At 35.9% G+C, this 72,089-nt stretch overlaps 3 protein-coding genes and 1 long non-coding RNA gene across 7 annotated transcripts in view; 2 read left to right on the plus strand and 2 right to left on the minus strand.

Moving 5' to 3' along the window:
- LOC122296568 (probable disease resistance protein At4g33300) overlaps positions 1 to 576 on the plus strand; it is a 3,553-nt gene extending 2,977 nt beyond the window's left edge. The window contains exon 5 of the mRNA XM_043106374.1: positions 1 to 576. This exon is cut by the window's left edge and continues 345 nt beyond it. Within this exon, the coding sequence (XP_042962308.1) occupies positions 1 to 488 (488 nt within the window). The 3' untranslated portion in view covers positions 489 to 576.
- Positions 577 to 4,342: 3,766 nt separating this feature from the next.
- Positions 4,343 to 7,359, plus strand: LOC122297567. The gene is made up of 3 exons (XR_006238813.1): positions 4,343 to 4,392; positions 4,478 to 4,524; positions 6,979 to 7,359. It is a non-coding gene; the product is annotated as an uncharacterized LOC122297567 (long non-coding RNA).
- Positions 7,360 to 11,675: 4,316 nt separating this feature from the next.
- Positions 11,676 to 17,111, minus strand: LOC122295943 (leucine-rich repeat extensin-like protein 5). 4 transcript variants are annotated; one of them, XM_043105225.1, is made up of 8 exons: positions 16,226 to 17,111; positions 14,873 to 15,018; positions 14,683 to 14,775; positions 14,498 to 14,587; positions 14,305 to 14,394; positions 14,072 to 14,182; positions 13,849 to 13,953; positions 11,960 to 13,678 (listed from the first exon to the last, which is right to left on the minus strand). In XM_043105225.1, exons 2-7 carry the CDS (start codon positions 14,930 to 14,932, stop codon positions 13,867 to 13,869), a joined length of 531 nt encoding a protein of 176 aa, XP_042961159.1. In that variant the 5' UTR covers positions 14,933 to 15,018; positions 16,226 to 17,111; the 3' UTR covers positions 11,960 to 13,678; positions 13,849 to 13,866. The 4 variants fall into 4 exon arrangements, with proteins under 4 accessions (XP_042961158.1, XP_042961157.1, XP_042961160.1 ...); XM_043105224.1 differs by lacking the exon at positions 13,849 to 13,953 and having other exon boundaries at positions 11,676 to 11,987; positions 16,244 to 17,111; XM_043105223.1 differs by lacking the exon at positions 13,849 to 13,953 and having other exon boundaries at positions 11,676 to 11,987.
- LOC122295942 (protein FAR-RED IMPAIRED RESPONSE 1-like) lies at positions 11,960 to 13,840 on the minus strand. Its single transcript, XM_043105222.1, has 3 exons — positions 13,639 to 13,840; positions 13,485 to 13,554; positions 11,960 to 13,404 (listed from the first exon to the last, which is right to left on the minus strand). The coding sequence occupies exons 1-3, from the start codon at positions 13,696 to 13,698 to the stop codon at positions 12,251 to 12,253; spliced, it is 1,284 nt and encodes a 427-aa protein (XP_042961156.1). The 5' UTR covers positions 13,699 to 13,840; the 3' UTR covers positions 11,960 to 12,250.
- Positions 17,112 to 72,089: the final 54,978 nt, after the last annotated feature.

Below are 72,089 nucleotides of genomic sequence, written 5' to 3' on the forward strand. Positions count from 1 at the left end.
CCTGCCTTTCTGAGCTCGCAATTGACCACTGTGATGATTTGGTTGAGGTGCCTTCTAGCATTTGTAGGATGACCAAACTCAAGCATCTGAGCATCACCAATTGCCATGGTCTATGCCAGCTGCCAGCTGACTTGGGTAAACTGGAAACACTACAGATCCTGAGGCTATATGCTTGCCCAACTTTAAAGATGCTTCCCCATAGCATCTGTGAGCTACTTGGGTTGAATTACCTTGACATTGCTCAGTGTGTTAATTTGTCATGTCTTCCCGAAGACATCGGTAAACTGCAAACTCTAAGGAAGATTGACATGAGTGAGTGTTCACAGATTAGGAGTCTACCAAACTCTGCTACGTCATTGAAATCACTCCGCCATGTTGTATGCGACGAGGAGGTTTCTTGGCTGTGGAGGGACGTGGAGAAGGCAATGCCTGAGCTCCATATTCAGGTTGAAGATAAATGCTTCAATGTGGACTGGCTCAATGAGTGAACGTGATCAAGACTCACTCAATTGTATCATTGGATTGTATTAGAAAACATGAGTTAAGGAAATCTATCATTTCCTAATTTACCTCTCTCTTCTTTGCTTTGTGGGATCTGATTGGATAAAGATGTGTTAGGTACCCATCCATTAGCCAGTCATTAATAATTTGGTTTAATGACATTCTTGGGCAATAGGCAGCGTGCTTAAGAGGATGAATTCATCTTATTTTATCATTATAATTTTTTTAAATTTTTACATAAAATATAATAAATAATTTAATTTTTTTAAAAATTTCAATTTTATTTTTTCAAATTTTATAATAATAATAATATTAAAAAAATAATATTTTAATAATATTTTATTTAACTTTTATATAAAATCTTCTCATCTCACTGTCCAAACAATTTATTAGAATACAAAATTCTTTCCATTTCGTCACAAATCCAACCATTCTCAAGTTTTTAATCAAATGTGACCTCTCGGTGTGCCTAGGGCACCTGGGTTTTGCGACCGAGGTAAGATTTAGGTCACCACCCAGGTCACCCCTACATCAAAAGGTCGAAAGTGTCGTATTTAATGGATTATTAACAATAAGGTTTAGTTTAGATAGTAGAAATATTTCATTTCATGTCATCTTATTATTATAATTTTTTTAAATTTTTATATAAAATATAATAAATAATTAAAATTTTTTAAATCTTAAAATAATAATAATATTAAAATATAATTTTTTAATAATATTTTATTAAATTTCTAATTTTAATTTAAAATTATCTTATCATATTTTAATAAGTTTTACTACATACAAGTAAAGTCGCATTCTAATCTTCATATTAATACTGATTCATTCATATTTAAAATTTAAATTAATACTATTTTTAATAAAATTTATTTTTTGATTAATCACATCAAATTAATGTATAAATTAATGTATAATTATATTTATAACTATATATTTTTTATTTTAATATTTAAAATAGATATAAATTAATAAAAGAATGAAAACGATCAAAGTTGAAAGTATATATAGATATATACGTCATCCACGTTAGGCTAATAATGTATGGCTGGCCGGGAAGGACTAGTCACCAGTCAAACTTCAGAAGGGATATTCTGAAGAATATCGTGACTTCCCTACATAGCACTAGCAAGTAGCAAGTTTTAAGGTGGATTTCTCGTCTGTGTGGGACAGGGTTCGGCTCTTCTATGAATCATTATTATCTTAAAAAAGAGAAACAACGCGGAAAGAGCGAGTGAAAGACCTTTAGGCATTTTCTTTTTTGGTTGGTATCAGACTATATATTCTACCTTAAATTATTCATTGTTTTTGTCAAATTTAGGTGGTGGTCTGTTCATGTTTGGTTTATGACCTCATCAGATGATGATCATATATACAAAAATATTTGAAAATGGGAAATGTTCAAAATTAGGGTGACTGGACCTAAGATATATATATATATATATATATATATATATATGAGTTTTGCTATATATAAACATAGTCGCACTAATCTGTGTACTAATATTGATTTATTTATACTTAAAATTTAAATTAATACTGTTTTCAATAAAATCTATTTTTTAACCAATCACATTATATTGATACATATATTAGTATACAATTATACTTACAACTATATTTTTCCTATATATATTCTTTCTAAATCCACTCATCATCCTTTTGTCAAGATATAATATTTTATTTGAAGTGGGAAAAACAGTGACGTATATTAGCCAATGAGGGTAAGGTTGAGCCTACCAACCAGATAATTAAAAGGTGGCATCTTAGGTTTGTGTTTGGCACCAAGATAATTAAATTAAACTATTCTCAAGTTTTTATTCAAAGGTGACACGGTTTGGTATCAAGAAATTCTCATCTTAATTTTAAAATTTTTATTTCATCATTATAATTTTTTTTTAAATCTTTATATAAAATATAATAAATAATTTAACTTCTTCTTAAAACTCATATACTATTTTAATATTTCATCTTAAAACTTAAAATTCTCATCCTACTACCAAACTGAACCGCTTAACTGGCCTTTGTTGATCTTATTGGTCACTTGTCATTACTTAAAATACTAAAAATCCTATTATTTATGAAAAATTTTATATGTAAGTCGATGTGAAGGACATATATTTTACACTGCTAACATGAAATGATTTGATTTATAAAAAAAATTTAAAATTTAAAATATCTTGAAAATCAAATACTACTACCATGTTGATGGTGTGAAGGATATATAATTCACATTGTCTTGTAAGTAGCATGACTCATTATCGATTATAAGTCATCATTTACCTCCCACTTAAAATTGCAATATATATATATATATATTTTAAATCTTCAACTCCAAATATAAATTATCTATTTTTAATAAGTCTTTATATTTAAAAGTCGGTATTGAGTACATACCTAATTATATATATATATATGAATAATACTACATACAGTTGTGAATCGAGTGCATAAGTGTCATGTAGTCACTTTGAAATTAAAGAGTAGCCGAGGTCCACTTTCTTATTATGTGAGTCCTGTATTTATTTATTTATTTTTAAAGTGATTGCACAGTACTTAATTACCAACTCACGACTGCAACTATCATTTTTCTATATATATTGCATGTTTACATGACCAGAGAAGTTTAAGCAAATTATGTTAATAGTGTGGTAAAATTTATCTTTTACAATGGGATTCTTTGACCATTTTTTCAGAGTAACCAACGCATGCAGTTTGTTTAGTAAATGAGACTAATTTGTTAGTCCACTAACCCATAAAGACTTTGTTTGGTAAAAACAATGATAACAGGCATGATATATAGTGGTCTCCTAAGAACTTTTGGGTCAATATTTATGTGGCCATAATTTTCTTTTAGACTCGTTCAAGATATTGGGACCTTCTTGCAGGTTGCTTTTGCAGATAAATGCTTGAACTCTTGCCATTTACCAACTAATAACTCTACATTATCATGATTTGTTTAATTTTGTTTACTTCATGATCATTTCTGTCCCCTCTTGTACTAAAATCACAAATAATTATACTACTACTAATAATATATAATATAATTTGAGAAACAAAACTTACATTATAATATGTTTTACTTTTTGTGACGGATGAAACCTTCACGCAATAAAAACAAAAAAAAGAAACAAAAAGAACTGATATTAAATACATTACGTGATGGGAAAAAATCGTCACCCAACCGATAAAAAAATCTGAAAAGTCTATCCATCATCCGGTTTCTTTCTCCACACACCACACTCCTAACGTGGCCAGCCGGTTCGGTCCACACGTCACGGTTTATTGCAGAAATGTAAAATCAAAATCCCGAGCTCAATTTCTCCCGCTTTCAGTTTCCCGCTTCAAACCACTCAGCTTTGAAGGAATGAAGACGGAGCGAGGCCTCCCGACTTTGTTGCTTCATTCTCCCCCCATACCAGCTACTTCATCTACGGATTATGGAGTCCGGCGAGCAAGGGAAAGACCCAGACGCAGCATTTGTTGTCACCCCGACGCCAACAACCCCAATCCCCTTCAGTCCCGAACCCTAGAAATCACCCCCTTCATTCCCTACATATATTATTTCTCACCCTGACGACTACAATCCCCTTCAGTCCCGAACCCATAGAGATCAGCCCCTACGGTCCCGTCGCCCCCATTCTTTCTCACCTCGACGCCAACAATCCCCTTCAGTCCTGAACCCATACAGATCAGCCCCTACGGTCCCGTCGCCCCCATGGTTTCTCAGCCCGACGCCAACAATCCCCACTGAGTCCCGAGAAATGAGGCCCTTCAATCCCGAACCCTAGATAATCGCCCCTTTAGTCTCGAATGTCTCGAATCTGTTTTTACTGTCAAACTTGGTGACTCGAAGGCTAACCGAGACGCTGGACCGATTCTTCCTCAAAGGTAGGTTTTTTTTTTTTTTTATACAATCTGTGTATGTTTGCGTGAATGCATTTCTTCTCACTCTCACCCCTTCTCTCACTCTCAGCCGGTTTATCCTTCAGACCCGAGCCGCTGCAAGATTCATCCTGAAAGGTTAGTTTTTTTTAAGTCTAACTCGAATAGTTTTAATCTTTCTTTTGTACTTAGAATACTAAATTATTGGGTCGTTTAATCACCTTATTGTTTAGAAAGTGTGCTGATATTTATTCGGGTTCTTGCTTTTGTACAATATACGATAAGTTTAAATTGTTGTTGAAAGTGATTTGAAAATTCTGTGTTTGGTATGAACATGTTAGTTGCTTATCAAGTCACAGTTGGTTTGGAAAGTGGCTTATTGAGGTCGTGCCCTATGTAGTAATTTGGGGTTCATACCGGGGATGTAAAGAAATCCGAAATGTGAAATGAAGGTGGCTGAACCAGTCTGAGGAGAAAAGTTTTTTTAGCTTTTAGCTATAATAGATAGATTATTCAAAAATTATTGTATAGTATTTTACGACCTTGAGATATATGTTGGTGATATGTCAGTTATTAGATTAAAAGTAGGTTTTGGTTTACCCAATCAATGAGGTTGATACCTGATATAGAAGAAAAAGTTTATGCCTTCTCGACCATTCTGTGCTTTGGTCTTACAATTGGGTGCTGATATGAAGTTTGTTCTCCTGCATGTGCTTTCCTCTTCTAATATCATACGGACATGGGTTTAATTTTACCTCTATAAATTATTTTATTTCTCCTTTTTTGTCTATGGGGGGGATTGAATTTTCCGTCCTTTAAAGTTTGATGGGTGATAGTATCATTGTATACATCATGTGTTAATGGATTAAAGCGTCACAGTTTTGTATTGTACACTTTTATTAGTATGCACAATAGATTATACTTTAAATGTGGAATGGTGGCAATGGTGGGTATGCTGAATGTGTAACTATTAATTTTGGGGTTTTTAGGTTTTCCATTGGGTTGCCATTATCCACATAACTTGCTTGTTAAGATTTTGGGTCTTTGGGCATTGGGGGAAAGAGAGAAGGTATTCGAGAATGCAATAATAGTTGGAACTTCACATTTGGAGAATATGAGGACCCATTTGTTGTGTGCTACAACTGCATTTTAATGTTTGTCTTGTGTGAAAAGTAATATATTTGTTTTTCAATTTCTGGTTTCTTGATGGATTGCACCTGAGATTAGCCATGATTGAAGTAGTCATACAGGCCTAAAGTTATGCCACTATTATTGCAGTTATGGTTTAATGAATTTCGCATCTCGAGGGCCATGCATCCAATGGTTGATCAAGTCTTTTATATGCACATACTGTTTTGTTTTCCAGCATGCATCCAAAGCTTGGATACTCTTAAGGTTGTTTATACAAAGCTTTCTCATGTTGCGCATTAGAAACTGGTATTCACTTAAATCGTTTGGGGCATTAATAGGATGAGTTATTACTGGACAAAAACCACACTAGGTATCTCACATTTTGTTATGCTGTCACTCTTAGCTCATGCACACTCGATTTGTATATAAGTATATCTTATGTGTAATAACAATAAACCATTCGAACTTATTAATAAAAATAATTCAAATTAAAAATGGAAATAAAAAGGGGGGACAAAAAGAAACTGCAGAAAACCTCAGTAATAATAATATATTACACATTCTCTTGAGTGCTAACCATTTCGCTGGAGCCTTAACAATTTCTTTGTTGTTAAGATGTTGTATTTGCTATATTGAAAATCTTACAACCACCACATATGTGTATCGTTGGTTTGAATTCAAGCCCAACGATAGATCATCCACTGTCCAACAAACACAAAAGGCACAATAAAATTACCTCTGCTTTAATACTAAGGGGTAAATACAATTACATCTGCTTTAATACTATGACATACAAATCACCACCAAAAAACAGGGCAAAAAGCTTAACGTGAAGTCGGATAGAGATAAAATTAAAATTATCTCTTTATAGCTACTGAGCCTCATAACTTTATCAAATTACAAAACCATGGGGAATGGAAAAACCACTATTTATGGTTACTGATTTTGAGTTACAACGTACTTGCTCTAACCAAACCTACTTGGTGACATATTCACTACTAAATTATAACCCGAGCTTCCATAAAAGCTTTTTGTGAGCTGTCAAAGTATGTCTTCTACTGTCCCTAACTTGGAACAAATATTTATAAAAAAAACCTGTTTATATTAATTAATTTTCTCTATGATTTTATAAACTTGCACTGAACTCCGCCAACCCAAACATAGTGTGGAAAATGGATAGTTAGAGAAAGACAAATGCCATACTGCAGTTATGATCCAGCAACATACAAGAATGTCAGACCTGTACCTTATCAGGACACTAACTTCATACCACAACACAATGCAAAATTTTGTGGACAGCAAGCAGATACTGTAGTCGAGTCGGTAAGGAATACTCACCCCCCACCCATGAAATACTATTAACCTCTTGATCATTGAATTTTACCTGCGTTTTGTTGTTAGCATTTTACGCATGTAGCTACAACTGCATTGAACTTTTGGCATTTGTCAATCATCATCTAGATCAACTATGGCATCGAGTCAATCATCATCGTGTGTACTGAATGATCTTGAACTTGACTCGCCAAGTTGTTGGTGTGGTTTGAAAGCGCAATTAAAGATCTCCCGCACCCACAAAAATCCAAATAGGAAATTCTATGCTTGTCCAAAGTACCAGACGATAATTACTCTCCAACTTGTCCAATAATTTTTTTATTGCATGTACAATAAGTTATAGTAATTTTACATCTTGGATTTCTTGAATTGTACACAGGGACAAACAGGATGTTAATTCTTCGTTTGGGAAGATATACTTCAATCAGTACTACGTGAGACTGCCAACAAGACAAGAGAGAATGAACTTCGGATGAGAGAGGATGCTGTTTTGTTTCGTGAATTTGAAGCCCAACAAGAAAAGGAGAAACTAATAGAGAGAGAGAGAGAGAGAGTATGCTTAAGAATCAAGAAGATGAACTCGGAAGAAGGATGGCAACTATTAGGATTGGACGTATTTTGTTGTGCATGTGTTGGATTGTATCTCTTGTTAGATTTTTGGATTGGTTCTGAATGTGTATCCTAGTCGAGCTTGCCACTACTAAACTTATATGGTTATTGTGCATATATCCTTATATTTTCAGCCTGTAAAATATGTTTTGGAGCTTGGGATATTTTTAGGACAATCAAGCTTTTTGTGTATGAACTCCATGCTTTGACAGGTATGGATAGATAGAGCCAAGTAGAAATTTTGAAAATGCCATTGTGAATTTGTCTGGAAAATGGACTGAACGAAAATGTTCACCTCCAAATCTATCTTCGTTTTTGTATTGCTTTTTTGGGTAAATTTTGGCTTTGCTACAGATTGTAGTGGACGGTTTTATATGCACATACGTACTTTATAATGCAAAGTAAGCACAACGCTGGGAACCCTTTTCAAATTCTCTCCAACGGGTTCCATATAACCCTCCACTTGCAATGAAGGCGTTCATGCTTTGAATGCATGACATTCACTTCTCTCTTTTGAACCGCATATAAATTCCCTAAGTATTTATAACATCTCTTAAATACCTATATGTTTTATCCTTTAAATGCATGATAAATGTGAAGTGGTTTTCACGGACACTTTGATTTCGGCCTTTCCAAACTTTCACATTCAGACTTTGGTGAATCAAAAAGCATTGAGGACCAAATAGACGTACAATAACTTAAAATGCATAACCAAACATTGCCAACGGGTGAAATGCTAGACAACCAGCATGTATTCCAAGCATCCTCGTTCCCACATAAAGTACCTCCTCAAACAAGTCAATGAAAGCAACATGCATGACAAAGTATTCTCCTCGGCTGTCCAGCAAATTAAAACTTATGTGGATAAACTGCACCTATCCTTCGGGTGAACAACGGGAAATCATAAGGATGTATTTGTTAGTTGCTTCAAACACATTTTAAAGCCGGATCGAGTCTAGCATTTATTCGTATGCTATGTTAGAATAAAAGGCGTTCATTTAGGTACTGTAATCACTAAAGATTATAAATTTAGCATCCTACTGAAACTTGAATGAAAAATAGTACTACCATGTAAGATAGATCATTAAATTGCATTACATCCATGGCAATACCTCTATTTTTTGAAATCAGGAAAATTTTTATTCTCATCTCATTCAGAACCTGTATATACAAACTCATATCATAGTATTTCTTTATTGCCACAAAGTAAGACTGTACTTCCATAAATGTATATATATGAAAGCTCTTCATCATTTGAGGAATACTTTGATGAAGTAACTAAAGCATTTATGATTAGTGGAAGTTCTAAAAACCTGGCAGCACAAAATATTATTGCAGTTACAATAACCTAAACCTTAAAAAAAAAAATTTAAACATCATGTCCCCTCCACCCATATACTCTCACGATTAAGACCTTGCAAGCATCCTCTACAACTTCTCCTATGCAATATACTGAAAATATAAAAACTCCTCCAACCTGGTTAACAACATGGCATCACAATACTATAGGAGGAAACCGGGCAAGCATCACCAACCAGCCCAACGCAACCTCGGACATCATTCAATAAGAAAACCAGCTTCAAATTTGCTATATGCTCAACAACATGATGCACCACCTTCTGCAACTATGGTATCTAAGTAAACTATGGATACTGCCATACATATAACTTAGTAGTATCTGGAAAAAACTGGAAAACACTGTAGGTTTACCATATGAAGGGAAATATCCTTTAAAACCTCACCTTCTTCTCAAGGAACAACACAGAAAATTAACATTAAATGCAAAGGTGTAATGTTTACCCGAGTGGGATTTATGGAATGAACTCAACAAAAGCATTGAGGAATTTATCATATTAGCTGTCTGTCACAGTAGTATTGTAATTGTTAAGACTGTACAATAACAATAAGAGGCATGTGATGACCCGCTTTTGTGTGTATTTTCACTGAAGTGTTGTTTTTATTTTAATTAATATATTAATTTATTTATTTTAAATTAATGTGTTTTAAATTGGTTTTTGATTTATTTGATGTGTTTATTTTATTTAGTCGTTTTACGGTTTTTTTTAAAATCGTTTTCGGCGGATCAGTTTTAGTTTCCGGAGTGAGGACTGGACCTCATTTCTTTTCCCTCATCTTTTCTTTTTCTTTTCTCTTTTTCCTTTTTCTTTTTCCTTTTCCTTCTTTTTCTTTCTTTTTCTTTCTTTTCTTCTTCTTTCTTCTTCCTCCTCTCCCGCGTATGCACTTCAGCCCTTTTTCTCATTCCCGTCGCCGCTACTTTGACCGGCCAGTTCTCCGCCGTCCGGCCACCGTTTGGTGCGCCGTCACCACCATTCTCTTCCCCTTCCACCAGAGTTCATCCCCACCAATTTTCAGAGCCATCGGACCAGCCGTTAGCTTTCGAGAGCCGCCGGAAGTCGCTGCACCTGCTCTGTTTTTGCCCCTGTCGCCGGAATCTTTTTCAGCCCAGACCGCCGCCGTCCGGCCACCGTTTGGCTCGCCGCCGGTCTCGTTCGAACCCCCTCCCTCCGGCGCACCTTCCCACCAAATATCTCCCCCAATCGGCCGGCCGTTTGGCCGGAAAAGCCCTTTGAAGCCCCACGGTTTTTGGCTCGATCCGCCGCCGTCGCTCCACCTCCGGCCACCATTTCTTCACCACTTCATCACCGGTCCCTTGCCGTCCTAACCCACCTATTTCCGGCCTCCAACGACCACCGGAACAGCCCCTACGAGCTTGCTTTCCGATTTGAGTTTTCCGGCCTATTTCCGGCGTTTTCGCCGCCACCCACGGCCAACCACCACTTCCAATAGCTTCATAATCATCCTTAGGCCATTCCCTATCAATCCTAAGCCCTGGTTTGTCCCCGTTCAAAAATGGGTAATTTATTACCCACGGACACAGTGTAAATTACACTGTTACGTTGCTTTTCCTCCGCCGTTTGCAACGCCGCGAGCTTTCTAAAAATACCGTATAGCGCTGTAAGTATTTTCCAAACCCTATTTTCAGATTTTAATATATATTGCTCATTCAATTAATTATTGTTGTTGGTTGTTGATTCCGGACTGAGTCCGAGGAGTTTCGGGGGTCGGATGAATGGAGTACGGAGTTGTCTGTTTTATTGATTTATGTTGGTTGGTTATTTTATTATGCATTGATATGGCATTTCATGGTGCATGCACGTGTGTTTGTGGGTTTTGCGTGAAAAGCCTGTGTATTGGCGTGAGTGGTTTTGCGGGTGCGTGTGTATCACGAGCCCAAGCCGGGATGGGTTATTATCTCGGTGGAGCTCCTCTGGTCACTCGGGAGCGGAATAAACTGAGTGATGTCCCCTGAGTTGTCGAGAGAGATGACGGGAGCGGGGCTAGGGGATGCTTGGCTACGAACGCGCCGGGCGCGGAACCGGGCATCGCCCTACTCACCGACTCCGTGGCCCTTCGCTGGCGAGGGCTAGAGGATGCTTGGCTACGCACGCGCGGGGCGCGGAACTGGGCATCGCTTGTTAGGTGTCACATGCGTGGTGGTACTCTGCGGTGTGACACTGGAGCCAGGGTGTGCGGATGACCCCTAGGGGAGGTCATGGTGCATACGGTTAAAATTGGATAATGGTTTGTGAGGCCAAATGGGACTTTTGGCGTGGGCCAGATGGACTTCTGGCGAGATATTGGGCCAGATGGACTTCTGGCGAGATATTGGGCCAAATGGACTTTTGGCGGCCAAATGTGACTTTTGGCGTGTTTTTCGGAAAGGATATGTTTTTGGGTCAAATGAGATTTTTGGCGTGTGTGGAAAATTGTGTTTTATGGGCTTTGTGCATTGGGCATGTTTCATGCATATTGTTTGAGTTCTATGTGTTTTTATGTGGTAGTGTTTGGGTTTTACTTACCTGCAGAACCATTTTTGGGTTCCGTAGCTTTTGGTGCAGGTTTGGAGGATGAGGAGGAGGAGGCTGAGCTCGAGGATGCGGCTCCGCCGGGTTGCTGATGTTATGCTTTTCTTTATGGTTTTAAAACTGTATTTGTGTTTTGTAATATTTTATTTATGTATGCTTTAAACAGCTTGTATTATGTTAAGAAAAATTCTGGTACTTAGTTATGACTTTCGTTATCCGCTGCGTGTTTCTCGTGCACATTTGTTGCCTTTGCACACACTTGCCACCCGTCGATAGGATGGTGATCCGGGTTGTCACCATCCGGACGTCTCGAATTCCCCGTGTTCGGGCGTGGGGATTTGGGGGCGTCACAAGGCATTCCCTATCATTATATAAATGCTAGTCATGTCCCCTCCACTTCATATACAAGAAGGGTTACAACACCTATTCTCCACTCCCTATACATATCCATTTACTCGAGGTATTGGGATGTTTGTCAAAGTATACTTATCAATATTGACATGATGCATTTACAAAGGTCACTATACAATATCCCCCAACATATCAGGTTGCATTCAGCTCTACAGAAAATACCTCTATTGACAGGATCTGTACAAATTGTTGACAGTTGATCCGGATCAAAAAGCGACCCATTTCCAAAAACTGCAATAAATGACCAACAAGTCCAAATTAGCACGCAAAGAAAAACTTAGATCAAGGAACAATAACAGAACATTGTCATATTGATCGACAAATTCTTTTAACGTCGTGCCGGAATGTACATATCCGTTGAAGAAGGCGTTCATGCTTTCAGACCGCTGGGTAGTGCTCATACCAGCCCAAAATACACCTTTCAGAAAAATCGGTACCCAAAAAGACCTCTCTGTGTACAACCCCTCCAACCATGCATTTCCCATTAGGCCATACTATTGTATTAGTTGCTGCCACTTCTGCTCAAATTCATCACAAGTCTGTGTATCATAGACTGCATTCAGAATCGCAGCCTTCAACCCTGTGTCGTAATCACAGTGGGATCCCAATTTCTTTGGCAATTTTCGCATTATATGCCAGAGACAGTATCTATGCCTTGTTTGCAGGAATACAATGCCAATGGCATTCTTCATTGCCCGGTCTTGGTCTGTTATGATGGCTCGGGGTGCCCGTCCATTCATGCATTCTAGCCATGCTTCAAACAACCAAACAAACGTACTTGTATCCTCGCTTGAAATTAACCCTGCCCCTAGGAGTATGGACTGTCCATGATGGTTGACACCAACAAAGGGAGCGAACGGCATTCTGTATCTATTTGTTAGGTACGTTGTATCGAAAGTTATAACATCCCCAAAAACCTGGTATACTGCTCGACTTCGTGTGTCAGCCCAAAACACATTTCTCACTCTAAACTCATCATCCACATCCATCACGGACACAAACCCATCATTCATTTTCCTCATTCTCTTAAAGTAGTCATTTAGGGCTTCACCACCCCCTTTACCCATTCTTAAATATCTGGCTTTGTCGATATAATTCCTGCAATCTTTTTCCTGGAACTCCAAATTCTCAAACCCCCCAGCTTCATTCACAAGTGCTTGGAAATTTTTATTCATCCGAATACCCGCTCTGCCATTCAAATCGAGCATCCTCTGACTGTATTCATCTAAAACTTTGTGAGATCTAAAGAATCTAGATTTCTTTGGGCTAACAGTACTATGGTTGTGAAGCAGCTCTACAGTGGTCAACACCCATTCCCCATTCACAAACCGAGCATTTACTTTTGCCTTACAATCGGTTTTTGTCGTTGGTCGGGGCTTAGCTAAATTACTATAGCTAGGATAATACCTTCCCCCACGTGCACATCCAATCGTCACATACTTGGCATTCCCATCTAGATCTCTCTTTGTCCGTTTGATAATAACACCAAAACCCTCTTGTTTGGCATATCGTTTGTAATACAGCAAAACCTCTTTTTCGTTTGGAAATTTCATACCAGCTGTTGGAGGGTCATCTTTATCATCATCATTGCAAGATAGATCATTCATCCCCTCCGCATCTGGTGATATATTTATGTCCGTTTCAGTTTCTGAAAATCCAAATTCAAACCAATATTAGCTTCTCACAATATGGCATGGGATGTTAATCAGTATATGACTAAACGTGTACCTCCAACATTCATTTCAGTTGCGCAATGTGGGTAGGGGGTACTTGGTCCGGATGGTGGCATTGTTGAATGCTGTATTTTCCTTACTAACCTTAATCAGTAAGGAAAATACGGAGGTCGAAACAAAAACCAAGAAAATAGACTGAAGTGAACTACCTGAGTTGTATTGTCACCTCGTCTTTGCTCATCAGGATTACTAGATGTAGGGGATGGCATGGTTGGTCCAAAGGGTGGCAATGAGGAATAATGCAGTTACCCACAAAGTTGCACTGTGTTAGAATAACTGAAACCCACGCACCCACTAGTATAAACAAAAATTTCCTTCATGGGAAATATAGAGTTACAGAAAATAACTCTGTGACCTACATGATCATCTTCAGATCGTCAGAACTCCTCAAGATTACTCAACGCAGGGGATGCCAACGGAGGTCCAAAGGTTGGTTTTGCAAAAGGGGGTGGCATCGCAACATACTGCAGTTACCGCATGACAGTGTTAATATATCAAACACACGCACACAGTATAAATAAATAAAGAAGATGATCAATGGAAGTTCTAAAAAATATTAAATGTGAGATTAAGGTTAACTACCTGGGTGGTTTGGCCTTCACCTCGGCTGAACTCCTCCAGATTAGTCGACGAAGGGGATGGCAATGAAGGGACAAATGGTGGCATTGCGAAGGGGGGTGGCATTGCCACATACTGCAGTTACCCACCCCACTGTGTTAGAAATGCCATAACCCGCACACAAACCATAAATTAAAAATCAAAACATAATTAATTAAATTCAAAAAAATATTAAAGATGAGATTGAGGTGAACTACCTGCATGGTATGTTCACCTCGGCTGACCTCCTCCGGATTACTCGACGGAGGGGATGGCATCATTGGTCCAAAGGGTCGCATTGGGACATACTGCACGAACTCGGACTATGTTAGAATAACTCAAACCCACGCACGCACGATAAAAAAAATATTAAAATTAAAATGGTTGCAAGATCCGAATGAAGCCTCAAACCTGGTTTGTATCTTCAGCTCGACCCAACTCCTTCGGATTACTCACCATTGAGGATGCCATGTTTGGTCCAAAGGGTGGCATTGCGACATACTGCAGTTACCAACCCACTGGGTTAGAATAACTCAAACCCATGCAACAAAATAATATATATAAATATATATATAGAAAAGGTAAAATAACTTTACCTGGCTACCCCAAGCATATGGATATGGAATTGGAAATGTATTAGAAGGCATCATATATGGCGGATTATATGGATTTACAGTACCATAGTATCCCTATAACATACAAAAAAGTGCCTTTAATGGATTAAGTAAATTTTACAAGAAAATATTTGACAACACAATAGAATCAAATAACCAGTGTGTATCCTACATGGGTCGTAGAAGTCGACGTAGATGGCCTGGGTGGCCTTCCATCTTCCTCTTTGCCCATCACAATTGTTGGACTAAGTATTGGGAACAAGAATAATGCATCAACATAAGAAATCCCTCAACCACCACATTACCCTAATCAAGCAACTGCAACATGCATTCAAAATATAATGTCAGAAAAATTATATTTTTCCACGAAAAATGCTAAATAACCCTGATAATCAATCCTCATAACCTAATTAGGCATACTCCAAGTACAGAAAAGAAACACCCCTAATTAGATGTTCAAGAGCTTGCCAAAAACTGCCCAAAAACCTCATTACAAGTAGTACAATTCAAGACTAAAAAGGCCAGTTGTAAATGCGATAAGCAAGCTAACGGATATCCAATGCAGGATTTTTGGCAAGTAAAACAGGTTCTATGTGCCATCTTTAACCACGAAAGTCAGATTAATTGGAGGCCCACTGTGTATTATGGACATGGTTTTGTCCTCTTTATTTTTGTTCATTCTGCACACACACACACACACACACACACACACACAAAAGAAGAAGAAGAAGAATTGGAAGAAGAAGAGGCTGTAAATGAGTTGGGGAAATTATCATATAGATGGGGTCATGGGTTTTTGATTTCCCTCTCAAAAGACCTAAACTAAGTCAGTCATTGCCTCCTTCTGATTATGAATAACAAAATTTAAACAAGAAGCAAGGAAAATCATGCTAATCAGGTGGGGCCTCCATTCAATATACAATTTGTTATTACCCTCCATTCCAATCTCATGCATCAACAAACACAAAAGCAGCATCATGATTATCACAATATCAAATTCATTTCATAAAAACCCAAATGATCCATGCTGACATTCACCTCTCAGGTGAAAAATAAAATCACAAACTGATTTGGTTAAACTAAACAACACCTACTTCGGCATACAGCTAGGTACATACTCACCTACAATTTCTAAACCACAATTCTTCAAATGAGCCTCCACAATCCGACTTAAAGGCCATGTCCAATTCTATTCTACACATTTATAGAAGGAAATATATCGAAATGCCCCAGATTGTTAACCAAAACATCATAGGTAAATGCCATGCACCTTCAAACAGTAAGGGAATCACCAAAACCCTATAAACACGAAGCAAACCCACAAACAATTATAAGCAACATATCAAAAAAATTTGTATTCCTTCACTTTAACACCACAACATCCACCTCTTCGACAGACCCAAATATTTACATCCAACATATATAATATTCTGCTTTAATACTAAACGTAATAACAGAAGCTTCAAGAAAAGGAAAAATTTTTCCTACATATATTGACTTAATCGACGCTCGAGGAGGGACTTACGCTCAAAGAGGCACTTACGGAACTATTCCAGCCGGAGCTTGGTGATTACCACCAACGGATTGCTGCAGACGTTGATAGTGGACCCGATTCCCTTCTCTTGGATGTTCCGCTCGGTTTGTGCCGCTCGACTTCCGGCGACAGACGTGGACCACCCACCGCAACCGGGGTTCTGCAATAACTCAAACCTAGCTGATCGACCCAACACCGTGCCGGAATGATGGACCTACACGGTGCCACAGTGCTGCAACAACCCCCTTTCCGAAGTATTTTCCACCTGCGGTGCGCCAGCGCCGGCCAACGTTTGAGTTCAGGGAAAACGACCCGGGGGGGGGGTAGGGGAAAGCAGGACGCGGGAGAATGAAGCACAAATGAAGAACGCGGGGGGGTATGGAATTGAAATTCACCTCCTGAACAAAACGCCGCGTTTTCCCTAAAAAAAAAAAAAAAATTATTGCCACGTAGGCGGAGTGGGGAGGTTGCGTGAACAGTAGGTCCTTGTATAGAAGAACTCAAAAAAATCACATCACCAAATAGATGTCGCGTCGCGTCGGTTTACTGTTTAACCGTCACAAAATATATCAGTTAGGTTTATGGTTTTTTAAAGTAATTGTTAGTGCAATCAATTGATCGGATCGTTTTGAATGGTCTACTGTACTGAGTCCCAGAAATAGGAAGATACACTTGACATTTGATTGTCGTAATTGATCAGGCACTACTGGTAATCGAAGAACTCCCATCCCATGCACGTTCTTTGCATTCTTAGATAAAGATATTTGGGTAAAAGTCACGTCTTGCTCTCGCTCTCGCTCGCGCCCTTTACATGATTTTAAAGGTATGAGCTTAGTCCAACTCGATCGGAAAAGAAAATGTGGGCATCATTTGGAACACTTTGTTTGACTTCCCAAGACTGCAAACATGCTGAACTACTACTTCCCCACAAAATAAATGAAGGCTAAAAGTAGTAGTAGTTTGGGACGTAAAGCAAAAGGGGTGTAGGAGACGTTGTAACGTGAAGAACTAATAAGGATTAGCATGCATTAATCATATCTGTTACAAATTCAGAACACACCAAAAGCACCCGATCTTAATCTCCTTTTAATACACCTAATCTTGGTATATAAATAGACCTAAGATTCATCCTCATTGCATGCTCAATATTATATCTCGATAAGCTGGAAAAACAATAAAAAAATGGCAATTCAAACCCTAATTCTAGCTACGCTTTTACTTCTTGCAATGGATCATGCACATGCAGACAACTCCTCCCAGCTCGGTCCAAACAGCAGCAACAACAGCTTTGGTAATCTCTCAGATCGTGATGTCACGACCTTAAGCATCGAAGAGGTCCGTTCTGTCAGAAAATTCATCCAGTTAGTTCCGAAGCTCAAGAGTGTTCGGGTATTCGCCTCTTTTAATGATGACCTGAAGAAATGCGAGGAGGGTTTGATTGATGGCTTAACAACCCTAGCTATAACACTCGAGGGTTTGAGCATGATGAGTACTACTGACCCTACGAAGAGACATGCAACGACTGCACATTCCTTGAGGGATATAGAGAATCAGATCATGAATTTCAACAACTTCTGCCACTCTGCACTGAGTGATGAAGACGATCTTATAATGCAGCTGCTTGACAAGAAACTTGATAATCTTTATTTGCTCATAAATAATTTGGCATCTCGTGTTCCTGATCCATTCAATTGATCAAATCCATGCATTTATCCCAAACAATCAAAGAATTGAAGATGAAACAAGTTAAGAAACTTGTTCAAGTTAATAAACAAGTTAATTATTTATACCCTGATATGTTACAGTACGGAATATTTAACATGCAATATTAAATATTGGATTAAGTCACGGCCTTATGTGTTTATTAATTACTGTATTTTTCTCTAAATTAAACTATTTAATTTAAGTGAAATTGAGTGTATCTTGATCCTACAATTGAAGCTCTTTTGCATCCTTTGTGATGGGTGTTTTGCGTCCACTCTGCGGAATTCCTTTTTTCTTTGCAAATGATTTTTTGCAGTGTTTTTTAGACTCTTTGCAGCGACGAAGGATCACCACAAAAAGTTATTTTTCTTGTAGTGATCATGATATTTTTAGCTCCAATATTATCCTAAACTAATCTAATCATAATGTCTTATATGAAAATATTGATCATTACAACAAAACTCTTTTTCCTTTTTAATTGCTTTATTCTTCAGATTTAAAATTATATATATATATATATATATACTTAATTACTTTTTTCACCTACAAAATATCAATGATTTTTCCACATGTACGTACCAAACTTTGACGGTTATTAACGATGGTTATGAATAAATATTTCTTATACTTTTCAAATTGAAGAGGTTACGATTGTAATTTTATTTTTATCTATTTAGAGTTTGTACAAATCACTATTCGTGTATATATATATATATATATATTGTTGATGGGATTGCAATCCTCTCAAATTCTACGAGAAAGATCATGACTTCTTAAATATGTAGATTTTATATTGTATTATTTTTGTAAGGTTCGCATGACATTGTGTGTCCATTTTTCTTCTTTTTGAATTCAATTATGTCAAACAAAGAAATATATGTATTAGAAAGTATCCTATTGACGTAGATAAATTACGTCAGATTTGGATACATACGTACCCTAGAATTCTTAGTTTCTGTTTGAATAGACTATAGAGCAAGAGAGCAACAGACATATAAAGTAAGCAATACAATTTTTGTTAGACATTTAATATTGTCTGAGAAAGTCACCAACGACATTTAGAATTGTTTTGGAGTCCACTTTAAATAAGCTCTAAGCCTAATTAATGGAACTGATCTAAAGATTTTTTTTTTTTTTGGGTGGTGATCTAAAGAAATTAATAGGCTGAAGTTGGTATATATATAATTAAAGGACTCAAGATCATTAGGAAGTTCATTAGAAAATGTCTATTTATTTATTTAGCTTTTTGTGGTAAGAAGATAAAAGATTAAAGAAGAAGAAGAAGAAGAAGAAGAAGAAGAAGAAGAAGAAGTAGAGACTAGGAGATAAGAAAGAGAACTGAATTTAAGGGCATCTGTTATGAGAAAGTGGTAGCATAATGAGAAAGTGGGATATACCCCTAGCGATGTTTAATTTTGTTTTTAATTTCTTTTTTTTTTGTTAGTTTTCTTAATTAATTTTTACTTATTTTTAAATGTTTTTAATTTTGGAATTTGTTGTGACACGTAGATGCTTAATTGCTAAGGATGCTAGCTAGCTTCCTCATGGTAAATGCATGTGAGCTATTTTGGTTCAAATACCTTGACAAATGACATTGATGATCAATGTGTTAATTTGGCACGTCTTCTTGAAAAGCATTTGTAAACTGCAAAGACTAAAGAAGATTGACATGAGAGAGTCTCCACAGATTAGGAATCCATCAAATTCTGCTGCAATCATTGCGTACGTCATGCATGTTGTATCCGAAGAGGAAGTTTCTTGGCCTTGAAGTTACGGGCCGTTAAATGAGTGAACGTGATAAGATTAGCGGAGAACTTGCATGTGTTCGGAAAACACAAGGAATTTTCCATTGCCTAATTAACTTGACTTTTATGGTATTTGCTTCGATAAAAAATGTACGTGCTCGGTAGCCAACCTTTAGTATTTTGGCTTGATCATAAGCTTCTTAAGCAACGTGCTTAAATGATGATTAGAGTATAGAATTCATCAGTCAAATTAATAATAAAAAAATAGTACAGAATTCTCATAATTTCAGTACTACAAATCTAACTCTCCATATATACTCAACTTGTTAATCAAATTAGTAAGGATCTTTGTATCAGACATCTTTAGGGTGTGTAAGGCGCACTTAAGACTTTCGAAATAGGCAATAATAAATTAGAGAAATGATATTTGCAATTATAGAGTCTGCAAACGCTATGTAGTTTCTTTTAAAAAAATTGTAAAAATGTGAGACCTACATGAAAAAGATCAACGAACTTTTTAATAGTGAATCTCATACTTTTTCAAAAGATTTGCATAATACTTGCATATTCCATGACTGTATATAGTATTATTCAATGATAAATATTGCTTAGGTCATGCACCATACACACTACGCTTATAGCACACTAGCGTGCATATATATAGCGACTCAAGCCATGCGAGTTTACCACCGATTGCACTTGTCACTCCATCGTTGGGGCCGGGCTTACGTGATACTATATTTAATGGACTACTAACGACACACTAATATATAGAAATTAGATCAAAATGATCGATCAAGGTCGAAAGCAAAAAATGTATAACCTAATTAATAATATGTTACCAGAAGCTAGCATTAGTTGGTTGACTAAAATTGTAAAATATAGTTCTTGATTTGGCCTAAAGTTAGAACAAGATATTTGGGGTGTATCATATGGGATCCCATACATTACATACCCTTATCCTTATCATATAAAGGTATCACAATCTACCCCCATAAATTCCCGACATCCTCATCGGGCCTGTTCGTTGCAGGTGACACGGCTCAAGTTTCACATTTTTGATTGTGATAAGTTCTGATACCATTTATAATGCCCCAATGAAATGTCTAAATCACATGATCTATACTTCAAAAGGACTAGTCAATAATATAATTGAAGTTCTATTGAAATCTTATAAAGAGCAAAAATTTTTTATTCCCAAGTAATGTGGGATCCCATATACTACCTACTCTTATTCTTATCATAAGTAGCATATATATATATATATATATATACCACTTCCTTACGTAGTACCAGCTAGCATGAGTTGGCAGACCCAATGCCATTTTCTAGTGTGGGTGGGACTTGAGTCTAATGTCTGCATATAATATACATGCATTTATTATCACAGAAGATCGAGCAAGAACGCGGAAAGAGAACAGCCAAATTAAGAAACGTGTGGAGCCCTTCATGATCGATCACAGATTCAACGTAAGCGTCATCCTCCTCCTCAATAGTTACTTTATTCCGAGTCTGGATTCGTCTGCATGTAAGCAAGTAGCTTGCTTCTTTCTTGTCGGTTTCAATGCGAATATCTTCAAACATCTTGTCGCGTTCAAACTTCACGTCCACGACGCGTTTAAGCATTGTCCGCTGCATATGTAGAGCACTCCAGAGTCCAGAAGTTTAAGCATTGATTTTGTATTATATCATTAGATTTATAAGATTGGAACGTAATATTTGAAGTTTTTTTTTTGGAGTCTGGATTTTATAGATTAATCACACCAGAAGTAGTCAAAGATGCCGCCTGATTACTTTTTGAATAATGATGGGTTTTTTGTCACCTACTCTTTTTATTTTTTGTTTTTAATCATCTGTTTGGTATGGGTATGCCCCAAATTTTTCATTGTGTTCATGAATCTTAGGGCTGTTCTTGTTTGTTTTCTGAAGTAGATAAGCATAATGCACAATGACTTCATAAGCCGATGATTCAAAAATGGAAAATGGCCGGGAATATTCATGAAGAGGTAGATACAGATGGAACCTAATGTATTTTGCTAAGTGGGATCGACATCAGTCTACACTACAAAAAAAATGAGCATGTGTAATAAATTATTTATGATAAAAATGACTATTTGTAACGAAAATTGACTCATTTTATAAATATGAAATAATTATTTTCACAGAAAATAATTTGTCACAAATAAACAATTTTCTTGTGGTGCTCGCAAGATTAGGTCCACTCATCCTTTTGACAAGATTATAATATTCAATTACAGTGGGAAAAAAGAAAAAACAGTGACATATAGAGAGTAAGGTTTCGCGGATGGTTGATTCTTTCTACTTGCAAGTCATGTAGAGGACATACATTTTGCACCATTAATCTCGTGGTAGAATTTGATTTGTAGGATCCGAAATTTTAAATATCTCCTATAAATTATATTTTGTCGTGTCAGCAGCGTAAATATTGTTTGTTTGACTTGTAAATAAAATTTTTAATCATGAAAATAAGTGTTACTTACCTTATTAAGGTCTTGTTTGGTTAAATAAATCATCACATCGCATCTCATCATATCATTACAATTTTTTCAAACTCATCTATAAAATATAATAAACAATTCAAATTTTTAAAATTTCAACACAAAAATAATATTATAATAATATTTTATTTAATCTTCAACTTTTATCTCATTTCATCCGTGTAACCAAACAAAGCCTTAAAAATTTCTTATGGTTCCTAAAAATTGCAGCATTTTTTATAAGATCTAATTTGCGTCTCGTTTCAAATTTGATTGTTAAAATGGATAAAGCATAAACTATCTATCACAATCTTAATATTTCAATCAATTTTGCTACTTACTGAACAATGTTAATAATTAATAAAATTATAACACCAATAATTTTTTAGGTAATTGATGTGACAAGTTTTTACGTCAGTTCTAAAGAGATCGTTTCTAGTACAAATTGTAACACATGATGTCAATAATTGAGTACACATGTCAGTTTGTAATTGGAGTAACATTGAGGTGCAAGAGTTCTAATATATAATATTACTTTTACGTATTTTTTGCGTATTTTATTGATGTGATTAGTCAAAAAAATTATTATATATTAAAAAAATAATACAACTAATCATATTAGTAAATTACACAAAAAAATACGTAAAAGTAACTACGTATAGAATTTTTGAATTAATAAAGAATAACTAATACACCTTATATTATCCACATGATATAATTTGATTTAGAAAATAAATTTTAAAATTTAACTTTTACAAATCAAATTATGCCATGTGGATAATTTGTGGCATAGAAACTTAAATAAATTGCTTTCTAATGAAGAAGCTCCAACCAAAGACTTGAGTTTTTCTTTTATCGGTTACTCAACAACTGATTGTTTACTCAATAACTAGGGAGATACTTTTTTTTTTTTGATAAAACAATCAACTTCATTGAGATAAAATGATTACAAATATTTATCAAACCATAATGTTTGAAAAATAAATTCTATGATTACATATATTTATCAAACCATAAGGTTTGAAAAAGAAATTCTGGAACACAATTCCACCACATTTCTATACTATCAACCTTCCAAGCATATTTAGCCAATTGATGTGCTGCCCTATTCCCCTCCCTATGCACATGAGAGAAAACACAAGATGTAAAACAACATTTTTAAGTCTTCAAATTTTTGAAAATAGTGCCCCAAAGATAGAATCTAGCATATTATTTTGCTGCAAAGACTCCACTAACAGCAAACAATCACTTTCCACCATAATATTTGTAATCCCTATAGTCGAACACAATTGAAGGCCTCTGAATACAGCTAACAATTCTATGGCCTCAGGCACTTCTACTTCGGATTCAACCTTATTGGTAGCCATCACTACCTTCCCTTAATTAAGCATCCCTAAAAATGCCCCAACACCCACCTAATGAAGGTCACCAAAAATAGCCCCATCTGTATTCATTTTAAGCACTTGCTTTGTGGTGGAACCCAACTATACTGATGTTTGAGCTGCATAATAGGCTTCAAAATCACTTCCTTATAACTCTTCATAGGACACAAAGCATGAAATTGGACTTAGACAAATTTTATAAAATTCCATCTTATTCCTCCTATGCCAAAAACCCCAAGCCAAACAAAAAAATAACCCTAAATCATTCCCACATTACTCTCTACCACCTACAAAGCAATATCCATAACTGTATTGCAGTTTGAGTCAATCAAAGAGGGAAAAAATTGAAGCCATAATTCTTTAGGCTAATTACATCCAAAAATAGCATGGAGTAGATGCTCTATAGGATGCAAACAGAAAATACATTGAGTCTCTAAGATGACCTTCCTCTTATGCAAATTTTCTTTTGAAGGAAGCCCCTCCTTGCGAGCATGCCATGCAATTACTTTTATTTTATTAGGAATTTTCAGCTTCCATAAAACATTCCATAACCTTTGCTGTGTTACCATCGATGAAGAGCCTACCCCTCAAACTCTTTGCTATGAAAAGATAAATCTGTAGCAGCTTTTAATAGGGCTGAAAACCGACTGACCGGTTTTGATTTTCTACCTAAACCAAAATCGACCGGTACTTCAAAAATATGGAGTTAAACCAGCCGAAACCGACCGTGCATGGGGGAGAAAACCGGCTGGTTCCAGTCAGTTTCGGTTTAGTAAGTCGGTTTGGGCCGTGGGGTTTGGGTCCTGTTTTGGGCCTTTTATCCAATACATGTTTGGGTTTTATATATATATATATATATATATATATTTTCCTGAATTCATCATCTAACATCTTTTTAAGTTTTTGTTCTTAACTAATAATTCAATTCATCATCCAAGATCTTGTAAATTCATCATTCATCATATTAACTAACTAATTACTATATTACTTACTACATAATTAAAAATAAATAAAAATAACTTCACTAAATATTTAGTATTACATATTTCAAATTTGGAAAACAAGCCAAGTTGTCTTAGGCATAGCAAAAATGCAAGTAAAAAAATAACATAAATAAATGAAAACAAATTGTCTCAAAGACTTAAACATAGAAACAATGCAGAAAATTAAGAATATCGATCTTCAAGTTCGCTCATTATTGCTTTAAGCTTTCAATCTTCAATCGTCAATACTTGTCACGTTCAATTATGCGGTCAACTCTATAAGAATAAATAAGAATAAAATATCAAATGTTAGTGAATTCATATTATGAAAAATATGAAAAATTAAATTACAATGAAAACAAAGAAAACATTACCTGATTCTACTACAAAGCTCTCTACATTATCCATAGCCTCTCGGATATCAATGTGTGTTGACGGATACCTTAACCAATTTTGAGTGCAAATAACTGTCTCAACAGTTCTCAGAGCCAACGAACTCTGAAAAGGATCAAGCACATGACCTCCCGTACTAAATGCTGACTCGGATGCAACCATGGAAACAGGCATGGCCAATAAGTCTCGTGCAATCCTCGCAAGTATAGGATAGTTAGCCTCATTTATTTTCCACCAAGTCAACAAGTCAAACGATTCCCTGAGTACCTCACAACCATCTCATAAATGTCGATCCACTTCAGTTTTGGTAATACTAGATCCCATGGTGGAAGATGCCCTATACCACTCCTTGAACCATTTGGTCTCATGTTTGCCATCACCTTCATTCATGGATCTAGATGTTGGAGGGGGTTGAGAAACTGGGGTACTCGTGGTGGAACTGAATGTAGCATTATACTCTGCATACAAATATGCTAATACCTGTCTCACATTCAAAACCAACTTCTCAGCACGAAACTCATCATGGATTTTCTTCAAATGGAAAGTAAGAAGTCCTAACTTGCTTCGTGGATTAAGCACAACAGCAATTAACATGAACAAGTTCATCCTATCTAATGACCCCAATACTTATCATATTTGGCTCTCATGTTTATGGCCATACTCCTCAAACAAATATTAGTACTCTCGCTCAGCATAATCAATTTAGTTTGGAGATCACAAATCTCTAAAAAACTAGTGTTGGCTGTCACATATAAAAATCCAGAAAATCTAGTAGTGGCTTCATAAAATATCTCTAAAAACTTGACAAACACTGGCACTGTCTCTCATTCTGCAGTTTTAGGAGGTCCCATGTGCCCATCATCAAAGTAAGAAAGGAAATTATAATCCTCACTATCCATCTGCCTGAAAGCCTTCTCAAACTTCTCAGCTGCCTCCAACATCAAATAGGTTGAGTTCCATTGTGTCTGTACATCAAGACACAACATTTTCTTACTATCAATTTTTTCTTTTTCTGCACATCTCTTAAACTTGTCTAATCTTGCGGGAGATGAATGCATATATCTAATTGCATTTCTAACCATTGTAATGGCATCATTGCACTCCTTCAAACTCTCACTCACAATAAGATTCAATATATGAGTACAACATCTCATGTGCATATACTTACCCCCAAACAAATTCCCTATCAAAAACTGTTTCAAATAGAAAATTGCAGTATTATTTGAACTTGCATTATCAACAGTTACAGTAAATATTCTATTAATGCCCCAATCAAGCAAGCACGACTCAACATATCTTCCAATGGTATCCCCTCGATGATTAGGGATTAAACAAAAATTAATTATTTTTTTTCCTGCAATTTCCAATTCTTATAAATAAAATATGCAGTTAGACACATATAATTCAAATTCTGTATTGATATCCATGTATCTGTTGTCAAGGAAATCCTCATGCCACCATCTTTAAACACTTTTTTAAGTTTCTCATTTTCTACTTTATACAACTTCATACAATCTCTTACAACTGTGACACGACATGGAACTTTAAACCGAGGTTTAAGAGACCAAGCAAATTTTCTAAATCCCTGTCCTTCAACAATCTTAAATGGAATCTTATCAATAATTATAATTTCTGCAATAGCCAACCTCGCAATCTCTTCACTAAATTTGTGGGTTATGAGAGTGCTTAATGTACTACCATCACTCTCTCCAACCCCCTCCTCAGGTGATGCCTCACCTGTCAATATTTTTTGATACCTATCCAAAGGTCCATATTTATGAGAATTTTTATGACAGGAAGGAAAATGATTTTGCATCGTTGAAGTTCCATTCCTCTTCAAGTGGCAAGCGTACATCTTGCCACAATAATTATATTTAGCCTTTGGATCATCTACAAGACAACCATCCACCTTCATAAAATGATCCCATATAATCGATTTGTCCGTCCCTTTCCGTTTCTTACGTAATGGACAAGTACTACTAGTAGGGGCACTAGGGGGTTTTGAAACATGGGTCTCTCTCACATCTTCTTCCAAATTAATTATTGATTGAGGTTCATTTGTATCAACATCAATCGGAGACGAAGAAGAATCCATCTAAATTATAAAACAAAATATAAATGTTATACAACATCACAAGTTTGAAACATGGCAAACATAACACAAAATATCCCAGCAACTAGTTTGCAACATGGCAAACCAAGTCTAAGACTCTAATCTAAGTTGTTCACTCATCTTCTCTCAATTTATATAAATAATTAACAATAACTAACAGATTATATATTAACAAATTATATATATATATATATATATAATAGATTATATGAGATTGCTATATATATACTTAACAAAATATATAACAGATTATATATACAATTTGTTATATAAGTTAATATATAACAAATTATATATATACGATTTATGCTAAAGTAAGAATTTGAGTACAAGATTATATACATATATATATAACAGATTATATATATACGATTTATGCTAAAGTAAGAATCTAAGTACAACAGATTATATAAGTTAATATATAACAGATTATATATATATAAAATAGATTATAATTTATATATATATAATAGATTATATGTATATATAGATTATATATATAAATTTTGTTTTGATATGGGGGTCAGAATACTCACAGAAACCGGAGGCGGAGGGAGTCACGGAGGCCGGAGGAAAATTGGGGTCACCGGATCAGCTTTGCAGTGCCGTTGAACGGGGAGAATCACTGAGTGAGAGACTCAGAGAGAGAGAGAGAGAGAAAATGGGGGGGGGGGGAGGGAGGGTAGTAGAAGAGAAAAAGAAAAAGGGAAGGGGGGACTGGGAATGGGAAGGGTAATAACTCTAACCCGTTCCCAACCAAACGATGCCGTTTGGTTGAGACCAAATGGTGTCGTTGGCTTTTATTTTTTTCTTACACATTTAAACAAAACGATGCCGTTTCATATGAAACGGCGTTGTTTTATATAAGGTATATATATAATATATATATATATATATATATATATATATATATATATATATATAAGGTCGGTTGGTTTACCGATTTTCTGTGTGGTCGAACTGGGACAGAGCCGACCGACTTCGGTTTCCATTAATTTCTACCACCGACCGACTGGTTCTTTGCCAGTTCCGACGTCCGGCGGTCGGTTGCCATCGGTGGAGGTCGTTTCGCCGGTTTCGTGTACACCCCTAACTTTTAACCGAAAACTAACCACTCCTTTCATGGTTCCATGTCTATTTATCCACTGCCTCACCTAGGAATATCATCACTTTTAAAATTTTTGCTGTTACTTTTGGATTGAAGAGAATCCTTATTTTTTCAATATCCCATCACCTTGTCTCCTCATTAATAATAGTAGCCACAACATCATTTCTATTTTGCACAACCAGACCATGTTCTCTCTCCAAAGCTTTAAAACCTGGAACCCATTGCTTAGTCCATAACAAAGCTAATTTCTGATTACAAATCCTCCATCTACATCCATCCCTCAACCATTTTTTAGTTTCCCAAATACTCCTCCAAGTGAATGAAGGACAATTCCCTAAACTAGCATCCATAAAGCTAGACTTTGAGAAATATCTAGCCTTAAAAAACTTATGTAAAACAGTACTCTCATATTGTAATAACCTCCAACCTTGCTTTGCAAGAAGAGTAAGATTGAAAGTTCTAATCTCCTTAAAGCCCATACCAACTCTAGTCTTCCCCTCACACATATTACTCTAACTAACCAAATGAATTCTTCTTTCATTAAATTTTTGACTCCACCAAAATCTTGACATTAACCTCTCCAATTTTGAACAAAACTGGGCAGACAAAAGAAAACAACTCATAGTATAAGTTGGAATAGATAAAGCAACAACTTTTAATAAAACTTTTCCCCTCTTGAGATAATAGTTTTTCTTCCAACTTTGAAGTTTTTTGCCATACCCTTTGTTTAATATACTGGAAAGCACTAGATTTATTCCTACCAATAATTGGAAGTAAACCAAGGTACTTTTCATATTGTTGAACATCACTACTTCCCCATAACATACAAATTTCTTCTCTAACATCCCTTCCCACATTTCCATTAAAAACCATTGAAGTCTTTTCTCGATATAATTTTCTGACCTGAGACAGTTTCATAAGTGTCTAATACAACTTGAACTCTCTAATTTTCTTCTACCTCCTTGCAAAAAATGATACTATTATCTACAAATAACAAGTGATTGATATTTGGGGCACCCTTGCAGATTTTTATCTCTGAAATTTATTTTCTAATCCCAGCTTCTTTCAACAAAGCTTTTAGTCCCTCATTACATAACAGGAAAAGATAAAGGGACCAAGGGTTCCCTTGTCTTAAACCCCTACTAGGAGTAATTGGCCATTTTGATTCCCCATTAACTAATACTGAAAAAGTAACTGTTTTCACACAAAACATTACCAGCTGAACAAAACCTTGCTGAAAACCCATAATATCCATCACCTTGTTAAGAAAACTCTATTCAACACGGTCGTAATCCTTGCTCATATCCAATTTTAAGGATATATATATCATTTTTCCCCTTCTTTTTAAGCTTTAAAAAATATATCAACTCATATGCTATAAGGACATTATCAGTAATTAAATGCCCTGGAACAAAATCACTTTGACTTTCACCAATAACACATGGTAACATAGCTTTTAGTCTATTAAAAATAACTTTTGCAATCAATTTATAGGCCACATTACATAAACTAATGGGCCTATAATTAGCAGCTGTGCAACGATTTTTTTTCTTAGGAATAAGGGTAATATGAGTATGGTTGAGAGAGGCTGAAAAATGACTTATATTTAGAGCTTGAAGCACTACTGCAAGAACATAATCACCCACTACATGCCAATATTTTTAGAAAAACACTGGAGACATTCCATCTGGACCAAGGGCTTTTGATGGATTCATTGTTGATAAAGCTATCAAGACTTCCTCTACTGTATATGTTTTGCTCAACCCTTCATTCATAGAGGGTGTACCTCTACCAGCTAAAGCACCTAGAAAATTAGTGGAACCACTAGGGTTTGAACTTGAAAACAAATTCTAAAAATAATTAACAATAACCCTATCCCTCTGCTCACCAAACTACCATCCCCCATATCATCCTTTATCTTGACCAAACAATTTTCTTCCTTCTTTGAGATGCGTTTATATGAAAATACTTAGAATTCTTGTCCCCTTCTTTTAGGCAAAAAGCTTTTGACCTCTGCCTCCACATCACCTTCTCTAGCTTTCTTATGATCTGCCTTCTGTTGACCTGTCAGATCTTCAACATTAAAAAATTCCATCTTTTTTCTATCCTTTTGCAATTGTTGTTGGACATTAACAAGATTGTTTTTATTCCATCCTTGCAACTTAGTCCCACACTCTTTAATTAGACCCATAACTTCATCCATACTGCTATTAGCAACCCTCTATTCCAAGTAGCCCTAATAATATCTTCACATGCTTTCTCTCCCACCCACATTTCCTCAAACTTGAATAATCTTCTAGTCCTAATTTGTCTCCTCTCACCTTCAGTAGTAACCCAGATTGGGAGATGGTCTGAATAGGCCACGAAACCACGAGTGACAAAAGCATTGGGAAACCTATTCCACCACTGAGAATTTACCAAAACTTGATCAAGTCTTTCGCAAGTGCATTGAGACCCTCCTCTCATATTACTCCATGTATATTTATTACCTCTATATCCCATATCCCTCAAAGAACAATCATTAATCACATCCCTAAACTTTGCAATTTGCCAATCAGGCCTAACATTATAACCTCCGCATTTTTCATAATGATCTAAGAATTCATTAAAATCTCCTAGCACCATCCAAGCTTCCCTACTTTGCCTCCCCAGAGATCTTAATAGATTCCAAGTTCGAGATCTTAAACTCACCTCAGGATAACCATAAATTCCCGTCAGATACCACAACCCTCTCACAAGATCATCATCAATTAGAGCATCTATATGACAATTCGAATGGCTAAGAATAGTCAAACTTATTTCCCTACCCCACACTAAAGCAAGCCCTCCTTTTCTTCCAACACAATCAACCATCAAACAATTTGCAAAACCTAACTTAAACTTACATATCTCAAACTCCTTTGCTTTACTATGTGTCTCCTGTAAAAAAGGATTTCGGGAGACTAGGGAGATACTTAAACACAATATAATTCCACAAATCCCACATGCTCAAATGAACAAAAATATAATCACAAAAATATATAATCCAACCATTCACAATATAATCCAACACTCTAAAAAATCACAATATAATCACAAAAATCACAAGATAATCACACAATTAAGTTTAAAAATATACCTAGCTAAAATCATAAACTTTTTTCTTCTCACAACCAAGAAACAAGCTCCAACTAGTTGTATTTCTTCAAAATAAACACAATGCTAGTTAGTTAAAAGACAAACATAATAAATAAATAAACACAACAATTAATCTACACAAACCCATCTCTCTCTCTCTCTCTCTCTCTCTCTCTCTCTCTCTCTCTCTATGTTTTTGTCTGTTTTCCCCATTTCTTAAACATGCCCCAAACTTGTCTTGGGTGTCCTTATTTTTTTTCAAAATTTTAGACCTATTGCAATGCAATAGGTTGAACTAAATAGAATGACAATGTTCTGTTTAGTAAACTAACTTATTGCAGCGACTTTTTAAATACAAAGTCATCGCATCAAGTGCCGCAATGTTCGAACGTGTATAGTAAACATTCGAACATTTTGTAAAATTTTAAACTCTTGCTAAGTGTCTTGCCAAGTTTGTTCAAACAAATAATATTCAAACGTATGATGGTTGGCATGTGAATGTACATAAAATTAAGTCTCTGTGTATGCCATAGAATTTAAGCGGGAAAGGTCCCGCTAAGTTTTTTTTTTTTTTTTTTTTTTTTTTTATAAACGTTCGAATGTACACATTTCACGTTCGAACGTAAGATAGTTAACGTGCGTACGTAGATAAATTTAGGTCCCTATGTATGCCATAGAATTTACACAGGAAAGATCCTGCCAATGTTTTTATAAACGTTCGAACGTACAAAAATTACATTCAAATGTAACACAGTTAATGTGCGAATGCAGATGAATCTAGGTGCTCATTTATGCCATAGAATTAAAGTGGGAAAGGTCCCGCCTTTTTTTTTTTTTTTATAAGCATACTATTTATTAGGTCCCCTATATATTATATTGTTATATAGTAATATATACTAACCATATAGTATATATAAAATAGTAATATATGTAGTATATATATAATATAGTAATATTATATAGTAATATAAATATACTAATATATAGTAACTGTATATAGTAATTAATATATATACTAAGACAAATATACTAACGAGTTTCAGCTGGGGGTCCTCTCTCTGTTGAGGTGAGGTGAAGTATTTGCGCTCCAAAGGGACGTCTCTTGGACGTGGTCCGAAGAGAGCACCAAGCATGGAGGAAGAACTACACAAGCTATGTAAAGGTTTCACGTAAACAGATCAGGAATCTGCCTCTGTGAGGGTGGATAAGAATGTGACAAAGCTTCTTGTTGCAAAAGGAAGAAGATGTCTCCTTATGACAGTGGCGGAGCCACATTGGGGTATGGGGGCATGCCCCCCCCCCCCCCCCAAAAAAAAATTGAAAAAAAAATTATATATGTTAATTTTTTTAATTTAATAAAATAATACTAATTTATCATGTATTGGCCCCCTCTCTAAAATTTTTTTTGGCCCCTCCATAAAATTTAATCTAATATAAAAATGAAATAAATAAAACACATCTCATATAAAATCTAATACTTGATGATTTTGTTTGTTTAAAAGAATGCAAGTTACAATTTTAGACACTCTATATTTCTTTTGTTTAATATATTTGTATGAATGTCTTTATATTATTTTAATGATATATTGTTATTGACATATCAAATACTTTTTTAATACATAAGTTGTATTAAACGTATTTTATTTTTATTGTAATCCTATCATATTATTATATATCGTAAAAAAAATTGTATAAAAATAGAACAAAAAAAATATTTTATATATATTGTTCTAGTTTTGTTTGGCCCTCCCAAGAGTAAATTCCTGGCTCCGCCATTGCCTTATGATGATCAATTATGATAGGGTGGTAAATAGAGGGGCTTTCAGAACAACCATGTCAAAAGTTTGGAGACCAGAGGGATGGATTCAGTTCAAAGATGAGGGGGACAATAGGGTGCTGGTGGAGTTCTAGTACAAACGTGACAAAACAAAGGTCCTGAATGGGAGGCCGTGGTCTTTTGACAAGAGTCTGGTGTGTCTTTAGGAGATTGATGGGCACGTTCTGCTAAAGGAGATAGTATTTACCAAGGAATCTTTCTAGGTGTCGGCTCATGATATGCCAATGGCATTCATGACAAAGGAAGTGGGAGTGGAGTTGTTTTCTGGAATGGAAAAGATTTATGAAGTGGAAACAGATGAAGGGGAATGTGGATGGGGGAGTATCCTGAGAGCTAAGGTCGAGGTGGACATCACCAAACCACTAATTCAAGGAAGGTTTTTAACTATTGACAAAGTTTGGTGATGGATTCCATTTAAGTATGAACTCCTTCTTTCTTTCTGTTTTGCTTGCGGTTCGATTAAACATACAATCCATTGCCCTGGCACTAGCCATTACAACAAACAGGAAGAGTGTAACCAATATGGCCCTTGGCTTAGGGCTATTCCTACAAAGTCCAGTGGTTCTGATGAAGCATTAAGGTGGTGATGAGCCAGAAATCTCATCACAAGAATCATGCGAGCAGCTCAGGGATGAAGACAAAAGTGGAAACTCATGAAGCAGACATTTAATGTGTGTCCAAGATGTGCATGCCAAAAAAATCACTACGTGACTTGGAAAACCCAAGCAAGATAGAGTTGCAAGATGAAATCCTTTCAGGCAAGGCCTTAGATGGGAAAAAGGTGAACTCATCTTTCCCCGTCCCGATGGAGACTAGTAGGGAGCCAGTGCTAAAACAAGAAGGGGCAATGCTAAAAAGGGAAGGCCTAAATTATACTGAGATGAAACAAGAAACCTTGACTGACACTAGAAATGAAAGTGGTCCCAAGGTGATTCCTCAGACAGCAGGCTGCTCCCTTGCTAGTCAAATCATCTTTCTAGACAGTTTCTTGGACTAGCAAATAAAGGTATTGGCTGCATCTAGACAAAATAAAAAGTGGAAAAGACGAGCTCGAGACAGATCTGTATCCCTTGACTCTCAACTCCTTTTAGAAGCTTCTATAAATGTAGGAAACAAGAGAAAAGTATAACTTGGCCCGTTATCAGACTCATGGGGAAATGCTAGTAAACAACTCAGGACTAGTGAACCATGTGAGGGATTGAAATCTGAAAAGTTGGTGGTGGCTGCGAGGCAGCACCACCAGCAACAATGATGTGTCTAAGTTGGAACTGTCGAGAGCTTGAAAACCCTTGGATAGTTAACATTCTTAATCTGCTGATTAAGGACAAGTCCCCCAATATGGTGTTTCTTATGGAAACAAAATGCTCAAAAAACATAATTGAAGAAGTTTTTAAAGCACTTAAATTTGAATCTTGTTTGGCAGTAGAAAGTAGAGGAAGTAGTGGAGATTTAGCCTTGATGTGGAACAATAAAGTTGATGTGGCCATCTTTAATTAGTCAAGGTGGCATATAAGTGCCCATGTCATCAACTGTCCAGACTCTCCCTCATGGCTCTTTACAGTGTTCTATGGCCATCCTGAGACATCTAAAAGAAATATGAGTTGGGAGTTGCTAAAGAATCTCAACACGGAGTCTCGAGGGCCTGGTTATGTTGTGGAAATTTTAATGAAATAATTGATCAAAGTGAAAAGGCAAGTGGTGGTCTCAGACCTTACAGACAAATGGACAGCTTTAGGGAGGCCATCATGGAATACTCTTTGAACCTTATCCTAACTCGAGGCCCTAAGTTCACCTGGGCTAATAATAGAAGGGATGAGAATTTTACAAAAGAGAAGCTTGATAGAACCTTGGAAAACTTCAATTGGCTGTAAAGCTTTAATGAGTCTTGTTGTTGTGACGCCCCCAAATTCCGTTTGGGATCGGACGGATATTTGAAGCGTCGAGACATGCAACACAAGGTTACCTGCCCCCGTTCATGACATATAAGATGCAATGTTCCTAACATGCATCTAACATTATGCAATATTCGCAGCGGATAATTTTTTTCTTTAGCAATACTATGCACCAAATTGAAAATATCCCAAATGCTTAAAACATACTTCATACATAAAGACCCATTGAGTAGATCACAACACTAGTCCAAAATGGTTATGATCCAAAAAATACTAAAGATGCAACTCCATTGTACAAGTAGTAATTTACGTTAACTACTATATTAACATTGACGTCACACCGTCGCTTAGTCAACTGTGTCTAGTTGATCAGCTCCTGACTCTCCTTCAGGTCCTGTAACAAGATCTACCATTCGGGGGGAATGGTAGTTGGGACTACCAAAGTGAGATTTGATTACAAATCTCAGTAAGTTAACAAAAAACTTCCACACAAGCTAATGATGCATGCATGACAGTACAAGCATAAATGCATAATCAAATTCATAAGTAATTAAAGCATAACTTGGCGTACAACATAGCAAAATTGACATAACTTAAATTGAAACATGAACTGAACTTGACTTGACATGAACTTGATCTGAAACTTGACTTAACATGAAAAATACATACTCCACAGTTGTTGTGGCCCCATGTATTCTATGTATAAATACATACTCCACAATTGTTGTGACCCCATGTATTCTACACAAACTTGACTTAACATGAAAAATACATACTCCACAGTTGTTGTGGCCCCATGTATTCTACGTGTACATACATACTCCACAGTTGTTGTGGCCCCATGTATTCTACGTGTACATACATACTCCACAGTTGTTGTGGCCCCATGTATTCTACGGAAACTTATTCTTTAACTGCTTAAATACATACTCCACAGTTGTTGTGGCCCCATGTATTCTACGTGTCACAATTGCTGTGTCTCACGTAGTGTATGCGTCACAATTGCTGTGACCTCATACATAAGTAATCAAGATGAAACGTGACTGGAATACGAAATGACTGAAGCCCTTACGTAACATAACGTGACTTGAATATAACTTGAAATACATGACCAACTTGAGATAGAAATATTTCGTAATATTGCATAACATATAATAGACAACATATTTAACATGACATACTTGCAACAGTGAATATTACATGACTTGACATACATGTAATAGATGGCATACTTAGCATGACGTACTTGTAAGGTACAGTAATACATGACAGAATATATTATGTAACAGATAAAAATTGACGACAGAATAAATTCTGTATAATAGACAATTACGTGATAACTTGGCATGGCATGACATATATGATAATACACATACATACACTGTAATTCTTTTACTTAGCACACATACACAGTAGACTGCTAATAAGTTAAAAACTAACTTACTTCGATCTCCGCATTTCTTATAAAACTTCAAGTGCGACCACGAGGAAAATAGCTTCGAAATGGGTGTGCAAAAGAACTCCTAAAAGCTGTCCAAGAGAGAGTGTTTGATAATCTTTTATTGGAAGGTGTAATTGAAGATAATTTCGTAGGGAGAGGTGGCTGGAGATACTTATGGATGAGATATGGAAGAGATGAGGCTGGAGTTGAGAGTTGAGTGTAGTTTTCTCCTACCCAAAATATCTATAAAAGATTATCTCATAATATTCTATCCAATAGTATCTACAAAAATCAACTTAAGATATTTTTATCTAATAATATCTATAAAAATCAACTCAAAATATTTTTACCCAATAATATTCATGAAAATTACCTCAAGATATTTCTTTTTATCCAATAATATCTACAGTTTTGAACAGACGTTTTGTCCGAAAATATGAAAAAATGTTATTGCGCCATAAGACTTTAAATAACCCTCCGAGTCTAATGGCACAAACCATAATATATTTTGACACTTCTAACTATCTCCAATAATCAAAAACACACTTCTGATACTATAGTAAATAATAACTCTAACTATGTAGTTAGACAAAAACTTATACGATTAATGAATTTGTGAAAACTTATGGGGTTTTCACGAGGTTCCTAAAGTTAATAGAAATTTCACAATTAAATTTCTAGCAGGCTGTTACAATCTCCCCTCCTAAAAAAAAGATTTCGTTTTCGAAATCGAAGTAAGTAAGAAATAACAAGTTAAGGAATATGTGTTGCTTACCAACCTGGTGTAGGGCTGAGCAAAAATCTGAAAATCCGACTCCGACTCCGACTCCGTTCCGGCTCCGACAAGTCGGAGTCGGAGTCGGAGGATTTTTCCAGTGGGAAGTTGGAGTCGGAGTTGGAGTCGGAGTCCAGGCGGATCCGACTCCGACTCCGCTCCGATCCGACTCCGATACTCCGACTCCGACTCCGACTCCGCTAATGTATATATTTTATAAATAATATATGTGTTTTTCTATATATTAATCATATAAATATAAATATAATAACAAGTAATATTAATGTATAAATACTAAAATGCTTAATAACATGTAACATTATAATACTAATGTATAATATAACATATAACACTAATATATAAGTAATAAATTTATAATAGCATTTAATACTAATGTATAAAAATTAAAATTGATTATATAGATTTTATATAACTATATCTTATATATTAACATCATTAGTTAAATTCAATAATATACTAGTAATTCACACTAGTTATTAGTTATAAAATTATAGTAAATAAGTTAATAAATATTAATAATTTACTATATACTAATAGACTAATAGTATTAGACTATTAGTATATAGTAAATTACTAATATATATAATAGTATACTATTAGTTATATATATATATTAAATTAATATCTTTAAGTTATTATCTATTAGTACTAGACTACTAGTGTAACTAGTGTTATCACATATTATTAGTTACTAGTTACTAGACTATAGTAAATAAGTTAATAATTATTACTAATTTACTATATATTAATAGACTAATAGTATTAGTATTAGTATTAGTGTATTACTAATATATATTATATATATATAATAGTATAGTATTAGTTAATATATATAAATTATAATAGTATACTATTAGTTAATATATATTAAATTAATATCATTAAGTTATTATCTATTAGTACTAGTGTAACTAGTGTTATTACATATTATTAGTTACTAGTTAGTAGTTATTACATCTAGGCTATCTAGTTATTAGACTATAGTAAATAAGTTAATAAATATTACTAATTTACTAATTTAATAGTATTAGCATTAGTGTATTACTAATATATAATATATATAAAAATTATAATAGTATAGTATTATTTAATATATATTAAATTAATATCTTTAAGTTATTATCTATTAGAACTAGTGTAACTAGTGTTATTACATATTATTAGTTACTAGTTATTACATCTAGTTATTTGTTATAGACTATAGTAAATAAGTTAATAAATATTACTATATATTAATAGACTAATAGTATTAGTATTAGTATATTACTAATATAATATATATATAATAGTATACTATTAGTTAATATATATTAAATTAATATCACAATATAATTACATAATTATTAAATATATTCCCTTGGATATAAAAACAATAAAAAAAATTTGTCAAATTTCTAATATATAACTAACTCTCTAAGTTAGTAATAATTAATAAAGTAATAATTAACTAGTGATTTTTTTAGTGAGTTAATTAAATAATACACATTAAATTGTTACTTAATTTTTTTTCTAATGTATTAATTTTGGTTAGATAAATTAGAAATCTCAAATTATATTTAAAAAAAAATTGATATGGAAGCCCAAATCCGATTAGAGTTGCAAATTGTAAAATTGAAATGTTAATTGGGTAAAAAAAAAAGTCTAAAAAAAAGCCCAACAAAAAAACTCCGACTCCGCTCTGACTCCAACTCCGACAAGTCGGAGTCGGAGTGGGGTCTAAGCGGAGTCGAAGTCGGAGGTCGGATTTGGCCTCCGACAAAGTCGGAGTCGGAGTCGGAGGAGGCCAAATCCGACTCCGACTTTGTCAGTGCTCAGCCCTAACCTGGTGTCTATCCCGTATATATTTACCTTTGAGATTATGTCATTTCTTAACTCTCTTATTTTAATCAACAATTATATTATCCTTCTTTCCACAAGGTTGGCCAAGTTGTATCGACACACTCTCCAAACCTAAAATTTCAAGTAAATAATCTTCCGAAACTCTTCTTTAGAAAGACATAGGCGATATACTTTAAGTGTTCGTGTAAATACCAAAGTTAGTAGAGAATTCATCAAAATTAAGCCGTTATCCTCTCTCTCTCTCTCTCTCTCTCTCTCTCTCTCTTTTTTATCGATGGCCCTCTGTTTTAGACCAGACAACTCTGATGCGCATGATTTTTATAGGTCTTCTGTAGTTGTCAGGCGCCGCATAGCTACGACACTACTTTGTTCTTCTGTAATTGTCAGGCACCGCAGCTAAGATACTACATTGCTCTTATCTCTTGTAGAGAAATGATTCACGAGAGATGATTCGTCATAATTTTCTCTATAAAAGAATTATTCAGTTCATCTTCTTTCTCATCTCATCTTCTTCACTTTTCTGAAATTAGTATGCATTCTTACTCTGCAATCTCTTTCTGCTTACTCACTTTGCAATGGCTCAGCAATCTTCTCATTACCAAAACATGAGGTATTCTGCACCTCGTTCACCAGTTGTTTATGCTTCTTCCGTAGGTGCTATAATGCAATCCAATAATGATCTGACTAATAAGTCAGATAATGAACTTATCTACGAGCTTGTGAGTCTTGGTACTCGATACTCATTAGCCATTGTCGCATATTCTCAGGGACTGCAATCCAGGACTGGTGGGGTTGACAAACTCCAGGAGAAAATTTCTATCCTTCAGAGGCTTTTTATGGAATCCAACATGAAGATAGAAGCAGTAAAGCGAGATAACAGAGATTTAAAATCTTTGCTTAACTCTTCTTTTCGAGTGGCTACTCCTTTAGATAGGAAAGACATGCAGATTTTTGAAGAGTAAGAGCGTTTAAAGATTGAGGCAAAGAGCCTCAAATTTCTGTAATTTTGCTTTATGATAATAAAATAATACTTCACAAATATTCATATTTGTGTTTCTATCTTCTGGTAGATGTTTTATGTGCTCCATTTTATTTCTTTCAGGGATTTTCATATATATGACATGATCCAATGACTCATATAAATATGCATTTAATCATGCATATCCAAACTCTCAGTAATCTTCAAGTTAATAAAAACCTCAAGGAGTTCTACTAGTCTAGGACTAACTTACTTCTTTATAATCGCAACAATCAGTCATCTTCCTAGGTGGTACTTCGATAATTGACCAGTTAATAACTTAAACTTGAGACTTTCTCTCTTATGATTGTCATAACTCTTCTATCCATCATGAGTTATCAATTATTTTAACTCTAAATGATTTGTTCCTAAAGTTCACATAAATCCTTAAGACCAAGATTTTACTCCCCATATAATAGTCTTCAAAAGAAGATCGATCTATGTATCCATAAAGATAGTGCTTTGCCAGAAATCATTTATTGGCGGCGTGGTAATACTATTATCATAAATGAATCCTACTATGGCTAAAGATTCTCCTAATTAAATTGCTCTTCCAAACACAATTTCTATCGTATTCTCAGAATCAAAACAATCCTCCAAATATGTGGAATACCATTCATCAATCCTACATATCCTTTCTCATATTACTAAAAGGTATTCTATATCTACATTGGTATGAACAATAATATTTCTAATGAAAATTGTTACTCTTACCACTAGGGTAACAATTCAGCTTCCAAGCTGAATTCTCAAGCACTACCACAATTAATAGAAACAATGACTCGTTTGAATCAAACAATATACAATTTACCAACCCCAAAGTCTTGACCTACTCCAAAATAACAATAATGCAATACTACCATCAATTGCAATCAGATCAACGTTAACTATGTTTACCTCAACTAATCCTTCATCCATCGGGAAATTCTGATTCTCTTGATTGTTATCTCCCTTAGGATTCCGAGGTATTCTATCACGAGTCATGTGTCCCTTCTTGAAACACACGAGTATATGTATAAAAATCACATACAACCTTTCATACCATAAGAAATTCAAGCCTACTGACGACTAAAATTTCAAGCCTAATGTTCGGTGCATTTCCTAAGGACATGTGGATTTACTGCCCAGAGACGTATTTGCTCTGATACCACCCTGTGACGCCCCCAAATTCCGTTTGGGATCGGACAGATATTTGAAGCGTCGAGACATGCAACACAAGGTTACCTGCCCCCGTTCATGACATATAAGATGCAATGTTCCTAACATGCATCTAACATTATGCAATATTCGCAGCGGATAATTTTTTTCTTTAGCAATACTATGCACCAAATTGAAAATATCCCAAATGCTTAAAACATACTTCATACATAAAGACCCATTGAGTAGATCACAACACTAGTTCAAAATGGTTATGATCCAAAAAATACTAAAGATGCAACTCCATTGTACAAGTAGTAATTTACGTTAACTACTATATTAACATTGACGTCACACCGTCGCTTAGTCAACTGTGTCTAGTTGATCAGCTCCTGACTCTCCTTCAGGTCCTGTAACAAGATCTACCATTCGGGGGGAATGGTAGTTGGGACTACCAAAGTGAGATTTGATTACAAATCTCAGTAAGTTAACAAAAAACTTCCACACAAGCTAATGATGCATGCATGACAGTAAAATCATAAATGCATAATCAAATTCATAAGTAATTAAAGCATAACTTGGCGTACAACATAGCATAATTGACATAACTTAAATTGAAACATGAACTGAACTTGACTTGACATGAACTTGATCTGAAACTTGATTTAACATGAAAAATACATACTCCACAGTTGTTATGGCCCCATGTATTCTATATGTAAATACATACTCCACAGTTGTTGTGACCTCATGTATTCTACACAAACTTGACTTAACATGAAAAATACATACTCCACAGTTGTTGTGGCCCCATGTATTCTACGGAAACTTATTCTTTAACTGCTTAAATACATACTCCACAGTTGTTGTGGCCCCATGTATTCTACGTGTCACAATTGCTGTGTCTCACGTAGTGTATGCGTCACAATTGCTGTGACCTCATACATAAGTAATCAAGATGAAACGTGACTGGAATACGAAATGACTGAAGCCCTTATGTAACATAACGTGACTTGAATATAACTTGGAATACATGACCAACTTGAGATAGAAATATTTCGTAACATTGCATAACATATAATAGACAACATATTTAACATGACATACTTGCAACAGTGAATATTACATAACTTGACATACATGTAATAGATGGCATACTTAGCATGACGTACTTGTAAGGTACAGTAATACATGACAGAATATATTATGTAACAGATAAAAATTGACAACAGAATAAATTCTGTATAATAGACAATCACGTGATAACTTGGCATGGCATGACATATATGATAACATACATACATACACTGTAATTCTTTTACTTAGCACACATACACAGTAGACTGCTAGTAAGTTAAAAACTAACTTACCTCGATCTCCGTATTTCTTATAAAACTTCAAGTGCGACCACGAGGAAAATAGCTTCGAAATGGGCGTGCAAAAGAACTCCTAAAAGCTGTCCGAGAGAGAGTGTTTGATAATCTTTTATTGGAAGGTGTAATTGAAGATAATTTCATGGGGAGAGGTGGCTGGAGATACTTATGGATGAGATATGGAAGAGATGAGGCTGGAGTTGAGAGTTGAGTGTAGTTTTCTCCTACCCAAAATATCTATAAAAGATTATCTCATAATATTCTATCCAATAGTATCTACAAAAATCAATTTAAGATATTTTTATCTAATAATATCTATAAAAATCAACTCAAAATATTTTTACCCAATAATATTCATGAAAATTACCTCAAGATATTTCTTTTTATCCAATAATATCTACAGTTTTGAACAGACGTTTTGTCCGAAAATATGAAAAAATGTTATTGCGCCATAAGACTTTAAATAACCCTCCGAGTCTAATGGTACAAACCATAATATATTTTGACACTTCTAACTATCTCCAATAATCAAAAAAACACTTCTGATACCATAGTAAATAATAACACTAACTATGTAGTTAGACAAAAACCTATACGATTAATGGATTCATGAAAACTTATGGGGTTTTCACAAGGTTCCTAAAGTTAATAGAAATTTCACAATTGAATTTCTAGCGGGCTGTTACAGCTGTCATGTGCTTCTTGCTATGAAATCTGACCATTTCCCCCTCTTTGTTCAAGTGGGTAGTAAGGCTAGACCAAATCCCAGCAAGACTTACCTTTTCATATTTGAAGCTGCTTGGAATATGAAGGAGTTTTGAACACTATTAAAGAGGGGTGGGGTAAAGCGGCAGTGGGGGGTGATGTTACCTCTACTACGAGTAAGAGGCTATTTAATTGTAGTCTTGATCTAAAGAATTGGAATATGACCATCAACAGAAAGGCTCCTGATGATATAAAAAAGAAGAAAAAGAGCTTGGGGGAGTTACAAGATTCAAACCAAGGGGACCAAGTAGCTGCACTACTTCTACTTCAGAAAGAAATCGAACAATCACTTTGTGAGGAGGATCTAAAGTGGAAATAAAGGGCCAAACAACACTGGCTACAAAATGGGGACATAAATAAAAATTCTACCCCTTGCATGCTACCTAAAGAAGAAAGACTAATAAAATTTTTCAGGTGTCAGATCATAACAATGTTCTGGTCACTTAGAAGCAACAAATTGGTGAAATTTTTACAAACTTTTTCTCTGATTTGTTTACCTCTTCAAACCCATCTGAACTTGAATTGTGCCTTGAAGATGTAACCCCTAAGCATACTCCTATGATGAATGATAAGCTGTTGCGAAAATTCTCTGAAGAAGTGGTGAAAGTTGCTGCGTTCCATATGAAAGGCATGGGGTCTCCAGGCCTTGATGGATTCCTAGCCTTGTTTTATCAATCCCATTGGGAAGTCCTTAGCAAGGAAGTGTGCAAGTTTGCACTTAATGTACTAAACTATGGTGGATCCTTGGAGGGGTTAATGAGACTTTCATTACTTTCATTCCTAAGATCAAAGAGCTTATTAGAGTCCAAGATTTTAGAACAATTAGCTTGTGTAATGTAATTTATAAAATTGTTGCTAAAATGCTGTCTAACATATTAAAGCTTGTTATACCTGATATTATATCTTCAAACCAAAGTGCTTTTGTTCCAGGTAGAGCCATTATTGATAATATTTTGGTAGCATACAAAACCCTTCACTCCATGACTACTAGAATGAAGGGGAAGACAGGTTTCATGGCCACAAAGCTAGACATGAGAAAGACCTATGATCGTGTGGAGTGGACATTCCTTGCGGATGTGATGAAAAAGCTAGGTTTTGGTCAAGCCTGGGTCTCTCTTGTGCTAAATTGTATCTCCTCTGTCTCATACTCTATTCTCCTTAATGGTGAACCTCAAGCCCCTTTCAAAACAACTAGAGGTCTAAGGCAAGGGGATCCCCTGTCCCCTTACCTTGTTATCCTCTGTGCAGAGGCTTTATCTTGCATGCTGCAGAAGGCTGAAGCAATTGGAAGTTTGTCTAGTGTTTCTATTGGAAAATGCCCCCAAAGGGTAAGCCACTTGTCCTTTGCTAATGATAGCATAATTTTTTTGCAAATCAAACTCACTAGAGTGGAGTAGGTTGATGAGAATTCTGAGTATATATGAGAGGGCTTCAGGTCAGTGCTTAACAAGAAGAAGTCTTCTATTTTCTTCAGTAAAAATACTTCGATAGATAATTAGCAAACCCTCTTGGGAATTGCTAGAGTAAAGTCTACAGGATCTTTTGACAAGTATTTAGGGCTTCCTGTAATGGTTGGTAGAGCCAAAACTACTGCTTTTCATGGCCTCATTGATAGGACTTGGGCAAAAATAATAAACTAGAAGACAAAATGCCTTTCAATAGCTGGCAAAGAGGTACTAATCAAATAAGTATTGTAGGCCATACCTACTTACACAATGGGCATCTTTTTACTCCTTCAATCCATAACAAGGAGATAGGATCAATTGTTGAGAAAATTCTGGTGGGGTTTTAATGAGGACCATGCCAAAATCCAATAGGTTAAGTGGAGTAAATTGAACAAAGGAAAAGACCAAGGTGGGTTGGGGTTTCAAAATTTCAGTAGCTTTAACCTTGCTCTTCTAGCTAAACAAAGGTGGACTGTCCTCACCAATCCAAACTCACTTACTGCTCAAGTGCTAAAATAGAAGTATTTTCCCTCATGAAATTTGTTAGATGGTAATCTGAGCTATAGACCATCTTTGGCCTAGAGAAGCATGTTGGCTGGGGTGAATTTACTGAAAGAGGGTCTGTAGTGGAGGATTGGCAATGGATATAAAGTTAGGATATGGAAGGAGAGATGGTTACCTAGGTCAGTTTCATTGGCAACAGGAAGTAGAAGCTATGGGGATAATAAGGTAGAATGGGTATCATATCTGATGGAGCCTGTGTTAAAGAGATGGGATGAAACCATACTCAACAAATGGTTCTCTCAGTAGGAGGTGGACCTCATCAAAGCCATCCCTATCAGTTTGGGCAACAGAGAGGATAGACTTATCTGGAGGGGTACTAACAATGGTATTTTCTCAGTAAAAAGTGCCTACCACTTACACAGGCAAACTCTCTCACACCAAGAAGGTGGGACCTCGATTGACCATGCTCATAGTGATATCTAGAAATTCTTGTAGAAATTGCAGGTTCCCAATGCAGTTAAAAGTTTTCTTTGGAAGACATGTAATAAGGCTCTCCCTACTTTTGACAATCTGCAGAGGAGAAAACTGAGTGAATAGAACGTATGCCCAATCTGTCAACTTGAAAGAGAAACTTCAGGCCATGCATTATGGGGATGCAATGCTGCAAGAGATGTGTGGGGCCAAACCAGTTTCAAAATTATGAAGATGTCCCTGCAATGCGACCTATTTAGAGATATTTGGGAGCAATTGACAGTAAAACTACCAAAAGATAAACTTGAAATGGCTGGTTTGCTTGCAAGACTCATATGGAATTGAAGAAATGAGGTTGTGCATGACAAGGAATTTAGATATCCTAACTCAATTATAGTTAAGGCCAAAGAGGATCTGAGACTCTTTCACCTTGCCAAGACCAAGGATGTGATGCCCTCTACAGTTGTTTGTACTAACAAAGTGTAGAAATGGAGAAAACCTCTAGCAAGAAAATTTAAACTAAACTGGGATGCTGCTTTAAATGACTCATTGGGAGTGATAGGTATTGGAGCCATAATCAGAGACTGCCATGGCATGGTTCTAGGGTCAGTGAGGGCCAACAGGAAGTAAAACTATCACCTCTAATACCTGAGGCTTATGCCATGTTGGTGGCTATCCAATTCTGTAAGGAAAGTGGTTTTATTGATCTAGTGCTTGAAGGAGACTCACTGCAGGTGGTTCTCAAAATACAAAACTCAGCAATGGACTGGAGCTAAGCTAGCCTAATCCTTGAAGATACAAAAACTATCCTAGATTCTTTCACAAATTGGAGTATTGAACACATAAAGAGGGATGCTAATATGGCTGCTCATTTGCTAGCCAAGGATGCCCTCAACCGTGTTGAAGATGTTTTTTATCTCAAGTTTATTCTTGATTGTATTAAGCATGTTGTCCTACATGACTCTTTGTAATCAGTTTGCTTGAGGAATGAAATGGTGACATTGATTTCAAAAAATAAAAATACAAAGATACTAACTATATAGTAATATATATAGTAACTATATAAAGTAATTATATATATAAATATATGTACTAACTATATCACTACAACAATTTTGAGCTTTTGGTATGATTTTCATTTGGAACGATGGAACGAAATGAAAATCGTCCCAAAATATAAGATATAGGGATGAAATCCCAAAACTAGTATGAATAATGAAACCGTTTGGGTTGGGATTAATTTTAATCCCAAAACTAGTTGGGGACAAAAAAAATCATCCCTAATCAAATAATTATTTGCAGGTTGGGATTAAAAAAGGGCGGGCCAAGAGCGGGAAATTGAGTACCCATTCGAATGCCACACAAACACGTTCGAACGGTTAGTCCATAATAGAATTATTATTCACGGGTGAGAATTATTATTAAAAATGGTGGGTATAGCATGGAGAATTGAACAATCGTTCGAACACCTAAGTTCACCGTTTGAACGCAAACATCAAACACTTTTTTGACTGTTCGAATGGTAGATTTAAATAATAATCAATTACACAAACAAATTAATATTAATACTCAACTATTATTTAATTAAAAAAATGAGATAGTGTATAATTAATTAAAATTTGTAAACATTAAATGTCCATACTAAAACACAAAACATCAAATTAAATATTGTCCAAACCAAAAACAAAATAAACATAAATAACAAATATAATAAAAGACTACATCCCCAAATGCTTGAGGATATCCTCACATGAAGTTAGCATCGTCTCTATCTATGTCAGTCGAGTAAATATATTGTCCTGAGTCTGAGATAAGAGATCAACATCAACAAATAACTCCAAAATGGTAGTAGTAATCTCCATAATCTTCGTACGTAAGGCAAATAAGGCAATCTGGATCTCCGGGTGCACTCCAATGACTATCTCGGGAATCTGTGCACAGATCTCTGCACACACTATATTAGCAATCTGATCAAAAGTAATAGTGCGTGATGCCTAGAGCTGTGTCGATGTCTCACCGACTGATACTCCATGATCAAGAGGTTGTGCTTCTTTGGCCTCCTCTTCTTTGGCCTTGGTGTCGACTGGCTTATCTCTATTATGCTGAGCTCGAATCCAAAATGTAGAGTGCCCCGTGCTCCATGACAGGGTGGTGGAGTTGATCGGTCCCATGGGCACTTGAACATGCTCAACAACATCAAGTAAGAGCCCAGACTTTAACAGATATCGTGTGATCATGATCGCGTATGGAAAAATATCCATCATAACGTATGTAGTCTCTGATTGCATCCTTGCAAATATAATACTTGATAGGTCTATAGGTACCATACGAGTGACTCGTATCATAAATCTCATCCGATCTACGCTAACCTTCATCTTATGCTGCTGATGGTCAATGTTGGATGCAATGATTAAATTCATCATCTTGAAGAAGTCTAACAAATGAACATGTTTAATGCTCTTCGTCCCATCATAAGGAAGAGCATCGGGATGAAAAATCAACTACTTGACCTCATGATCCAAGAGGCTATCAAGTCCATCAGCAGCAGTGCCCGTATCCTCACGAAGAACCTCACAATGTATGACTTGGGTTAGTAACAGATGGATTTAATTTGTTCGAAAACATGAGTACTAGTCATAGTACTAGGCCAGTTGTACTTACGCCATATAATCTACCACCGTAGAAGTGTATGAAAGATCCATATTTCATGATGAGTTCACTTATTCCAGGTCCGAGATCATCGAAAAATGATATAGACATACACTTACAGACATTGATTGCATAATTGAAAGATTTGTGGGAGAATGGGGTCTTGACATTTGATTCATCAACATGTAAGTCGTTCATGATGCATGCTGCTGTGTTATGGACAATAAATAATTTTCCTGCTTATAAAAACTTGTCAGGTTGGAGCATTAAGGGGAAAATGGCTTGTCCGACTTCTAACAAACATACACAATCTGAAAGGGTTAAGTATAGGAGGAAACTATGCTTTATGGGTCATTGTTGATTTCTACCTAGTGGCCATTGATGGTGTGAAAATGCTAGACTATTTGATGGCATTGTAGAATGGAGGACACCATATTTGTTTAGTGAAGACGTGCTTGCACAATTTTTAGATGTTAGAAATAATGATTTTGGTAAAAAATAACGGAAAAAAAAATGAAATGAAAATGAGTTGAATTGGATAAAGAAGAGTATATTTTTTGAATTCCCCTGTTGGTTGATGTTGAAATTACGGCATAGTCTCAATGTTATGCATATTAGGAAAAATATATGCGAGTCTGTTTTGGGAACATTGATGTCAATTGAAGGCAAAACAAATGATAATATAAACTCACGAAAAGATCTCAAGCGGTTGGAAATCATACCTGAAATGCAATTGCAACAAAGTGGTTCGTCTGTCTATATGTCAATTGGGTGGTATACATTTTCTAGAAATGAAAGGGTTATATTTTTTGAGTAGTTGATGAAAATTAAATTACCGGACGGGTATGCCTTGAACCTAACAAGGTGTGTGTGAACAAATGAATGTAAAATTACTGGATTAAAAAGTCATGATTGTCATGTATTTTTATAATGTATCTTGCCTGTTGGTATCCATGGATTCTTGACCAAAGATGTGTGGGTTGCATTGATTGAGTTAGGTGCATTTTTTAAAAATTTATGTGCTAAAACGTTGAATGTAGAAGCTTTGGATCGTATGGAATGAGAAATTGATATAATATTGTGTAAGATGGAGAGTATCTACCCACCGTCATTCTTCGACGTAATGGTTCACTTAGCTGTTCATTTACCATGTGAGGCTCGACTTGTAGGACTAGTGCAGTATAGATGGATGTATCCTATTGAACGATTTCTTGGAAAATTGAAACACACAGTGGGTAACAAGGCTCGTCCAGAAGGATCAATTGCAGAAACATATATTGATGATGAGTGGCAAATGTTCTGTTTTAAATACTTCCACGGAGTTGACATGAGGTTTGATTGGCAGAAAAGAAATTTTGATATCGATTTTGATATCGACCAAGCAAGACAGTGGAATGGGTTTTCTGTTTTTCCAACAAGTACAACCACTTGGTGTGGCATGTGGTTATTATTTGGTCGGAAGAAAATTTGAGAAAGTTCAGTGGTACGTGATAAACAATTGCCTTGAGATAGAGAGCCACTTAAAGTAAGTTATCATATTAGTTTAAGTATCATTTACGTCCTAAAAATTATATGAATATTAATTTTTTGGCAATGCTTAATTTTAGTGATTATATTAATGTGCTTAAAGAACTTGGAGTAAATAATATAGACCAGAAACATGAAGATGAGTTTCCGAAATGGTTCAAACAGCACGTAATGACATTAATATGATGCGAATTTCCTCTAATTTAAAAATTAGATTAGATTCTTTATTTTTTAATGTTTATGCTTTAACTATTATGTAGGTTGTACAAATGCATACGAGTAATCCGAAAGATATATCGGATGAACTGTATGCACTGGCTCATGACACCTTGAGATAGGCTACTTGATATTTTGTATGTATTTTTTGAGGAAGTAGATATCATACAATGGATCAAGAATGCTATAGGAAAACACAAAATAGTAGTGTCCTTGTTGAAGGGAGACATGATGGATATAATGTTGATTTCTATGGAATTATCATGGATATAATTGGAATGAAATATATGAGGGAACTTGTGGTATATTTATTTAAGTGCGATTGGTGGGATTTAAGCAATCCTTAAAGGGGAAAATGCCATGATGAATATTTTCTTAATATTAATACATCAAAAAAAATGTTATGAAAATTATCCTTTTATTTTGGATTCTCAAAACATCTCAAGCATTCTACTTAGAGGATCCTAAGTTAGGAAATCAATGACGAGTAGTACAAATTTTTTCTCCAAGAAATATATATGACGTTAACCATGAGGTGGAGGGACAAGATGAAGATCAAGAAAATGATTCCTCTACTCAAGAAGCATACTAAAAGAGTCAACTTGTCTTTAACTTATTTGTCGTTTTGAGCCAGTATGAGATGATCCCCTTACATAAGGAAGATATTGAGGTTGAAATAATTGATGTGACAGTTGAGCAAAATGTTGAGTCATTTGAATTATTTACAGATGATGAGAGTGAATCTATAAATGAAACTGATATAGATGATTGACCGATTTTGTGTTCACATTACGCAGTACCTTGAAATTATGCCACCAAAGAGGAATGAAGTTTGCATCCCATCTCCACGTATTCCTAGCTTTTCGTCCGACTCACCACTAGAGACTGACTTTACAGAATAAGGTAGATACTTAGTACTTATTTTTTTCAATTAAGATAATTGATAATTATACAAAGTAAATGACTCACTAAAAAATGAGTAGCACAAAGGCTATCCCAAGTGCAGGACGATGTCGTGTAATAATTAGGAATAAATTCCTAAATCGTCTCCTCAGGGAAAGTTACTTAAAATTAAATTCGTTGAAAAATGTGAAAAACTTCACAAAGAGAAAACAAGATGATGATATGTGCAATGGATGGAAAAGGGTACTAGTCATGAACTAGATTCATGTTTCTAGATTTTGATTGTCGGATTGGAATGTAAAGGATTAATAGATTAAACTCAGAAATTAATGAAACTAAATTAAGAATTAAACTAAATTAGAAAGTAATTGACAAAACATGAACTGAAAATTCAAAATACCTAAAACCAAGATTCTAGAATTCGTCTTTGTATTTAAATCACAAATTCTCAAAATAACACATAACAATTATAATCACTATTAAATGAAAGCTTAAAGAAACAATAAAAATAAATAACATGAAATAAGTAAACAACAAATAAATTACCCAACTAAAACAAAAACAAAAGCTCTCTCCTTCACTTTCTGAAAAATATAATTCAAACCAACTAAATCTCCTATAGAAAAATAAATCTAAACCGACTCACCTCACTTTACGAATGAAAAGCTCAATTCCCTCTACTCCCATCTATCATGTTTCAAAAAAATCAAAAAAAAATAAAAGCTCTCAACCGAACCTTTCTTGCAATAAATTAAGGTAATACACTTAATGAGAACTTCTAGAACAATTCTTTTGTTGCATGGAACCAACTAGCATATTTAATTAAAACTTCTAAAACAATTCTTTTGTTGCATAAAACCAACTAGCACACTTAATTAAAACTTTTAAAATAATTCTTTTGTTGCATGAAACCAACTAGCACACTTGATAGAAATTAAGGTATTACACTTAATGAAATAAAATTCTAGAACAATTCTTAATACACTTAATAAAGATTCTAAAACAACAAAGCATTGAAGCCAAAAGGAAAAACAAACTGCCGATCAAACAAAATGTTTAAGTCAAAAAAAACAAACTGCCGAACACAAGAAAGAGCCAATTATTTAAAGAACATAACAAAGAAATAACAAAGCAGAAAGTTCTCTTTCCTCTAATCATGCACCGATTTATTCTTCACTCAGTTCCAGCACAACACTCACACGTTCTCTCAATTCCAGCTGACCGACTGCACACTTTCAATTCCTTTTCACAACTCCTTTTTCAGTTCCAGCACATCATGCACTCACCGACTACACATGTTTCTCTATATTCTCTTCTCATTGCCGTAAACATTGACCAAGCTTGCATGTGTCTTTCTTTTCATGCTTTCCATTTTCCTTTTTTCGATGGTGTTAATTGTTGACTACATCACATGCAGCTCTCTATCTTCCTTCATTTCGGCTACCTCTTCCTTAATTTCAGCTCTTTTTTCCACACATGTTTCTTCATTCTTTATACATGTCAAGCTTCAATGAATTTCCATCGATTTCTCCTCTCTCATCTTATTCAATCAGTTTCTCAATTCAAACCAAGCACCTTTCACTTTTATTTTTATTTTTCTCTTCCAACCCCACATGTCTTCACGTTTCACTAGCTGCCTCTCGCATTCACACTTCACTAGCCGCCTCTTGCATTCACACCTCCAGAAAATTCAAACCAACTTCAGCATTGGCAACCAACCGACACCTCTTTTTACTTTCCAGAATTTCTTTCATGCACCGATTTTCACTCTTCACTCTCCTTCAATCACAGCTTCTCTCCTTTCACACCTTTATTCTATCGTCCAGCCACACACACACACACACACACACATATATATATAGATGGCTGAATTCGGTACTTCTCCATTCCATCCAGCAATATATATATATCAAGTCGGCGCCAAACTCCCCCAACTACAATTCACTCCAGCCGACTTCTCTTCACAAGTCAAGCACAGCATCTCTCCTTTCTTTTCTTCATCCAGCAATATATATATATATATATATATATAAATAGATGCCCCAAGTTGCAAACTCATTCCTCCAATTCACGGCTCTTCATTAATAATCACCACCAACTCCACAAGTCAAGTAATGCACCGCACCTTTTTATTTCTTCTATGGGATCACATTTCAGCTCCTTCTTCCAGCTTGCCAAGTTGTTGCCATGTGAATGGATTAAATTCATGTGATATGCAACCACTTGGAAGACAAAAGAAGTATTTTTCCATGGGTTGGAAAGGAGTTGGTGGATTTATTTGAGTGTGAACGGAAGAGGTGGTGGATGATTGATGAGAGTGACTTGGGTTGAGTTGGTGGGATGAAGTGCATACGGCACTCTTCAATCCAGAGGTGATCAACAATTCAATATATCTTTCCATGCCATGTGTATAGGACCTACAAGCCAAAATAGATTGTTTTGAGTCATGCATGCGTTAATGACTTCCAATCTATTCAAAAAGTTTAACATATGGATCACACACAAAATTTATCTGTGATGACCCGCTTTTGCGTGTATTTTCACTGAAGGGTTGTTTTTATTTTAATTAATATATTAGATTATTTATTTTAAATTATTGCATTTTAAATTTAGTTTTATTTGTTGGATGTTGTATTTTATTTATTTATTTATTTGTTTGTTTCACGGTTTTTAATCCCTTTCTCGGCAGTTTTGTTTTGTTGTCCGGAGTGAGGATTGGACCTCATTTCTCCCTACATCTCTTTTTTTTCTTTTTTCACTTTTTCTCTTTTCTTTTTCTTCTTTCTTTTTCTTTTTCTTTTTTTTCTTTCTTTTTCTTTTTCTTTTCTTCTTCCTTTTCTTTTTTCTTCTTCCCGCGTTCCGTCCGTCTCTCTCTCTCTCTCTCTCTCTCTCTCTCTCTCTCTCTCTCTCTCTCTCTCTCTCTCTCTCTCTCTCTCTCTCTCTCTCTCTCTCTCTCTCTCTCCTCTCCCACGCCGTAACCCAGCTCAGCCCCTTGACCCACCACCGTCCGGCCGCCGTGCAGCACACCGCCCCCACCAGTCGAAGCCTCTCCCTCCGGCGCACCACCCCACCGAATCTCAGCCCCATCCGGCCAGCCGTTTGGCCGGAAAACGCCCTTGAAGCCCCACGGATTTTGCCCCGATCCGCCGCCGTCGCTCCACCTCCGGCTACCACTTCTTCACCACTTCATCACTGGTTCCTTGTCGTCCTAACCCACCCATTTTTGGCCCCTAATAGCCACCGGAACAGCTCCCACGAGCTAGCTTTCCATTTTGGGAAATCCGGCCTCCCTCCACCGTTTTCGCCGCCACCCACGGCCAACCACCACTTCCAATAGCTTCATAATCATCCTTAGACCATTCCCTATCAATCCCAAGCCCTGGTTTGTCCCCGTTCAAAAGTGAGTATTTTACAACCCACGGCCACAGTAAATTTTCACTGTTACGTTGCTTTTTCTCTGCCGTTTGCAATGCTGCAAGCTTTCTAAAAATACCATATAGTGCTGTAAGTATTTTCCAAACCCTACTTTCAGATTTAAATATATTTTGCTCATTCAATAATTATTTATTTGTTGGTTGGCTGATTCCGGACTGAGTCCGAAGAGTTCGGGGGTCGGATGGATGGAGGACGGAGTTGCTTGTTTTATTGATTTATGGATGGTTGATTATTTTTGTGCATTGATATTGCATTTACATGGTGCATGCACGTGTGTTTTTATTTAATTGAGAAAAGCCTGTTTAATTGGCGTAAGTGGACTTACGGGTGCATGTGTATCACGACCCCAAGCCGGGATGAGGTATTATCTCGGTGGAGCTCCTTTGGTCACTCGGGAGTGGAATAAACTGAGTGATGTCCCCTGGGTTGTCGCTGGGCGACGACGGGAGCGGGGGCTAGGGGATGCTTGGCTACGAACGCGCCGGGCACGGAACCGGGCATCGCCCTACGCACCGACTCCGTGGTCCTTCGCTAGTGAGGGCTAGAGGATGCTTGGCTACGAACGCGCAGGGCGCGGAACTGGGCATCGCTCGTTAGGTGTCACATGCGTGGTGGTACTCTGCAGTGTGGTACTGGAGCCAGGGTGTGCGGATGACCCCTAGGGGAGGTCATAGTGCATACGGATAAAATGGATAATGGTTTGAGATGGATAAAGGCCAAATGTGACTTTTGGCGTGATATTTGGAAAGGGTTTGTTTTTGGGCCAAATGGGATTTTTGGCGTGCGTGGAAAAATATGTTTTTATGGGTTTGCGCATTGGCATCACTTCATGCATATTGTTTGAGTTCTATATGCTTTTATCTGGTGGTGTTTGGATTTTACTTACCTGCGGTACCATTTTTGGTTCCGTAGATTTTGGTGCAGGATTCGAGGAGGAGGAGGAGGCTGAGCCCAAGGATGCGGCTCCGCCGGAGTTTTGAGTTGAAGTTATGCTTTATAGTTTGGTTTAAAACTATATTTGTGTTTTTTGTAATATTTAATTATGTATGTTTTAAACAGCTTGTATTTTATTAAGAAAATTCTGGTACTTAGTTATATGACTTTCGTTATCCGCTGCGTGTTTCTTCGTGCACATATGTTGCTTTTGCACACACTTGGCACTCGTCGATAGGGTGGTGATCCGGGTTGTCACCATCCGGACGTCTCGATTTCCCTGTGTCCGTGCGTGGAAATTTGGGGGCGTCACATTATCTCATACCAAGCTTTCTAAATAAGATAAAATATGCATATGAATAAACATTATCCAATTAAATCTTAAGTTATAAAATTAAGCATAAATTCATGCTATTAATCAATTTAAATCACAACTTGTATTTATTCTTATTAACCATTTTTCCATTTAAAACCAATAATAATGTCATGATGAATTTAAAATATATTGGTTTTAAATAGCTAAAATAGTGAAAATTAATTGAGATGAATATTGCATAAAGATCGAAATTCAAACAAAAACAATCAAACACAATTCTGAATTCTCACAAAAGTGACATGTTACTACTCAACCCCCAAGGGTTATACCCACCAAGACTATCTCAACAATCTTTCATATAGAATTAAGGCAAATATCTCAGGACTCAAATGTGTATGTGGAGCTAGACCGATTGTGTGTTCTTCATTACTAGCCATGATTTGCCATAGGATTTTTCAACCTTAAGATTAATCATTGCTGATTCTAACTACCTCAAAGTCCAAGGGACTAACAGTTTTCACGCCAGCTCTGTTTTTAAATGTTGGACACTCAACCCCCAAAGTCTTGGGTAACTGTTTCTAGCCCTTTTTTCTTAGGAAAGTTCACTAAGTTGCCTTTATTCCTTTTCTCTTTTTTTTTTTTCCTTTCTTTTCATTCTAATCTTTTCAATTTCTTTTTTTTTTCCTTTTTGGCATGGTTCGGTAGTCCTACAGTTTACTTCTCCAGTGTTAAATCAATGAATGGTAAATAAGGAACACTACAAGCGTAAGCATGTGCAAAATGTCCTTCAAAATTTGCCTGTCGTTTTACAAAAATTTTATCAAATTTTATCTCAATAAGCATAACATCCTGGTGTTTCAAGCCACATATCAACAAAATATGATGCATCAAAAATCATGCTCTATGTTTAAACTTGAAAATAAATCTTCACAAATGATCCCGCTCAACTACTCTACCAAGATGCTCAAATTTTACAAATCTTATTTATTTATTTATTTTAAAAAAAAAACTGTGCACACATGCTACCCCCAACTAGTAAGAGACATAGTCCTCAATGAGTCGAACGAAAGAAAAGAAAGTGCACAGAACTAAGAAAGCAAAACAAACAATCAACATGAAATATAAAATTAAAGCAAAAGAACAAATAAAAACAAAGCAAGTAAAGAAAATTGTAAAGAAGGAGAAGCAAATCAAAACACTTCCCTGGGGTCTTGCATAAGCAAGATCTCTTCATGTGGATCAAAGATTTTCAGAAATGACTTTAGATGTTGTCCGTTGACAGTGAAGTTATTACCATTCTTCGGATTGACAATGTCTACCGCTCCATGAGGATGAACGGTCTTTATAATGTACAGCCCACTCCATCGGAATTTCAACTTTCAAGGAAAAATATGTAAGCGAGAATTGTAAAGGAGGACTTCCTGGCCAAGTGTGAATTGCTTTGGATGAATTTTCTAATCATGCAGAATTTTCATGCATTCATTTGCAAGCTGAGCGTTGTTATAAGCATTCCGGCGAGCTTCATCCAATTCATTGATCTGCAATTTTCTCAACCCTGAGGTTTCATCAAGTGACATGTTAACATGTTTTATGGCCCAAAGAGCTCGATGCTGAATATCAACAGGTATGACAAGCTTTACCATAAACTAATCGATAGGGAGACATCCCTAAATTTGTTTTAAAAGCTGTCCTATAAGCCCACAAAACATCAAGAAGTTTAATCGACCAATCTTTCCTATTAGGCTTGATGGTTTTCTCTAAAATGATTTTTATCTCTCTGTTTGCCAATTCAGCTTGCCCATTTGTTTGAGGGTGATAAGGGGTAGAAACTCTGTGTGTAATACCATATTTCTTCACAAGTGTAGAAAATGGTTTGTTGCAAAAATGAGAACCCCGTCACTAATGATAACCTTGGGCATGCCAAATCGAGCAAACAAAGATTGTAAAAATTTTAGTACAACATGATGGTCATTGGTTTTGCAAGCGATGGCCTCAACCCACTTTGAAACATAGTCCACAGCCAATAAAATAAATGTGTTTCCAAAGGAAACCGGATAAGGTCCCATGAAGTCTATTCCCCAACAATCAAAGATTTCTAAAGTAAGAATGGGGGAAAGGGGCATCATGTTTCTTTTGCTAATGGCTCCCAACTTTTGACAAGACTACATGTTTTACAAAAATTGTAAGCGTCCTTAAACATGGAAGGCCAATAAAAACCGCTTTGCAAAATTTTTGCCACTATTTTATTTGCTGAAAAATGACCACCACATGCACCCATATGACAAAATCTCAATACTGAAGAAAACTCATCATCAGGAATGCATCTTCAAATCAATTGGTCTGAACAATATTTGAAAAGATAAGGGTCATCAAAGTAAAAATGTTTTACCTCAGATAGAAACCGATGCTTATCTTGGGTTGACCATTCAGAAGGCATTCGCTCAGTCACCAGATAATTGACTATATCAGCATACCAGAGAGCTCCATCAACCACAAACAGCTGCTCACCCGGAAAACTATCATCAAGAGGAAGGTTGACATTTGAAGAAGGAGATGATGACAATCTAGAAAGGTGGTCAGCTACCACATTTTCAACTCCTTTCTTATCCTTAATGTTGATGTTGAACTCTTGAAGTAATATAATCCAGCGAATCAAGCGTGGTTTTGCATCTTTCTTAGCCAACAAATACTTAAGAGCAGAGTGGTCAGTGAAAATAGTAACAGGAGAACCAAGAATATAAGTCCGAAATTTATCAAGTGTAAAAACCACTGCAAGCAATTCTTTTTCAGTAGTGGTATAATTTTTTTGGGCATCATTCAAGGTTCTACTACCATAATAAATCACAAATGGCCTATTATCCACCCACTGCCCCAAAACAACTCCTAAGGTATAGTCACTAGCATCTGTCATAATCTCAAAGGAAAGGTCCCACTGCAGAGGTTGCACAATAGGGGCAGTGGTAAGCGACTTTTTTAGGGTATCAAAAGCTTTTTGGCACTCATTAGTCCAAACAAATTCAATATCATTTTGTAAAAGAGTGCACAAAGGTTTTGTAATAGAACTAAACTCTTGAATAAACCGCCTATAAAAGCCAGCATAACCAAGAAAAAAACGAATATCTCTAACCGTCCTAGGAATAGGAAGTTTAGATATTAATTCAATCTTTGCATTGTCAACCTTTATACCCTCAGAAGAAACAATATGCCCAATACAATGCCCTGAGTGACCATAAATTGGCATTTCTTGCAATTAAGTAAAAGATTTTTTTCCTCACATCTCTGGAGAATACGTGCCAAATTATGCAAACAACTCTCAAAGGATTTTTCAAAAATAGAGAAATCATCCATGAATATTTCACAAATATCATCAATCATGTCAGAAAAAATACTCATCATGCATCTCTAAAAAGTAGCTGGAGCATTACACAAACCAAAAGGCATTCTAGTAAAAGCAAAAGTGTCAAAAAGACAGGTGAAAGTGGTTTTCTCCTGATCCTCAGGTGCTACAGCAATTTGATAATAACCAGAGTAGCCATCCAAAAAAGCAATAATATGCATTATCGGCTACTCTTTCCAAAATTTGATCCAAGAATGGTAAAGGAAAATGATCCTTCCTACTGGCTGAATTAAGATTTCTATAATCAATGCACATTCTCCAACCAGTAACCATTCTAGTTGGAATCAACTCATTTTTATCATTTTTTATGACAGTCAAACCAGATTTTTTTGGTACCACTTGAGTTGGACTTACCCACTTACTGTCTGAGATGGGGTAAATGATTTCCACTGCGAGTAGGTTAAGCACTTCATCTTTCACAACTTCCTTCATTGTAGGATTGAGCCTACGTTGACCATCACGAACTGGTCTAGCATCGTCTTCAAGATGGATTCTGTGGGTACATACAACGGCATCAATGCCTTTGATGTCAGCTATTGTCCAACCAATTACGCCTTGATGCTTCCTTAATACTTCAATCAACTGGGTTTCATCCTTCTGATTTAGTTTTGAGGAAATCACCACCGGAAAAGTGCCTTCTTCAGGACCAAGAAACGCATACTTTAAATCTTGAGGAAGCGGTTTTAGTTCCAACTAAGGAACTTCTTCCTCTAAAGATCTAAGTATGTCTGGTGGTGGTAGAGCTTCAAACTGGGGTTTCCATCTTGCTCCCGCAAATTGTACTTCAAGTGGTAAAGAAGAATCTGCAAAACAATCAAAAAAACAAAGTCATCTTCATTGATATGATCAATTTTCTCATCAAGTAAAAATTCAGGTGTCTGAAAAATATAATCATCATCAGAGAAGAGAGAAGTTGAGCAAATAAAATCTATTGGTGTCAAACTCTTCACAACATTCAAATCACTTGTGTCATCAAAATGTGCTGGCATCTTGCAAGCGTTGAAAATGTTCAACTCAAGTGTCATGTTCCCAAAGGTAAGCTTCAAAACTCCACTTCTGCAATTGATCAAAGCATTTGATGTAGCTAGAAATGGTCTTCCTAGGATGACAGGAGCTTGGTAAATAGTGGAGACCGACTGCTGCATGTCAAGAACCACAAAATCCACTGGGTAGTAGAATTTGTCCACCTGGACCAACACGTCCTCTACAATACCCCTAGGTACCTTAACTGATCTGTCAGCCAATTGTAGCATGATGAAGGTCTTTTTCAGCTCACCGAATCCCAACTGTTCATATACTGAGAAAGGTAGCAAGTTCACACTACTCCCCAAATCAAGTAAAGCTCTCCCAATGCGTGATTCACCAATCATAATGGAAATATTGGGAGAGCTGGGATCTCTAAACTTCTGAGGAGTCTCGCTCAATATCAATGCACTAACTTGCTCCGTTAGGAAAGCTTTCTTCTTCACATTCAGCTTCCTCTTCACTGTGCACAAGTCCTTCAAAAATTTTGCATATGAAGGCACTTGTTGTATGGCATCCAAGAGTGGAATATTGATCTTCACTTGCTTGAAAATCTCTTGAATCTCCGTGTGATACTTGTTCTTTTGGCCAGCTGCCAATCTCTGAGGATAGGGAATCACAGGTTGGTATCCCTTACTAGTTTCAGCATCTGCACTCATAGGTTTCTTCAGTTCTGGTCTCACTACCTCTGGTTCTTTTTCAACTTCATCCGTCTCTGCTACATCTTTAGGCGTAGGAGCAACTACCTCTGTGTCTATGGTCATCTCAGGTCGGGGAACTTCCTTCCCACTTCTCAAAGTAAGAATAGCTTTCGCTATCTCAATAACGTCTCCTGAGACATTATTCACTTGATGTTATTGTTGTCTGTATACTTGAGGATTAGGCTGAGGCTGTGCTGAAAATTTTCCTTTCTCTAGGGTGTTCATCTTATTAATAGTGTCTCGCAACTCATTTATGGCCTGAGTATTTTGATTATTTGTGGTGGCCTGAATCTGCATGAATTGCTGAAGTGTATTGTCCATCTGTGCCATACTGTCATCTAGAGTCTTCTTTGCAGATGATGAAGGCTGAGAACTCTGTACAGCTACATGAGGCTGAAATCCAGGAGGAGCTACATAAGGATAGCTCTGAGGATTCTGATATGACGGATACTGATGCTGAGGAGCACCCTAATGAAATGGCTGCTGCTGAGGTGGTGGGGACAGACCAGGCTGATCATTTCTCCATGAGAAATTTGGGTGATTCCTCCACCCCAGATTATATGTGTTGGAGAAAGGCTGATTCTATACTCTATTGACCCAGTTAGCTGATTGCATCGGCTCAGACCCACTTTCTTGAAATACTGGCATTATCGGGCAGTGTTGGGTTTTATGGGTTGAATCAGCACATATAGAACATGCCTCCACTACTTTCACAGCCTTCACTTTTACCATTTCCATGACCTCCGGTCTTCTAGTCAATGCAGTTATTTAGGCTTGAACATCAGTGTCTCCCTTAAGGTCATATCTACCCCCTCCAGAAATAGCCCTCAGTGGCTGTGCTGCTAATGGAACTCGATCAGTACGAGTGTTCCACTATTGTGCACTCTCAGCAAGGTAGTCAAAAAATGATAGTGCTTCATCAAGTTCCTTGCTAAAGAACTCCCCATTGCACATTGTCTGAACAAACTGTTTGCATTCTGGAGTGAGACCAGTGTAAAAATAGCTCACCAACCTCCAAGATTCAAAACCATGATGTGGACAAATGTTCACCAAATCTTTAAATTTTTCCTAACTGGCCTGAAAGGTCTCATCAGGTCTCTGATTGAACTGGCTAATTTGCTCTTGCAAAAACTGAGTTCTCTGAAAAGGAAAAAATTTTTGTAAGAATTCACGCTGCATATCAGACCAACTAGAAATAGAATTAGGCCTCAAAGAATTAAACCAAATCTTCGCTTTATCCTTTAAAGAGAAAGGAAACAAACGAAGTCTAATGAATTCATCAGTAACAACCCTAGTGATAAAAGTAGCACAAGCCAACTCAAAATCTGTCAAGTGCTGGTACGGACTCTCAGAATCCATCCCGTGGAACTGAGGTATCACTGACATCATGCCATGCTTAATAGAGAAATTAGATGCATTTTCTGGTAAAACGATGCATGAAGGTGTAGTGGTGCGAGTGGGTTGCAAATAGTCCTTAAGAGTGCGTGGTGCAGGTGCAGCCATGTTTTCTGGTTCAATTTCAATTTCGTCACCTGGCTCACTCAAAGAAAAGACAGACGAGCTATCTATCTCCAAGCTGTGTATACTACTCTCAACACTCGATGTGACTCTAAGCAACCTATTTGAAGTGTCTCTCACCCATGACATGAAACATCAGTTTAAGGAGCATAACAAAAATAACGAGTTTAAATTTAAGCTAAAATACTTTTCCCGGCAACGGCGCCAAAAACTTGACTCACTCAAAAATGAGTAGCACAAAGGCTATCCCAAGTGCAGGAGGATGTCATGTAATAATTAGGAATAAATTCCTAGATCGTCTCCTCAGGGAAAGTTACTTAAAATTAAACTCGTTGAAAAATGTGAAAAACTTCACAAAGAGAAAACAAGACGATGATATGTGCAATGGATGGAAAAGGGTACTAGTCATGAACTAGATTCATGTTTCTAGATTTTGATTGTCGGATTGGAATGTAAAGGACTAATAGATTAAACTCAGAAATTAATGAAACTAAATTAAGAATTAAACTAAATTAGAAAGTAATTGACAAAACATGAACTGAAAATTCAAAATACCTAAAACCAAGATTCTAGAATTCGTCTTTGTATTTAAATCACAAATTCTCAAAATAACACATAACAATTGTAATCATTATTAAATGAAAGCTTAAAGAAAAAATAAAAATAAATAACATGAAATAAGTAAATAACAAATAAATTACCCAACTAAAACAAAAACAAAAGCTCTCTCCTTCACTTTCTGAAAAATATAATTCAAACCAACTAAATCTCCTCTAGAAAAATAAATCTAAACCGACTCACCTCACTTTACGAATGAAAAGCTCAATTCCCTCTACTCCCATGTATCATATTTCAGAAAAATCAAAAAAACAAAAGCTCTCAACCAAACCTTTCTTGCAATAAATTAAGGTAATATACTTAATGAGAACTTGTAGAACAATTCTTTTGTTGCATGGAACCAACTAGCATATTTAATTAAAACTTCTAAAACAATTCTTTTGTTGCATGAAACCAACTAGCACACTTAATTAAAACTTCTAAAATAATTCTTTTGTTGCATGAAACCAACTAGCACACTTGATAGAAATTAAGGTATTACACTTCATGAAATAAAATTCTAGAACAATTCTTAATACACTTAATAAAAATTCTAAAACAACAAAGCATTGAAGCCAAAAGGAAAAACAAACTGCCGATCAAACAAAATGTTTAAGTCAAAAAAAAACAAACTGCCGAACACAAGAAAGAGCCAATTATTTAAAGAACATAACAAAGAAATAACAAAGTAGAAAGTTCTCTTTCCTCTAATCATGCACCGATTTATTCTTCACTCAATTCCAGCACAACACACTTTAATTCCAGCACAACACTCACACGTTCTCTCAATTCCAGCTGACCGACTGCACACTTTCAATTCCTTTTCACAACTCCTTTTTCAGTTCCAGCACATCATGCACTCACCGACTACACATGTTTCTCTATATTCTCTTCTCATTGCCGTAAACATTGACCAAGCTTGCATGTGTCTTTCTTTTCATGCTTTCCATTTTCCTTTTTTCGGTGGTGTTAATTGTTGACTACATCACATGCAGCTCTCTATCTTCCTTCATTTTGGCTACCTCTTCCTTAATTTCAGCTCTTTTTTCCACACATGTTTCTTCATTCTTTATACATGTCAAGCTTCAATGAATTTCCATCGATTTCTCCTCTCTCATCTTATTCAATCTGTTTCTCAATTCAAACCAAGCACCTTTCACTTTTATTTTTATTTTTCTCTTCCAGCCCCACATGTCTTCACGTTTCACTCGCTGCCTCTTGCATTCACACTTCACTAGCCGCCTCTTGCATTCACACCTCCAGAAAATTCAAACCAACTTCAGCATTGGCAACCAACCGACACCTCTCTTTACTTTCCAGAATTTCTTTCATGCACAGATTTTCACTCTTCACTCCCCTTCAATCACGGCATCTCTCCTTTCACACCTTTATTCTACCGTCCAGCCACACACACACACACACACACACACACACACACACATATAGATGGCTGAATTTGGTGCTTCTCCATTCCATCCAGCAATATATATATATATATATCAAGTCGGCGCCAAACTCCCCCAACTACAATTTACTCCAGCCAACTTCTCTTCACAAGTCAAGCACAACATCTCTCCTTTCTTTTCTTCATCCAGCAATATATATATATATATATAAATAGCTGCCCCAAGTTGCAAACTCATTCCTCCAATTCACGGCTCTTCATTAATAATCACCACCAACTCCACAAGTCAAGTAATGCACGACACCTTTTTATTTCTTCTATGGGATCACATTTCAGCTCCTTCTTCCAGCTTGCCAAGTTGTTGCCATGTGAATGGATTAAATTCATGTGATATGCAACCACTTGGAAGACAAAAGAAGTATTTTTCCGTGGGTTGGAAAGGAGTTGGTGGATTTATTTGAGTATGAACGGAAGAGGTGGTGGATGATTGATGAGAGTGACTTGGGTTGAGTTGGTGGGATGAAGTGCATATGGCACTCTTCAATCTAGAGGTGGTCAACAATTCAATATATCTTTCCATGCCATGTGTATAGGACCTACAAGCCAAAATTCATTGTTTTGAGTCATGCATGCGTTAATGACTTCCAATCTATTCAAAAAGTTTAACATATGGATCACACACAAAATTTATCTCATACCAAGCTTTCTAAATAAGATAAAATATGCATATGAATAAACATTATCCAATTAAATCTCAAGTTATAAAATTAAGCATAAACTCATGCTATTAATCAATTTAAATCACAACTTGTATTTATTCTTATTAACCATTTTTCCATTTAAAACCAATAATAATGTCATGATGAATTTAAAATACATTATTTTTAAATAGCTAAAATATGCAATATTTCAGCTCAATCAGTAAATAACTAAATATTTTATAGAGTTAACAGTACAATCTCGTCAAGGTTAAGGCACTACTAGAGGTGTGACTTTGGAGAAATATCATAAAGTGGCTAAGATTAAGGTTAACATTCCTGACAACCATACAAGAGGTGAGGGACAACAAGCAGCTTGGCTTGGATCGCCTATGGGTGCTCTTACACAAATTTACGCACCTTTGGTTATAAGTTCATGGCATAAGGTCCTGAAAGATGTGAAAGAGCTTATAAAGAAGCTTTGTTTGGTACGTAATATTTAAATAATAAATTTATTTTTATATTATTTAATATTTTAAATGACAATATCTTTGTGTATATACTTTTTCAATGATGACTTCAAACTAAATTTTGGTTGGAGAGAAGAGCGTAAGACTGTTGATGAACTTATTTGTAATGCATTCTGCAAGTATAAGGCAAGGTGTCATGAGCATTACAAGAAGTGTGAGAACAAGGAAGATGCATGCCAGCATCCTTTTCAGGATGTCTGACCTTAGGAAAAGTTTTGCGACATGTTTGAAGATCACTCATATAAGGTAAATTAAATGAATTTGTTATGTTTCCTATTTATAATTTTCGATTACTAATAATATTTACAACTTCTATGTAGGAGTGAAATCCTATAAAAAAGACAAATAGATCGAAGTTGAAGATTCATCATCGTGCAAGCTCAAAATCTTTCTATCACCTCTCTCTCAAAATTGGTAATGTACTTTTTATTTATTTTTTATTCTATATAGTTTTTTTTTTAGAGGTAATAATTTTAATATTCACTTTATATCTTAATAATGTCTCTTTTAGAAAGAGTCAGACACCAATTATCTGAAAAAATTATATGCTGCATCACATACTGATCGTAATGAAGAGTGGACTCATCCAGATGCTCGTGAAAATTATGTAAGTATTATAATTTATTTCAATTAAAAATGTTTTAACTTTTGTCACTATATTAATTCTTTATGTTTTGTGTAGGATAAAATGGTTGCCTTCTGTCAGATGAGAATTCATCAACAAGTGAAGTTGATATTTTAAAACAAGTTCTGGATCAATGCTCAAGATATTTGAGGGGTTTGGTTCATTGTATAAAGCCTTCAAGCTCTTCATTAACGTCAAGTATTGCCTCCAAAAGGTTAATTCCATGATCAACCAATTGATTACAAGACAACAAGAGTTAGAGGCTCAATGGGCGAAACATGCAGACATGGAGATGCGCATGAAACAGGATGCAGAACAACAACAAGAGTTCAATAGAGAGATGCAACTCCAAATGCAAACACTTATGCAATAGTTCAGGCCTCCAAGCAACTGATTTTCTTGTTTTGCACAGATTTTAGGATGTACAAAATTTTGTACTCATAACGATATTAGTATTATTATTATTTTATTTTTTTAATGTGGAATTTTTAGCCTAGTTTTATTTATATTGAAAGTATTTTTTAAATATAAATACCTATTTTCTTTTTAATTTTTGACTAAAATAAATTATCATTCGAACATACAGTCATTACGTTCAAACGATTGTCTTAGGATAACTCTGTTCGAATAAGTTCAAACAATTTGATTCGAACATGTTCAAACAGTTTGGTTTGAACAGCTGTGTAAGGACAACTCTGTTCGAACACGTTAGAATGATTTGAAATAATTACAAACTTCTCCGTTCAGTAGACGTTCGAACATCTAACTCAATCCCTCAAATTAATATAATTGACATTCAATCAACAATTGGTTTGTCCGAACATTTTTTTTATGTTTATTTGAAGGAGAAGTCCGAACAATTTACGTTCGAACATGATTCACAGCTGCTTGAACGCTAAGCTGTGACAAAAATCACCTATCCCAGAAAAAATAAAAATAAAAAATGGACTTTTGAATGTGATCGAATGGTCAAGTAAAATTCCTTCCCAAAATATATTTTTTGGGATGAAATTGATATTTTCATCCTAAAATATATTTTGGGACACTCATACTAGGACGACCTTAGGATGCTTTCTCTCGTCTCAAAAAAAATAATTTGGGACAAAAATACTATCTTTTGGAATGAAATTTTTTGTTCCTAAAGACCAAATCTCTTTTAGTGTATATATTAACTATATATAGTAACTATATATATAAATATACTAATACAAATCTACTAATATATATAGTAATATACATAGTAACTATATATGCTAACTGTGTTGTAAGTATATATAATATAGTAATATAATATAATATAGTAACATAATATAATAATATAATATGTAATTTAGTAATATAATATAGTAATATAGTAATATAATTAGTTACGTTCAAACGTTACGTCACACATTTGAACAGTACGGGAAAGTGTTATAATGTTTGAATGTATGTGTTGTAACGTTCAAACATTACGTGTGTATATACATATCATGCGTCCGAATGACTCATGAAATTTCCAACCAAAACCAAAACTCTTTCTGTCCCTCTCAACACTATTCTCTGTCGCACGCTATCTTCATTCGCCATCACAACCATTGCAAAAAGATTAGTGTTCATCTATATTGCATTTCTTATATTTTTTGTATGGTTTTCATCTCCATTTAGTAGATTTCGAATACTCATGGGGGCTGGATTTCTTACATGCTTTTCCGACCACCATGAGTGGCCAATGACCAAATGGCCACTATAAATAGTTTACACTCAGTGTATACTTCATTTCTATGCTGGCCTTTAAAGAAAAAAAAAAAAAAGGAGTTAGAGCCACATGTCCAACAGTGACCCATTCCCAGATTTATTAACAAAAACCTTTACTTATGATAGAGAAATACCATAATTACATAACAAGCATTAAAAGATTAAACAAAATGCCAAATGCCTAAAAGAACATCTTCACCACAACAAAACCAAAACTGGAAACCAAAAGAAAACAACAACTCAACGACCTCTCAGATAAGGCAAAGACAATTTATCCGTTCGAATCAATCCTTTAAGGTGTTTTGGAACATGCAAAAGAGATCTCCAAACAAAGGTCAAACCTTGAGCTCCCATTTTAGCTAAATAATCAACCGGAGCATTTCATTCTCTATAAATATGATTAATAACAAAATCCCCACCTTCATCCAATCTCATAGCCTCCTTCTAGAAATCTTCTAACTACCACACTCCACAATGCTTCTTCTGAACTCAAGATACACAAACCAAGGAATCAGACTCAATGTCCACATGATATAGACCCAAAGCATGACAATATTTCAACCCTATTAATAAGGCCTTTAGCTCAGCAAGATTATTAGAACCCACCCCAAGATAACACGAAAAAGAAAGCACCATATCACCACACAAGTCCCAAATTACTCCCCCTGTGCCTAAACTCCCCGGATTACCGAGGCTACAACCATCAATATTTAATTTAAATCTTCCATGTCTAAGCTTCTCCCAACAAAACAATTTAACCTGCACAGATTTAATCAGAATAATCTGAATGTTCAAATCTATCAACCTCTCCTCATCGGCAAAGGCAATCTTTGTAAATTTAGGCAAACGACTTTGCATGTTCCTTAGCCACACACAAATAGACCTCCAAAGCTCTTTCATCGACATGCATTTACCTTCTATTGATCCTTGCCTTACACCTGCCTTGCCACAACTTCCAAATAATAATAGAAGGAAGAAGACCCAAAATACAACCCACCTGGGACTTCGTAGACGCACGTCTAAACCAAAGTAACACCAACTCAAACCAGTGTTTATTTGGGTCATAAGATATGCCCAAGATAACAGAAAACCAGTTCCAAGTCCCAGAAGCCCAGTCACCTATAGCAAGAACATGATTTAAATCCTCATATCTTCCTTGGTCACAACAATTACACTTGGTAGTAGGAATACCCACTCTCCACAATCTATCATCAACACTTAAACTGTTATGAAAGCCTTCCACATTAATATGGAAATTTTTTTGGTAAGGCTTCGTGCCACACCCACTTAGCCCAAGGTGCAGCTGGTACAGTAACCCAAATACATTGACATGCACTTTTGGTGGAAAAGCCGCCATCCTTATTATGAAGCCAAATAAGTAAATCTTGGCCAGCTTTGTGTGCACCCAAGAAACTACAAATCTCTGTTTTTTGTCTTCCCACTAACCTCTCTAAGACTTCAATGTACCAACCATTTTCAATCAACTTTGGCACATCCACTACAGGATAAGAATTAGCAAGAGGACCTTCATTCAACCAATGATCCCACCAAAATGAAATATTCTCATCCCAGACTTTCCATTTTGAATTTTCTAGCACCATTGGGATGCATTTCACCACCATCTTCCAAAACTGCGAGCCCTTTTTGGGGTCTCTTAAAGAAACATGTTTATCCCAAATATATTTAGCACAAAAAAATTGTGACCAAAGATTATTCCCAATCATAACCTTCCATGCAAATTTCATATGAAGAGTAGTCTGAACCTCATCAAAATCACAAAGGCCAATACCCCCGTCATTAGTTGGCTTGCACATCAACTTCCATGCAACCCATTTCTTTTTTCCTTTCCATCTTTTTCACCCTAAAAAACTGAGCTAAGAGACATGTTTAGATTTTTCAAAATCCCTTTTGGCAATTGAAGGATAGACATAATATGTATAGGCATACTAGCTAACACATGTTTCAACAAAATCAACTTGCCACCAGCCGAGAGACATCTTGCCCCCAAGTTTATTCCTCACCCGATTGAAAATAGGATTTAAATGTACATTAGTTAGCCTCCCATTGACAACAGGTGTACCAAGATAAGTAAATGGAAAAGTACCTTCTATAAAACTAGTGATATTGATAAGCTCCCTCTTCCACCCTGTTGAAAATTGTTTAGCAAAATACATGGCCATTTACTCCTTACTCACTCGCTGCCCGAACCAATACTTGTAAGTCTCAATAACCTTCATCAATTCTCTCATCGAATTTTTTCCCCCGTAGGCGAAAATAACTACATCATCCAAATAAAGAAAATGAGAAACAAGAGGCGCACCTCTAACTTGCATAATCTTTTTCAACTTGCTCCGAGAAGATCTTACCCTTCTAACATTCCAATACAAAATTGGACTAATCATAAATTCAATTTAGATGAACAGGTTGCAACTCCACATCCTTTGCCTTGTCCTTAGAACCGAGACCATGCAAATCCACCGGTTGTAAATTAGCCACTTCTTCACCTTCTGTATCAACGATATGTTGATCAACACTAACTAGCACCAACGCATCCAAAATTTTGCTTTTTGTAACCATATTTGCCATGTCTTGTAATGCTGGTTTCGAACCCAAAGGATCTGAAGCTTTCAACTGTTTCAGCACTTCCTTATACTAAAGTTGAACAAGTTGCTTCTCTTTCTCCTTCCTTAAAATACCTTTCTTGCAAGTCTTCAGATTATGCCCTTGGATATTACATTTAGTGCAGAACGCAGGCATCGTTTCATACACCACCTCCTGCATACGACTCGCAGGACTAGATGGCGCACCAATCCAAAACTATAATAGAGGTGGTTTAGCATAATCGAGTTCTAAACATACCCTTGCTCCATCTATTCTAGTAGCACACCACATCGAGTTATCACTCCAAATATATTTCCCAATTGGTGCTATGAGGCTTTTTAGGATTGAAGGATGATAAAAATTAGGAGCCAAACCTAGAAGGAAAATCTAGACTTGAATATCGACGGGTCCTCCTCTTTAGAAAACTCAGGGGTCCAGTGAAACGGTCAATATGCCACTCCTTCAATGTCGCAAACTTCCCTAGAAAAAGCCTTATTGAAATCCTCCTTCGATGTTAATCGGACAAAGACATTGCGTGGCTTCCTCATGGCTGAAACCAGTGCAATACCAGATAAACCCCATCTATTTTTAATAAAGAGTCTGATCACATCCAGGGATGGCCTCTATCTAAGGAACTTTAGCACCAATGAGAACTGAAATGGTTTCGCAGACTTCATGATTTCCTCCTTTGAAAACAAGAAATACACTTCTCCATCCATAGTTTTAAGAGCCCTTAATGGCAGAAGCAAATCAGGGATCGAGTGAGGGGCTGCAGATAGGAGATATGCGAATGATCGAGCGTTCACTGCCGTCATGGATTCACCAGTGCCCTCCGCGGCAGCCATGCAAAACTGCACATAAAACCCTAGTGGAGCACAAGGGTATAAAGGTAATTAACAAAAATTCGTGTCTCTAAAAGCTCAAACCAACCAATTCTCTTCTATGGTGGCCATTACAAGATTAAATGCATATTTGAGGAAATTGGAAATGGCTTTACTCAGCCATTTCTAGGTTGAAACGTGCGAAGAATTATCTTTACATTCGAATATATGTTAATTTACAATCAAATGTATTGTTACGTTCGAATGTTTCTATACTAGAACATTCAAATGTAATGTTTTCCTGGCCGTTTGAGTCCTAACATTCGAATGTATTCCTATATAAGTTCAAACATTTTGCCATTTGGCTCCTCACATTCGAATGTTATAAACTACATGTTCGAATATTATTCTATTACATTTGAACGTTAAGTTATATGTTCGAATGTATTTTAGAATAGATTTAATTTGTTTCATATATCTATATACTGTTATTTTTCTTTTGCAGAACATGGCTCATCCTTTGACAACTAGGAAATGGGAGAGGGAAGGAACCCATGACACTTCTCGAATAGGGTATAGGGCTGTAATTGCCAAACCTGAAGTGTATATCAACGAGTTTGACCAGCTAACATGGGATGAGAAAAGTCGGAGGTCTATCTCTA

Source organism: Carya illinoinensis, chromosome 15 (assembly GCF_018687715.1).
Source record: "Carya illinoinensis cultivar Pawnee chromosome 15, C.illinoinensisPawnee_v1, whole genome shotgun sequence".
Lineage (NCBI taxonomy): Eukaryota > Viridiplantae > Streptophyta > Magnoliopsida > Fagales > Juglandaceae > Carya > Carya illinoinensis.

Excerpts from the sequence above, each read along its gene's own strand:
- LOC122295943 (XM_043105224.1), bottom strand. The coding sequence starts at position 14,932 with ATGGGCAAAGAGGAAGATGGAAGGCCACCCAGGCCATCTACGTCGACT. Across the intron at positions 14,395-14,497 it reads GAGCTGAAGATACAAACCAG|TATGTCCCAATGCGACCCTT; the intron begins GTTTGAGGCTTC and ends GAGTTCGTGCAG. Across the intron at positions 14,183-14,304 it reads GAGGTGAACATACCATGCAG|TATGTGGCAATGCCACCCCC; the intron begins GTAGTTCACCTC and ends GGGTAACTGCAG.
- LOC122295942 (XM_043105222.1), bottom strand. The coding sequence starts at position 13,698 with ATGCCATCCCCTACATCTAGTAATCCTGATGAGCAAAGACGAGGTGAC. Across the intron at positions 13,555-13,638 it reads GAGGTGACAATACAACTCAG|CATTCAACAATGCCACCATC; the intron begins GTAGTTCACTTC and ends AGGAAAATACAG. Across the intron at positions 13,405-13,484 it reads AACTGAAATGAATGTTGGAG|AAACTGAAACGGACATAAAT; the intron begins GTACACGTTTAG and ends TTGGATTTTCAG.